The sequence below is a fragment of the Danio rerio genome, chromosome 19 (genome assembly GCF_052040795.2).
Source record: "Danio rerio strain M-AB ecotype USA chromosome 19, GRCz13ab, whole genome shotgun sequence".
Lineage (NCBI taxonomy): Eukaryota > Metazoa > Chordata > Actinopteri > Cypriniformes > Danionidae > Danio > Danio rerio.
The window spans coordinates 21,532,289-21,604,377 of NC_141039.2; the positions used below are offsets into that span (position 1 = coordinate 21,532,289).

Genomic DNA, 72,089 nt, shown 5'->3' on the forward strand with positions numbered 1-72,089 from the left:
CAATGGCGACAGCGGGGAAAAACAAAACTTCACCAATTGACAAAAGTGAAGGAAAAAACTTTGAGAGAAACCAGGCTCAGGCACTACCATTTATCCTTTGGTCAAACTTTCTGTGCAGAGCTGCAGTCTAGGCACTGGATGCTGGAGAACGTTGGAAGTCCATCTTGGGGAAACTGCACATGTGTAGCACTTCCAGTTCTACTAACCCTCTCCAAACTGGAATTGAACCTGCATTTTGGGCATGGGAGGAACTAAGGACACTTAAGACTAGCTTCTAGCACAATGGTCTCAAACTCAATTCCTAGAGGGCCAAAGCTCTGCATAGTTTAGCTCTAACCACCTTCGACTCACAGCTGATTAATAGTCCCTAGTAATCTTGAACACCTTGATTAGTTGGATTAGCTGTGTTTAATTAGGGTTGGAGCAAAACTGTGCAGAGCTGCGCCTTTCAGGAATCTAGCTTGAGACATATGCTCTAGAGTCAGTTGCTAGTGCTGCTCTTAAGGACAGATGAGTGACATTATCTCAAACAGCTCTGACTAGGGCCTTGTCTTAAATAACACATTTGTGCTTAGTCCTTGATTAGATACAAGCCACAGCAGAATAAACTGGCAATTATTGTGTTTTATATATGTTTTATGCGGTGAATGTCCTTCCAGATGTAACCCAGCAGTGGGGAACACCCATAAACTCTTTCGTTCACACAATAATTCACTACAGCCAATTTTGTTTCACCCAATTGACCTATACCACATGTCTTTGGATTTGTGAGGTAAACCGGAGCACACGGAGGAAACCCATGCGAACACGAGGAGAATATGCAAACTCCAGACAGAAATACCTAATGGCCCAGCCAGGACTTGAATTAGCAACCTTCTAGATGTGAGGCCACAGTTCTAACCTAATGACTTAAATTCTGATTTGCTTTCATTGGGTCTGTTCAAACTAAAAGAACCATCAGGGGTATTTGTTACAATTGATGAATGAAATATTTACAACCCGGGCTCATTGTGGAAACGTAGCCCCGCGGACGTTTCTGCGGACCGCGATTTACGCCCCGGGAGGTACGTATTCGAGCGTTTTTTCGTTTGGCGCCCGCGCCGTTCTCGCGCGAAAAGCCTCCGGATCGAAAAAAAAAAAAAATAAGCAAAAGCCCTCGTCTTCGATTTCGACCGCGTTTTCGGATCCCGCCGCGTTCTCGCTCTTATTTTCCGGATTCCGTTTTTCGTCTTACCTAATTTCCGGAACCCGCCGTTCCCCGGACTCGATCCCGGTCGTCGTCCACCGCGGCCGGCTCCGGCTCCTCCTCCTCCGGGGCCTCCGCTCCGCTGACGCAACGCTGTGAGCTAGGCGGACAAACTGATTGCGTCAGGAAAGCCCTCCACTCGGAGGCAAGCCGTCGGCCGGCGAGCGCGAAGAGGAGGGGCGGAGCGGCGCCACACCGCCCCGCAGCGTTCGCTAAAAAAAAAACAAACGCGGCCTTTACGTACCTCCGGCCACGTAAATCGCGGTCTCCAGAAACGTCCACGGGGCTACGTTTCCAGAATATTTAGGTGTTTTTGTACTACTTTGTTTTATAAAGTGAGGTATTTAAATTGCAAGCTGCCTTTAAAGGGCACCTAGGTTACCCCTTTTTTCAGATTTAAAATAAGTCTTTTGCGTCTCCAGAATGTGTCTGTAAAGTTTCAGCTCAAAAACACCCATCAGATTTTTATTATACCTTTTATAAGATTCTATCTTATACCTTTTTAAATCAGGTAGCGGTTTTGTTGTACTGCGCATTTAAGGCTAGTCCTCCCCGCCTACCGTTTCTATGTGCCTTTCTGCATGCCTTAATCTCCTCCCTCGACTGCGTCAGACAACAGACCTCATGTAGCGTTTGTGAGAAATACTACAGTAAGTACTTTACCAATGAGTATTTGTTGTGGAGTTGCAGCAATGAGTCACACATAATATCGTTACAAAGTTCACGCGCACACACACAGATACGCATACACAGCTGCAGACACACACAGACAGACAGTGTGTGCATTTAGCTTTGCACTCTTTTAGCATGCAAATGTGACAAAATACAGGTTACTCTCCACTGCTGTATGAATATCTGTTATGTCAATGTACAAAATAAACCTGATTTAACGTCCACAAACCAGGATTAAAGCGTCAACTTTTATAATTGTTTTCACACGCGGCTGTGCTAATGAAGTAAAGCTGATTGATGATGATTGATGATCCTAGCAAACTGAACAGACCTTTTATTCCCGGTTGCTTTGCACAAGTCCTGTCTTATTGATATGATTATACACATGACTACCGGGACATGTTAATACGCAGCTGTCAATCAATTCGGTGGGCGGGGGGACCGCACTTCTACGTCAAGTTGCGGTCGATCTGAATACTGCTCCAATTGAACCACAGTTTTTATGTTGTTAAATTGAAAAAAAGGACTGGGTGTGTTCATATCACTCCAATATGACGGTCTATATACTACATCTACACATATGTCTGTCCAAACAGATTGAAAAGTAGATTTTTCACTATAGGTGCCCTTTCAAAGTTAGATGTAAGTCATGCAAAAGCCGCTGTAAACAAAGTAATGAAATAATTATTTCATGATTTGGGTGACATGGTGGCTCAATGGTTAGCACTGTCACCTCGCCAGTAAGAAGGTTGCTGGTTCGAGTCCTGGCTGGGCCAGTTACCATTTCTTTGTGGAGTTTGCATGTTCTCCCCATGTTTGTGGGGGCTTCCTCTGGGTGCCCTGGTTTTCCCCACAGTCCAAAGACATGCGCTTTAGGCAGGGATGGATTCAACCAATAAGCAAGGTAACTGGCCACTTAGGGCCCAAGGAAATCTGAGGGCCGCTAAATAAATACCTACAAGTATAAATGATACCTATAAATTATATATAACATTGTTTTCTATAATATTTTGTAAGGTGAGGGTCTACAAATTTTAACTGGAATGTATTTATTACATCTGTGCAAATGTGCCCCCCACCTTCAATCATGGATCAGTCCAGCAGTCAAATCAGTAAAGATTTCGTTTTAAAAACTAAATAGTTCATTTATTATGTTTAGCTGTGAATTCATCTTAAGAAAAAAAATCATTTTGAAAGTTTTACAAGATGCTTTATATGTTATTATTTTCCATTTAGAAAAAAGTAACAAGGGAGATTGAATGAAATAAGAAAGAAAACAGCAAAAATAAAAAAATTAAGGACAAAAGGTGCATTTTGGAACTTTGGGGCCCTGTGGCTGAAATTAATTAGGGCCCCAAAATCACTAAATTCATCCCTGGTTATAGGTGATTGAATAAACTAAATTGGCCACAGTGTATGTGTGCATGTAAGAGTGTATGGATGTTTCCGAGTACTGGTTGCAGCTGGAAGGGCATCCGCTGTGTAAAACATATGCTGGATAAGTTGGCAGTTCATTCCGCTTTGTTGACCACTGATAAATAAAGGAATTGCAAAGGAAAATTAATGAATGAACATATCATGATTCATTATTATTAATGTGCTGTAATAATTAGTTACAATAGACTATACTACAAGGTGGTAAGTACAAATTCACTTCGTTTTAGCTAAAAGAATCGTTTTGGAAGTAAATTAACTCATTGAGGAATTGAATCTAAAATAAAGCTAGATCTGATGCTCGTTTGGAGACAGTGTTCACATCTGGATGGGAGTGGGGAGGGCTGTTCCGTGCCTGAACTCGGAGATCACTACAGTGTGTGTGTGTGTGTGTGTGTGTGTGTGTGTGTGTGTGTGTGTGTGTGTGTGTGTGTGTGTGTGTGTGTGTGTGTGTGTGTGTGTAATCTGCAACAGATGAGTTCTTGGGGGATGAGAGGGTCTGACGGAGGCTAATGTTTCCTCGGCTGAAGCCACATCAGCTCGCAACGGTTGTGCATGGATACCTAAATACAGTCGCTGTGCAATCGTGATCAGTTAGACATAATCTAAATGTCTGCATTCAGTCGACAATGCATTAATGAATCTTCGATTCCTGGCGAGGAAGAATTTGGTGAATCAACAAGATTTGGCGAACAAAGGAATGCGTTAAGCGCCTTGTATTTGCATCACTGGAATGGCATATTTGCTCTCAAACTTATTTTTGTTCGGCAGTGGATTGCTTTTATTCTTCGCCCCTGTTTGCGCCATTTGTCCGGAGCGATGTGATTGCCAGCACGCGCAGCATATCCTGTGCGCAAACCGCGGTCTCCGCGCGGTGCCCAAAGCGCCGCAGGTGGAGCACGCAGAGGATGTGCGGGTTCTCAGTCTCGCGGGAAACTTCATTCACAACATCAGTGCTTTTGACTTCATGCGCTATGGCGACCTAATGAGACTTAATCTCCAGTTTAATCAAATAAGGAGTATACATCCTGAATCATTCAAGAAACTATCCAAACTAGAGGAACTATTTCTAGGAAACAACCTAATATCGACGATACAACCTGGGACTCTACAATCGCTGAAAAAACTCACAATATTATATAGCAATAACAACGAAATCAACGAGTGCATCCCTAAATCATTTACCCATTTAAACAGTTTAGTGAAACTACGACTTGATGGAAATTCGATCGAAGTGTTAAAGGAGTCCGTCTTCGAAGGTTTGCCAAACTTAATGTTTCTCCACTTAGAATCGAACCACCTTCGGCGTATCGACCAGAATGCATTCTTGCGGCTCAGCAAACTGCAGTTTTTAAACCTGTCGGACAATAAACAAACAGAGCTGCAAGATGTTTTTATGTTTTCTGACCTTAAGTCACTCAAAACTCTTCTAATTGCGGGCAACCAAATAAGACACGTTGGAAACCACGTTTTCCAGAGCTTAAAAAAACTATCAAAACTTTCACTGAGCCATAACAAGATATCAAAGCTAGGCAACGAAGCGTTTAAGGGGCTCGGACGCGTGAGGGAGTTTATGATTGACAGGAACGAGCTGACAGAGATTCCTGCTGGTCTGCTGGACCCGCTCGAGCGCATCGAACACCTCGACTTCAGTGACAATCACATATCTCTCGTGGATCAAGGTGCTTTTGGACATCTATCACACCTTAAAATCTTAAAACTGAAAAACAACCGTCTGATGAATCTCTCCGGCAGTATTTTCGCATCAAACGGCGGTTTGTTCCATGTAGAACTGAATGGGAATAACTGGACTTGTGACTGCCGGATGGAGAAACTTAAAAGTTGGATGACACATGCGCATTCTCAGGGAAAGCTCTTGACCGTGTTTGTTCGCTGCCTGCACCCCCCAGTGCTGGCGGGAAAATACTTGGATTATGTCAGCAACTTGCAGCTAAAAAACATGAGTGGCTTTTGTGAGTCAGAACCTCTGTCTCAGCCAATGGAAAGCCGTGGGGCTGTAGTTGAAACACCAGTTTTCAAGGAGGAAAGAGAAAAGCGAGAAAAGCACGATGAAGTAGGGGTCCAAGGGGATCAAGGGGTGCAAGGACCTGGCACAACACTAAAGAGAAAAAAAAAGAGAAAACTTGCCAGCTCAAGACCAAAACCCACAGCTAGGAAGACAGGGAATGGCTCCTTGTCTGATCTGTTTACTACAATGGCCATGTTTTTGGAAGGCCACAATTACAGCACCTTTGCTTTGACCCCACAGGAGCAGTTCAACCTGCCCTTACAAGACCAATCCAAGTATGAAGACTCAAAAACGGCAGGGATCGCTGATGCTTGTCAATTCAACCGTCTCTCCATCTTAAACGTAAGCGTTGAAGACATCACTTCAATTACAGCCACAGTCCGCTGGAGTACAACTCCTGACACTGGACTAGCTCATGGGAAAGAACTTCACTTCAGGGTTTTATTTGACCGTTTCGGCCATGCTTTCCGCTTCCCACGCTATGTTTACACAGATGGATCTGACCGGGCAGTGACCCTCCAAGAGCTCCGCCCAGAGTCCACATACATCACCTGTGTGGAGAGTGTAGTTGATGGGACTTTGTGCAAGGTCGCCCCCAGAGATCATTGCACTGGTTTTGTCACACTTTTGCCCTCTGTGACCACAGAGGTCAACCTACAGCTCATCACAGTAGCAGCCCTGGCGGCAAACGCACTGCTCCTCCTGCTGGTTGGTGGAGTCTGGCTGGGCCGTGTGTTAAAGAGACGGATCAGAAGCAGGAAGTCGTCCGCTCATGCACATGTACGTCACATGTACTCAACCAGGCATCCATTCCGCTCAACAGTGGCCACTACATGCGTCTCTTCTGAATTCAGCGGTTATCAGACCGGCAGACAGCTGGCTGAAGAAGGTGACCTCATCCAGTTCCCCGGCGACCGTTTCTTTGACAACAACCCCACACGAAGAGATGATGATGGCATGATGATTAGATATTCAGACTGAAGGGTGACGTGTGTGAGAAAAAAATATTTTTTTGTCAGTTATGGACAGAAAGTTTAAAACACAGATTTCTAAATATTTTTTACCTTCTTTTTTTAAGCCTCAGCTGCTGGTTGGCAGAATTGCTTGGTTTTGTATTCTGTTAAAGTTTATTATATGTTACTACTTTCCTGTACAGATACTGCAATAATTTGAAGTCAGACATAAATCAAATGAGTTACTGAATCAAAAACGGTTACATTTTAAGGACTTTACATTTTTAATTGTTGCTTTTTTCACGCTTTTCTTTGTAAATGTTAACGATTGTTCGTATCTGTCATTTTTTTATTATTTTATTATATGTATTTGTTTCACCTCTGATCTAACCATATACTTTTTTAGAAAGCCAAATTTGTTTTGGCCATCCTTTCTGGAAAATGTCAAAAACGATACATGAATGTCACCATGTGATGGCGCAATAAACCAATTTTTCACTAGATTAGACTTCAAACCCTTAGTAATATGGCAAGTCGTTTGACATTTAATCTATAACCCGTTCTAGTATCTATTTTCATGTTACTAGTGCTTGTTTTTTAGATACTTTTGTTAGTAAAAATTAGAAATTTAATTATTAGACACTAGTACCTAATAATTAACTACTAGCACATATGGCAAGCCATTTTGACATTGAATCCATAACCCATGATAGTAGTATATATTTACATGTTACTACTGCTTATCTTTAGTCACTAGTACTTATGTTAATAGTGACTAGTAACTATTCTGTTGTTACTAGTAAATTTAAAATTTCTCCTTTGATTTCTGTTGGATCTATCATTGAGATATAAACTATTCAGTTTTGATTAGAATGTATTTCACCTGGGACTAGTACATATTTTTATGTTTTAGTAGTTAATCATTAGATACTAGTACTTATTAATAAGATACTAGTTCCTAAATAAAAGATTCTAGTACTTAAGTATTAGATACTAGTACTTAATCATTAAATTCTATCAATTTAATAGGTACTAGTACTTATTCAGGGTTGCCAGGGTTGGTACTAGGGTTGCCACAGCGGAATGAACCACCAACTTATCCAGCATATGTTTTACCCAGTGGATGCCCTTCCAGCTGCAACCCATCTCTGGGAAACATACACACATACAATAGGGGCAATTTTAGCCTACCCAATTCACCTGTAACTCATGTCTTTGGACTGCGGGGGAAACCAGAGCACCCGGTGGAAACTTATGCGAATGCAGGGAGAACATGCAAACTCCATACAGAAACCCCAACTGACCCAGCCGAGGCTCAAACCAGCAACCTTATTAAATAAATACTAGTACTTAAGGAAAAGATACTAGTACACATTTATTAAATACTAGTACTTGTTTAAAATGTTACTAGTAAAAATCTTTATTTTACAAGTAAAATGTTTAATGTGGGGGGTGCGGGCAGCTGTATGAAACCCAAAAGTTTACTGTCTTAATCACCAGTTTCTAAATGGTCTGTCTTTAAAAGGGACCGTTGCTACACCCCTGCATACTAGTCAATACTAGTCAATGACTTATTACATTCTTATTATTGTTCTGTTGATTTCTATGGGATTTATTACATTTGTTACTAGTAACAACAGAATAGGTACTAATCACTATTAAAAGAAGTACTAGTACCCAATGAATAAGTACTAGTACCTAATGAATAGATACTAGTATCTAATGAATTAGTACTAGTATCTAATACATTCTAGTATATTTTTAATAGGAACTGGTATCTAATGAATGAGTACTAGTATCTAATAAAAAGAACTAGTGTCTAATTAGTAAGCACTAGTATATTTTCAAAAAGCACTAGTATCTAAAGAATAGGCACTAATTAGCACTAGTATCTAATTAATAAGTACTAGTACTAAATAGAAAATATACAAGTATCTTAAAAGTAGGTACTAGTAACATGAAAATAGATCGTACAGGCTATTGATTAAATGTCAAAACGGCTTGCCATAGTAGTAAAGCCTTGATGATAATCCAGGTCATTGAAAGTTTTGGCTGCATTGAATGTTAAAAAATAATCATAAATCAAAAAAAAAAAAAAATAGCCATACTAATACACTAACGGCAGCAGTTGAATCAAAGCAACCTGAAACTGAAAAAGAGATCAGAGCAAACTAAAAGAGATATTAAGTGCTTTTAATCAAAAATGGCCACATTGTGTACAAAAATAGATAAATATTTTGGAAAAACCTGTACATGCATAAAACAGATTAAACCTGTCGAGTTGACTTTTTTTCGTCATAATATCCAGATTGATAATTCCATATTCCACAGAATGTAGCCACACTAAACCTTTAACAAGAGATAATACACATGCTTGCATGTCATTTTGATTGTCACTGAGCCAGTTAGTGTGAAATGATATTTCCTACTGTATTCAGTATACCAGAAGACATTCCTAGTGCCATGAGTGTGTTTAGTAAAACAAGATTTAGCTCTGCTTATATAAAAAGAGTTGCATGTTGTTATCTCAGTTTAACATTCACATGTGATACTATTAGTACTTTCATAGGTAATGTGACACCTGATGATTTACCAAGGGCCTCTGACAATATTTACAGTGAAGACAAACATGTAACAACAGCTTTAGCTGCATCATAAATTTATAAAACTAGAGATTCCTATTTACAATTACAAATTTACATCTGCCCTGATTCAAAGCATTTCACACACCTTGCCATTCATTCCCGGTTTTAGCACACACAGCTCTAAATGAAGCTATCGGACCATTTATGCTGAAAGTGGCCAACAAACCAAAACAAAAGGAATACGTGCACACATACTCTAAGAGTAAAACAAGATGAGTGTCCCTGAGAAAGGTAAGCTATTTAAAAAAGTAACAAGAAGAGTGTAAGAAGACAGAAAAAAAGGGTACGAAGAGAGTGAGAGACGGGTTTGAAAATAAGACAACTAAATTTAGTTGAATCTAAAAGAACTTTTTGTTTTATAGCGCTGTAATAACTCACAGTGCAGCAAGATACGACCACTGGGGACATCCACCTGACCCTTGACTGATTTCCTGAGACGTCAAGGGCCAGATATATAAACAAACTATTATTTTCTTGACCTTAAAGGCCTGTTCACATAAATAATGATAGCTGTAAAAATATATGTAACTTCAAGTATATGTTGTAAACACTAATAGACAATAACATTTTTTATTTAAGAATGTGGGCAGTAGTTGTGTTGTCTGCCCCTTCAACCTGCTTGATTTCTTAAAGGCAGAATAGGTTTTGCTTGCTGCCTATGATTTTATCCCTACTCAGCTGGTAAAAAAGTTATTGTGATTCCAGTAAAATTGTTAATGTGTGTTTTATTCTTATAGATATGATGTGGACTCTAATAGTCATCATATTATTATAATCCTTCATGTGAACAGGCCTTAACTCAGCCTTTCAGAAATACACAGCTGAAGGCAAAATGATCAGCCCTCCAGTGAAATGTTTATTCTTTTTCAAATATTTACAAAGTGATGTTTAACAGAAAATATCTTATTATATATATATATAATAAGAAAATATCTTATATATATATATATATATATATATATATATATATATATATATATATATATATATATATATATATATATATATATATAATAGCCCCTTAAGAGATGACCTCTTTAATTGCCTACAGAGCAAACCACTGTTTTTCCAATGACTTGCCTAATTAGCTTAACTTGCCTAGTTAAACCTATTAAGCCCCTTTAATATTACTTTAATCTGAATACTAATATCTTGAAAAAGTATTAGAAAAATATTATGTTCTGTTACCATGGCAAAGATCAAATAATTTGTTATTATAAATAAATTATTAAAACTTATAAATAACGTCCCTCTATAGAAGAGACCTTGGAAAATATCTGAAAAAGAATTAAAATTTCACACTAATAATTTTGCCTAAAACTGTATGTGTTGCATACATTCCATTTTAGTTATAAACTCAAGTTTGAAAGACTGGATCAAACATATTGCTGTTCATTTTTGCTTCTGCACTGATGAGTATCTGTATGGCTCTATGGGCCCTGAGCAAATGGCTCTGAAGACAGATTGTGTTGTCTGACTATGGAGAATCATGTTATAGCTGTGTGTTGCTAGTTGAGTGTGAGTGTGTGGTGAGGTGGCCACGGGGTAAAGTTGAACTTGTTGAGATGCTGTTGTGTTGGATAGCATGTGAATGGACAGGACTACCTGTTGGGCTGCCTATACCACCTAAAAAATCCAATACAAAGACAAATGATTAAAACATATTTTTTTCAAAACAAATATAATATGCATTATATGTAATAAAACAAACAATATTAATAAATAAACATCACCATCAAAGTGTTAAAAGCCAAATCACTTGTGCTGACCTGTACAAAACATAAAATAACTATTTCCCAAATTTATATAAATGCAATATATTTTATTTATTTTCTACATAAATGTAAGGAATTATTATTATTATTATTATTAGTAGTAGTAGTAGTAGTAGTAGTAGTAATTGATCATATTAAAATTGAGTTATTTTTAAAACTATTATTATTATCAATGATTAATATTTATTTAATAAAAAAGAAAAAATATTTACTGTCGCTTTTAGTCAAATTAATGAATTCTTATTTTAATGCATAAAAATGTTTATTAATTGAAAAAAAATGAAAATGTCAAATGTAATTGGACATTACTATATTTTATCCAGACATTTTTTCTTTAATGACTTTTTTTATTTTATTTATTATTATAATATTGCTTATAAACATTCCTCAAACATTGTTTCATGGTTTTGATTAATATTTTTGTTTAAATATAATTCAACAACATTTTTAAATTATACTATCACTATGTATAACTATACTGTTCAACTACTCATTAATGTAAATTTCTAATCACCCAATCACGTGGCAGCAACTCAATGTATTTAGGCATGTAGACATGGGCTGCATTCGAAACCGCATACTTCCATACTATATAGTACGGTAAAATCAGCATGCAAGCCAAGTAGTCTGAATTCATAGAATTAAAAAATCAGTATGCGAGAAGTACCCGGACGATCGAACTTTGAGGCGGATGGGCTACAGCAGTAGAAGACCACACCAGGTGCCATTCCTGTCAGCTATAAACTAGAAATTGAGGAAAAAGGAAACTGAATCATCTCAGACTGGTTTCTTGAACATGACAATGAGTTCGCTTTACTTAAATGGCCTCCATAATCACCAGATCTCAATCCAATAGAGCACCTTTAGGATGTGGTGGAACAGATTTGCATCATGGATATGCAGCCGACAAATCTCCAGCAACTGTGTGGTGCTATCATGTCAATATGGACCAAAATGTCAGAAGAATATTTACACTCCCTTGTTGAATCTATGCCTAAATGGATTAAGGCAGTTCTGAAGGCAAAAGGGTGTCCAACCCGGTACTAGTAAGGTGTATCTAAAGTGGCTGGTGATTGTATATTATACTATACCATGCTATATATCATTTACAGTGTTAAATAAATATGCCTTAAGTATGCTTCATTTTTGAGCAGTAATAGTTTAATTATCATTATTTTTGGGGTGTAATGTGACTTTTGGGCTGTAATATGATGTGCAAGTTCTTCACAGGTTTTAATGTGATTTGCCCATATACAAAATTATGTGAAAATAAAGTGATTCATACTCACTTTGCGTCTCTCTCTGTCTCACAGATACAGGACAGTCTTTATGTGTAAGAAGAATTTGCTTCAGTTGAGTGACTTCTGTTCTGAGCGATGTCACCTCATTCTAAGAGAAGAACAGAGCAGCAAACAAATGAAACTCAAGACTGTTTAATGTGCTGCATTTTAAGAGGCATCACATTTTACGCATTTTTTCTTTACTGTACAAATGTAAATCAACTAATTAATAATTAGTTAGCTAATAATTAACTAAGCACTAATTTTTAAAAAATAAAAATGGCTGATTTTGTCTTACAGTATGTGTACTTAATGCATACTTATAATGTACTTACCAAATAAAGTACTGTTATATAAGGTAATTTTACAGGTTAATGTTAGGTTGTGATTATGACTAGGGTAGGAGCATAGTGTGTAAATGTAAGATAGGACAGTAACATAAAGTGCTAGTATAAGCACTAAAGTTTTTTGTAGATTTATTCCACAGCTGTATATTAAATAGCAACTAAAATACTTCTAAACATTCACATTAGCATAAGTATTATTTCAGAATGAAGTTCAACAATGCAAAGTTAAATATTTCTGGCTTATTATCCCATCTACCTGTAGCTGCAAGTTTGTGTGTGTAAGTTCCTCAGCCTTCCTCTCCAACGACGACACCCAGACTTTTCTTTTCTGTCTGCACCGTGTAGCAGCAGCTCTGTTTCTCTCCAGAAACTTCCTCCTGCGTTCATCCGGGTCGTCTTCTGCTGTCCGTCGGCGTCTGCCTGTGGCCGGCTGTGGAGGAGACTGTGGGCAATGGCTCTGTTTTGGTGTGGAAGACATCTATGATACACAAATGTTATATTAAATATTACAACAGATCAACACAAACTCTAAAAGTGAGATTTGCCGCAAAAATCTCAACCTGTATAGGTATTGGCTGATGTGAAAGGGGAGGGGCGTTCTGATGGGAGGGGCCAAGAGGCAAGTGCGAGGGTGTGGAGTGGTGGGCGTGGCTGTGATGTGATTGGTCTTGGCTTTGATGCTGATGTGCGAGCCTTTGTGGTGATTGGCTGTGGCAGTGCTGCTGGTATGATGCGTGATGATGAGATGCAGATTGTAAATGCGACAATGGGTGAGGTTGTGATGGCATCATCTCCATCATGTGGCAAAGAGGATTCTGACTGCCGTTGGAAACTGCAGGTTGGCTGTGGGCTGGTATGACCTTTGACCGCTGAAGAGATGGGGAGAAATGGGTCAGAATGGCTCCTGAGGTTACTGTTAACATCACTGACATGCAACACTGCATGGATTATGCATGCTATTTAATAGGACAATTCCTCCAGCAAGATTTGTTTTACCAGCTATTGCAGGCAAGCATGTGTTTTTAATTTCACAGGATTCTTGTGTGTGGTGATTGTTTGCAATGGTAAGATTACTTGGCACTAAGTATTTCAAAACACAGAATCTACAAAGACGCCTTTGAAAAGTCAGATGATAACCAGGTCAAGCCGAACCCTTTGAAATTCAATCTTCTCCACTTTCTGAAGAGAGTCAGCGCATGAATATATATGTGTGTGTGTGTGTGTGTGTGTGTGTGTGTGTGTACTCGTTTTGGTAGTTTACAAGGATAGTTTTTTGTTTATTGACATGAGTATGACCTAGCTGTACTATATTATGGTGGTTTATGAGGACATGCCTTGTGTCCTTGTAATTCTAAATGCTTATAAATGATATTTAAGTCTTTTGACATTCAAATTTTGCCTAAGGTTTCCTGTGAGGGCTATGTTTATCTCTAGAGGTAAATTTTTATTCTATAAAATACATTAAGCCTGTAGAGAGTCCTCATAAACCACCAATACCAACAAAAGTGTGTGTTTGAATGAAGCTTTTTTTTTAACAAGCAGGACTAAAACATTGCATGTGTTTGAATTAGATAACTCAGTCAAGAAGTCTACATTAGTTACCAAGTACTGTGTCATTATAACCCATGTCTGGCTTGTTCTGTTTCTATAGAGACATCATAATCCTGTAACTATGGAGTCACATCATTAGATGGGACTGTACCTGAACGGAGGAGCATGAGCCAGAGTGGGCGGGTCCTGGTATGCCAATAATACTGGAGTTCATTGACATCTGTGACTCCATCTGTCGTTTAAATTATATTTTCAGTTATTGTGATGCATAATAAGGAACAGATGTATAATTTCAATAATTATTAGTCTTCACTTTATACTTACATTCATGTTTGATTTGACAGTGTTTGTCTGTCTGCTGTGTAGACAACTGGGTGCAGATCTGTAATGAGCCAAAAGGGCCTAGATGAGTAGTTAGCAAAATCTTAAAATGAATCTAAAAAAACAAATAATTTATTTACTTACTGGAAAGAAGTTTAGAATGTCAGAGACTTACAAATTATTGAATTTAATAGTAAAGGGCAAAATAGTGTAAAATATTTTAAGGGGAAACATTAATTTGCATTTTATAAACATTTTTACACCGAGATGTTAAGCTGGCAATTTTTTTTAAAATAAGCAATACTGCTTTAACATCCTTTTCTTGACATGTTTTTAGGTGTGAGGACAGAACAACTTATCACTCACATGAGATCAACCAATCTGCTTGTTAAGCCTGATATTATATTTTCAGGTCCAAACGCCTAATCTCAGATGTTCTAGGACCTGAAAGCAGTATTCTATAACTTAAGAACCACTTTCTGTGAGGGTCCATATATTAAAATCCCTGGAATTTTCTTAATTTATTTATTATTTATTCATTGCCACAACAGTAACATAACTATTTCATGGCAAAATGGATATACATAAACATATTGCATGATAAAAACAAATACGTATAACAATAAAAAGTTATAAATATATAAAATATAAATAAAATAAAATTCACACAAAAATATATTCAAAGGTAAATAAAATTTTCAGTTAAATTTTTGATAAATTATTTAAGATTCTTACTGGTGGTTCCCTGGAATTTAAGACTATTAATTTATAATCACGTTTTTGAAATTAAGCTACCCCATATATTGAGGTCTCTCAAAGGAAATATATTATTGAGAAAGTGAAAGTAAGAAATATATATTTTTTTACATTTGCTTGTTTGATATTAGTTTAAGTTATCTGGGCCCCCTTTTTGAGAACCACTGATATAATAATATTCCTGGTACAGTATATTTTGGTGACACTCACTGCTTATTTGAACTGGAGTATGTGGCAGTGCATTGAGACTGACACTGTGAGCTGTGCGTCTGGAGCTGGTTCTGGTTCAGATGGGCCAGTGCACACGACTGCTGTTGCTGAGGCTGAAACTGCTGATGTTGACCTTGCTCAGGTTGTGTTTCGGTGTGAGGCTGCCTCTGAGCTGACGTCTGTGCAGAAAAGTTCTAAAAAGAGGAAAAGAGCACACTTAATTTTTAAGGTCTGTTTGTTGAATTTAAGTTACATTGCATCTACATGCCAACTAGTTCTCATCAGATAATAAGTTAGGTTGAGGTTAGGGTTAGTGTAAGTCAGTTCAATGATCAAGTTAAACTTATAGTCAGTTAAATGTCTGTTAAAGGAGCAGTTTCAACTTTTTTTGCCACTCTGCCCTTCTATAGAGATCTGTATATGAGAACTGTTTTAATACCTTTAATTCTTAGTACATTCCACATATTATGGACATACACACATATGCAAATATGGAATTAAATGTAAAACTTAACTAGCTTAAAGACTTCTATTTGTGGTAAAGACTGTTAAGCAAATTAATATATTATTCATTTGAACATGTGTGTGAGATTTGAAACATGAACTTCCTCTCACCGGTTTGGTCTGCTCTTCCGTCTGAGACTGGTTAAGCTCCAGGTCAGTAAAGAGGCCCACTTCCTCACAGTCCCGTAAGAAACGAGTTGGTGTTGGAGTCTGATCTATAGATGAACAAAGAGTACATATATGTCAAATCACAAATGCAAAGAGAATGCCACACATAAAAATGTCACTGGCAATAAATAAAGGAAGTCAATACGATAGGGATTTTTATTAATTAGAACAAGGTGAGTTCATTTATAAAGTACATTTATATCAGAAAAAAAATAATAATAAATTAAAAAAATATATAGAAAAATATCTATATTTTCAGGCAATAATTTTTTTCAATATATTCACAAATAAGAAACAAAGAATGCATAAATCTGATTATACCATCTCATACACAGTATACATGAATAAATATTGTATTATTATATTGTTTTATAGATAGGTGTATGCTACATACAATATTATAAATAATGCATTTTTATAACAGGGTTATCTATGTATCTCTAGAATTATTTTGAGGTGGTATGGTGTTTATAATATATATTGAATATTTAAATATGTCATACACTACATGTAAACATAGGAGGCATGTCATAGGGTCATAGAACAAAATAAAGTAGATCAATATCAAGTAACTTCCAGGCCTTCTAAACAAATGTAGAAAAGCTAGCCTTCTTCTCAATGTCATAAGCGAAACATGTCAGAAGTACTCTCGTGACATGCTGAAAAAATGGTAAAAATTAACCCTATGTCATAAACATGAGCCTGATTTTGCTCTCGCTGTTTTGGTAATTTAGAGGTAGTCTAAACCAAACGCTTTTTTCTAGACTACCATGAAAGAGGTCAGAAGGTAAAGCCCTTCTTTTGTTTTTTATGTAAATGTTTCTGCCGCTCCAGTGATGGCTCACAGACCCCAAAGGTTAAGGGTCAGGCTGATGTTTATATGTCAGACATTGAGTTTCCAGGGTAACAGACATTGTCTAAATCCTAAATTAAAGGAGATGGAGAACATGACCTATCATGACACTCAAACACATATTCTCTTTTCCCAGGCTCTTATATTTCTGACCCACAGAATTTAGATTGACACTGTCTGATTCTGACAATCCTAATATAACATTGATTATAAAATACCATTTCAGTGTGTAATTATGTGTGTGTGTGTGTGTGTGTGTGTGTGTGTGTGTGTGTGTGTGTGTGTGTGTGTGTGTGTGTGTGTGTTTACCTGAAAGCATACTGTCACACTTAATAGAAGGGAATTTAAGCGTCATCTCATGTTTGTGTCTGTGGATGATTAGGTGGTCTTCTCTTTGGAAGCTCTATAAGAATCAGAAACAAAATTGATGTAGAAATAAATGTTAAAAAATTATTTAGAAGTATTAAACTATGAATCAATTATAGCTTGCAAAAATGACAATCCGCAGCAAAACAGGACATCTGTCACTCACCTGCGAGCATCCAGGAGCAATGCACACAAATGGCCTGTCCTGATCAACATTCATCATCTGAGATGTAAAAGACCTAATAAAAATACACATACAAACACATGCGCAGTGGAGATGACATTATGAAGTGCTCATGACAAGCAGCCAGATATAAATGACACCTACATATATTGTCTGTCTGTCTGCCTGTCTAAATAGATAAATAGACAGAGACTTTATGAACCCTTTTTAATGCCAGACTGACAGACAGACAGACAGACAGATAGATAGATAGATAGATAGATAGATAGATAGATAGATAGATAGATAGATAGATAGATAGATAGATAGATAGATAGATAGAATCTAATTACTGAAACTATTTGTATTGCTTTCAGTTCTCCATATTTTGTTCACATTTCCCTATAAATGAATTGTCTTCTGTGTACAGTGCGTGCTCTCTGTATATGATAAGTACCTTATAAAACGCATGCTTCTAGCCCGGTTACTCATAAAGTGATCATTCCTCTAGTTATGACATCATCGTTTAGTTGAGCCGGGCAAGAGTTTGAATTGGCAAGACGGGTCTACGGTGCTAATGCCAAGCGTCTAACTGGCCTGCAGAATGACGTAATGGCGAAACCAGAGGATTCACGCGGTGTCACGAATATTACAAACCCAAACAACCAAGAGCAGACATCTCACCAGCGGCAGATATGTTAATTTAGCAGAAAAAAACACAGTAAAGTTGGCTGATTCACCCTGAAGTATATCTGTCGGCAGGTGTCATCCACGGTTTGATTAAACACAAAGCGAATGCAAATACTTTCTTCCTCTAAACATGCACATGTGTTTGATTATAACCGTTAAATCGTGTTCGATTTAACGTAAAATTCGAATAGGCTTCGAACCGCTAACTGTCCAACATTCGCTCCGGTTGCTGACAAGTTTGTTTACACTCTTTACTAAAGATTTGCAAAGACGACAGTTTTCAGTCAGAACCTTTTTTATATGAATATTGTTATCGCCTGTTTATTCGGCGGTGTCACACCCCCTCAAACAAACATTCTAACAGTTTGCGCCCATCTCAGTGGAAACCGGCACTTTGACATAACTTGACAGTAAAACAACAACAACCGCATCAAAAACCCACAAAACACTGTACAAAACAAGTAAACTGTTTGCGCTGTAAATCAGGTGTTTAATTATATTCAAAAGACTGACTGTAAAACAGTAACACTAACTTACCTAAACGCACGCAGACTGAGACAAGCAACGCTCCTCGCGCTGGGACGAAGCACGCTGAAGTGAAACGCGATTACAATATGATCTATTTACAGAAGCATTACATCACCTTGTGGTGACGTCACGTGGGATTCCTGAACTTCTAAATCATTGCGGTCCGCTTTTTAAAAAGAGGAGGTGCTTTCAGACTCCGCGCACCCGCCCACCGGAGGATGTAGCGGGCGTCCGATGCGGACATTGGAGCGTTGAGGGAGAAAAAAGGAAGGGGAGGCGCTTTACTGCGTGCGTGCTGCGCCAACAGCTGTCTGGAGCTGTGCGCGGGACGGTCCCGATTAACGTATGTGTGTGTGTGTGTGTGTGTGTGTGTGTGTGTGTGTGTGTGTGTGTGTGTGTGTGTGTGTGTGTGTGTGTGTGTGTGTGTGTGTGTGTGTGTGTGTGTGTGTGTGTGTGTGTGATAAAGAGAAGAGAGCGGGCATGTATGAGCGCGTTAACTGCTGGCTTAACCCGTATATCCAAATGATTACCAGACGTTTGTTTTTTCCGACGGCCAACCAAATAAAACACGTATTTCTTTCCTTTTGTGGTTACAGTACCAGTGGAAAACAGTAAGATACAACTGGTCAGTTACTCAGTATGAGAAGAAAACTGCAACCTTCAAGTAGCCTAAACTTATAATATTTATTTATTTATTTATTTATTTATTTTTTATTTCACTTTCAATTGATTTTATTGCCACTTTATTGAAGATTTGGACTTTTAATATGATTTAAAAAAATTTTTGAGAGTAAGTTAAGTTTTAATATTTATTTTTTTAAATAATAGCTTATATATTTTAAATATTTACAGAGGCCTAATATTGTAAACACACTTGGTAATGTTGGTAAGTGTTGATAATTAACTTTTAATCAAATGCATCTACTATACCGCTGTACTTTAAACACTTTAGACTCTTTTTAGAAACCTAAATGGAATACATTTTGTTTGGAGTGACTAAATATTTATGCTTTGTTACTTGTTTCAAGAATGTTTTGTTTAATCATCGTGTAAAACCACTGATGTCATGATTTGAAATGTATGACAGAATGTGGATACTTTCAGATTGTGTTAAAACTAAGGGGTGTGTCTGATGTTTCAGAACAACGTGGTCCTTTTGTGGTCATCGCAAGGGAAAGAGTGCAAGAAAACACACAAGTGGGAGGGAGGAAAATACAGTGTGAATCATTAGCCTGCTCTAACTCAGAATGCTAGTAGCTGTTTCCCCAGCAACACCACAAAACAGGAAGTGGTAATGATGTCACATCAAGCCCCAGCCTTAGCTGACTCCTACATCTTTGAGTATGAATCATTCACACACAGAGACAATGCAGCAGAGGGCATGCATCCACAGGCCTCATGACATCATCCATGTTTCTCCAATGATATAATTCAACTTAAAAAGGAACTGTCAGGTTCACCTTTTGTTTCACCATTCTATTATAATCTATAAAATTATAAATTCATGTTTTATTCAAAGTGACTTACAAAAGAGAAACTTAAAGCATTTTGTTACAGATAACAGTAATTAAACAAAATGTAAGGTGGTGCAGTGGTTAGCACTGTCGCCTCACAGCAAGAAGTTAGCTGGTTCATGCCCCAGCTGGGCCAGTTGCCATTTCTGTGTGGAGTTTGCATGTTCTCCCCATGTTGCGTTGGTTTCCTTCGGGCGCTCCAGTTTCTCCCACAGTCCAAAGACATGCAGTACAGGTGAATTGAAAAAACTAAATTGGCTGTAGTGTATGTGTGTAAATGTGCAACTGTACAGGTGTTTCCCAGAACTGGCTAGCAGCTGGAAGGGCATCCGCTATGTAAAACATATGCTGGATAAGTTGGCGATTCATTCTGCTTTGGCCACCCCTGCTGAATAAAGGGACTAAGCCGAAGCAAAATTAATGATTGAAAACATAATGCATTTTGACTGATTTCACAAGGACATTGTTCTCTTTTGGATGAGAATATGGAATTTGTACACACAGAAATCCATAGACCTTTTCAAATAAATTGTTATCATTAAGTCTATATATTTACTTATGTAAATGTGTGTAAATGCATACATATTCAGTTTTTTTAATAATCGTTTTTAGGGGTTTTCATCTTTATTTTGATAGGACAGTGGAGAGTTATAGAGAGGAAAGTATGGAGAGGAGAGATAGGGGAAGGATCGGCATAGGACCTCAAGCCGGTAAACGAACTTGGGTCACCGTGAGCACCTCAGTGCAATGAGTCGACTCACTAAAATAATAAATTGGACAGGCAGATTAAACCTTTTATTTGGACACATTTTTAAAGCTTAGTAAAGTTCTCAAGTTGTGAGAAAAACTACAGTAAAATCTTTCCCAGTGATTATTTGATGTATTTTTTTGTGGAGTTAATGAGTTAAGGAGAATGATGAGACACACACAACGTCATTACAAAGTTGACAGACAGATACACACACAATGCTCGCATTTAATTTTGCACTGTTGTTGCATGCAAATGTGACAGGATACAGGTTAATATCCACTGCTGTATGGATATCCGTTATGTTGATGTACAAAGTAAACCTGATTTAATGTCCTCAAACCAGGATTGAAACATCTTGTTATTTTTGTACTGATACGTGGCTGCGGTGATAAGTACAGCTGAAGTTAATTGGTGTAATACATTACAAACATGAACTGTTTAAAACTTGTAAAACTCATTCTTGATCAGATTTGATAATAATTGATCATCACAGCGAGCTGAACAGATTTTTAAAATCCAGTTGCTTTGTGCTTGTGTTGTGGCTGTCAATCAATTCATTGGGTGAGTAAACCACACCCTTACATCAAGTTGCGGTGGGCCTCAAAACGGGAGGGATTTGGATCCTATTGTCTTTATATCATCCCAATTAGACTGTAGACACACTATACCTACACACAGTTCTGTCCAAACAGCTTCCAAAATATAATTTTCATCATAGGTTTTTCAATAATTCACCTAAATGCAATTTTGTCATACTAAAGGTTGCGGCAAATTCCTAGAGGAAGATTGACTTACAACAGGTGAGATTCACCAAATATATCCCATCATATGTATACAGTAAACAAATATTTTAGCAACAGCAGACAGATAATCTTGAAAGATTTCAATAAATTCATATTTTAAAGTTTAATGATAAGCTAATATTTCAAAGGCTTTATTTTTGTTTTCTTCATAGAATCACATCAAGCAGTGCGGGGCATTTGCTGTTGGAGCTACAAGTTTCACTACATTTCACAACAACTAATCGGCGAACACTAAAAGCTGAAGCACTACCATCACACAAGTAATGGTTTGTAGGTAAATAACATTTGGTATACCCATGTTGTGTTTATGTATTTCAGCTTCAGTGTTTTAGATGTTGTAATATAAATAAATAAATGTAACAACTTTGATGTTAGGCATTTTTATACAGGACACAGATTTCAAAGAAGAGCTGAGCAGAGGGATGACCCCTGCAATCATCACAGTGATGGAAGATGTGACATACCACTTTCATGTGACTCAAGTGATGCAGCCCTTGTAATTGAGGAAGCAGTTGTTCTGCAAGGACTTGGTGGCATAAGAAGTCAGAAACATATGTTGATGGACATTGGAGCAGATCTCTGAAGTGCAAAGTACACTCACTTTAAAATACATTAAAATAAAAATATTGAGATCGGATTTTATCATTTTCTATTGCTCTGCTGTCATTTTCCCCCACAAAGAGCCTGTGTTAGTAAAATACAATTATAAAATGTAAGTTAATTGTTTGTAATTGCTAAATAAAGAGTAAAATCCTTTAATAAATGTGTAATGTATTTTGTTGTCTGTTCTGTTTTATATTGAGAAAATCTGCTAGTTTAAGTGCAGTGAACTTGAAAAGTAGAGGTAGTTCAGCTAAACTTAGCAAGTTCTGCTAACTTGATAATGAAAGTTCACCTTAAAGGTCCAGTTTACTTGTAATAAGTAGTTATGTAGGTGGCACGGTGACTCAGTGGTTTACACTGTCACCTCACAGCAAGGTCGCTTGTTTGAGTCCCGGCTGGATAAGCTTGCATTTCTGTGTGGAGTTTGCATGTCCTATTGGATTAACTAAAATGGCTGTAGTGTATGAGTGTGTGTGCGTGTGTGTGCGTGTGTGTGTGTGTGTGCGTGTGTGTGTGTGTGTGTGTGTGTGTGTGTGTTTGTGTGTGAATGTGAGAGTGTATGGATGCGTAAAACATATGCGGATTAAGTTGTCTTTTCATTCAGTTTTTGATGAATAAGGGACTAACGCCGAAAGAAAATGAATGAATAAATGAAAGTAGTTGGGTCAACTATTTACCTCTCCCAATCAACATTTTAATTAGTCAATACAACTTAACTGAGTCAATGCAACAAGTTGACCTGACTAAGTCAATTTGAGTCAACAAATCAGTTTTTACAGTTTATGATGTACTTATTTACAATGACTGTGTAATAACTAGGTAATAACAATAAATCTACCCTCAAACCTTAACCAGTCACCTTATATTAACCAGCAGTACTTTCTGTAAGTACTGGGTAAGTGCACATTCTGTAAAATAAAGTGCAACTAAAATAACGGCAGTCTTTTGTGCAGTGGTAGTTTCTCTGCTGCTTATGTTTGCATGTGCATGCTGCTGGCTGTGCAACTAATGTGTGTAATTTACTGGAGTAGACCTTACTGTAGGTGGACCCATCTGTTTGCGTGGTTTCAGCAGACCATTATTTACTTATACAACTGGGAAATTAAGAGTCGCTCTAAATTCACTGTAACATTTTTTTTTAAGTTTATGAAATCATTAAATTACAATGTAAATTGTTGGTTGAAGATGATATAATTAAAAATGTTAATACCTTAAATAGATTGATTGAGCTATTGCATTATTATTGCATTATTTTGTTAAACCCAAATATTTGTTTTGAAAGTGTACACTGTAAAAACCCTGGTTGCCTTTAATATTTAAGCTGAATCAAATTAACCTTATGAATTCATTTAACTAATATTATGTTGAACTGACTTAAAACAGCTTGCAAACCTTATAAAATTAAGTTAGAACATGATTAACTTAGTTTAATAAGTTACAATGAACTAAAAACCTATGCTGTCATGACTGATCTTATAATTTTTTACAGTGTTGTAAATGAAGGTGTCTTGACTCTTTTAACATATTCTTAAGTGAACGAATGTTTGCGCATTGGCAAGTATGGGTCACCAGGTCATATCTCTCTCTGTAATACTTTAGGATTTATATATAAATCCTCAAAGGTTTACTGCAAATAAGTGATACTCTATTGGACTAATGAAAAAATTGCCATTAGAAAAAAATGGACTCTTTAATATTCATATTGTTTAACCTGGCATGTCTTCCTCACCATTTTTACCTTTTTAGCATCTGGCATCAACTGCTTTGGTCTGTTTTGTGTGAGGCAGATGGTTACATTTACCAACATCTGGCAGGCTTTACATTATGATTTCATGAGGTGAATCCCGTTTTTGCTTTGCTACAATCAATACTGCCTTGGGAATTGATCGAACACATAAACACAAAATTATAAATATACAGAAGAGAGATGTTTTTTTGAAAAGTACCATGGAATAAAATGTGGTCATTTATTCTCAGTTATTTGCATAGACCAACGACAGAGAACATTTATAACAGGGAGATTTAACGGTTGATTAACAAGTGCTGGTCAGCGCACGGTCACTGTCATGGACTGATCAAAGGGACATTCCTCCTGCTCTTTGTGAACACACTACCTTACATGGAAGTTTGTGGCATACCGGACAAATTCAAAGTCATTGTAAAAAAGATCTTTTGTAAATAAATAAATAAATAAATAACACATTTTAGAGTCTGGTCATGATCAAATTGTCATAATATTGTATGTGTAAGTGTATTTTACACATTTGAGATAACGGTCATCCATTGACAATGAGGTGAAAGATACAGATCTAGAGCTTTGAAGATTTTTAAGGTACAAAATGTCACATACATCATGAATTTATGTATACATATAATATATGGGACATATAGGTAAATGCAATGTATAGCAAAAAAATATATACTAATACAAGAAATATAAATACAATATATTTTTTAAAAGAAAAGAAAAAATGCAAGTAATTGCAAATATGCCGTGTAGTATGTGTGTGGTTTTGTGTGTATATTCTATTGTGCAGACTTAAGGTTATTAATGCTCTTTGAACTGACACCCAAACCCTACACCCTAAAATTGTGTCATCATTTACTCATCCTTGACTTGCTCTAAACAAGTTAGACCTTTTAAAACACACAAAAAAACTATATTTTGAAAAAAGTTGCAAAACCCTGACTTCCATAGTTGCATACTAGTAAAATAAAAAGGTATTCAACTCTCAAAAATATCTACTTTTGTGTTCAACAGAACAATGAAACACAAACGGATTTGGAACAACTCAAGAGTAATCAAATGATGCAGATTTTTTCAGTTTTGGGCGGAAACTTTCCCTTTAACCTTCCTGTCATGTTCGGGTCAAATCTGACCAATTTACAGCATAAATCTCTTAAATACAACTCTTAAATATTGTGTTTTACATTTGATTGCCTAAGAGCCTTATGATATCTTCCACACTCTGTATTTAAAGTGATAAGCACCTCTTTCATTAAGTGTTTTAGTCAACCTTGTTACACCTGTGGTGTTCCTGGTCAAAAGTGTCCGCTAAAAGGAAATGAATGCGTATCCAGACTATATTGACTTATCAAACAGAAAAAAATATACTGTACAATACCTTAACTCACTCACTATTTGTATATTCACCGCAGTTATGTTATGCCTAATTTTATAAATATATGTTAAACACTAATTTGAGACAATTTGAGACATACTTTGACTTCACAGCTGAAGAATTTTGAATAAAAATGTGGTTTTGAAAAATGTTTTTGTGCTAATTTAAGAGCAGGTTATAATGAACCGGTCAATTTTAAACAGGAACACTAAAGTAAGGGCCAGGAGGTAAACACGTCAAAAGGGTTAACTGATTAATAAATACTTTTATATTATTAATAACTGCTCACTGTTTGTATAAGTTAACTAATGCATTTTATAACTTTATAAATTTAATCTACACAAAATATTTAAAACAACTGTGTAATTACTGCTTAAATAAGTGTCCCATGTAAACGGTATTTTGGGTTGATCTGCAGTCCCAGGCTATGGGACTATTAAATCGTATTGCTTGGCTGGAATAGTAGCAAAAGATGCACTAAAATAATCAATAATCCAGTTGCTTATTTGGCTATTCCTTCTAAGACAAGCATTCCTCGTTCGCTCATGCAGGTGAACAGCAGAGTGTTTGTTTTACCGGTGCCTCCTCCTCCTCCTGCTGCTCCTGCTCCTCCGTCATGCCTCTTTGCCCCCATCCCCCTCCCATTGGCTGCCAGCCGTCTAAACAGCTCCAGCTGCAATCACCGCCGCCGCTGCTGCTGCAACGAGCTGCCGGCTATTTGATCACCCCCATCCCGCACAGCCTCTGCCTCCACTGGTCTGCAAACGCACGGACCTCTGCCAACACATCCATTATGACGGGCGTCGCTGCTGCCTCCTTTTTCTCTAACGTTTGCCGGTTTGGCGGTTGCGGGCTGCACTTCGAGTCCCTCGGCGAGCTCATCGTTCACATCGAAGATAACCACATCGGTGAGTGCCGCTCCGGTTTCGGCCTGCTGTCCCGCTAAGTGGCCGCTGTGAAGCGGTGAGAATGCGCGTCTGTGCACGGCTCGTTTGGCTAGGTTGTATAAAGTGACGCGCTAATTTACTTGTTCGGACTCGCTGCAAATTTAGTAGCATTAGCATTAATCTTATGAGACGTTAGATAGTCATATGCAGGTTTCAGATACGGGTGCACGGGTTGGTGCACGGTTACCAGACGCTGCTCTGTTTAGATGTAGGCCTGTATATACATGTGGCAAGCCGTTTTTACATTTACTGCATAAAATGACTAACATCTGATTTCGTTGTTAAAGTGTTTAGTTTTATGCTCTTAATAACTATAATGATTTCCAATAGTGACTAATATGCAGAATTGTACTTTTATCTGTTAAACTTATGGAAAAACTGATGCTTATTTTTTATTATTTTTATTACTAGCCTATTATAGTGTTATAGTACTTATTAAACACTTAGTACTTGGGCAACAAGTGCAGTGTTTAATTTAAAAGTGCACTTAATTTAACTGGTATAAAAATGGCTTTCTGGAATACTTGATTGTGATTGCTCACTATTGTTATTGTTATTTCCCAATAACAACCATTTAAACTAAAGCTGCAGTCACACTGCACTCTTTGCCCATAGGCTTTCATTCGTGAAATTACATGATTGTTTTATACCAATATTGCTTTAGATTATAGAAGAGCAAAATGTGACCTCTCTGTACAGAAATTTAAAATGGGGAGGAGGGCTGTGTGTAGAACTTTGCAATTAGTTAATTGCAAGAGGCTGCGCTGCAATATGAAATATATATTATGTATTATTAAATTACCCCACCCAGAGCTAATGCATGTGTGACAGTCTTACTAGCCAATTAAGGGAGCACACTTTTGTTCAGCTCAATCAGAATTGCACAACTGAACTACACCCACAATAAAATAAAATAATAAAAAAACTGGATAGAAATGACAAGTGGAATTATGGCATCTGCTGCTTTAGAAGCATTAGCAGACAAATTAATGCAATTAGATATTTTCCCCATATGGGAAGCAATCACTTGTTTATCTCTAATCATCTTGTTTTATCATCTAAGTTTTCCTTTAACAAGTTTCTTTTAATTGATAAATTATTACAGCTCACATCAATAGTTTGTGTCTAATTATGACAAGTACTCATGTAATAAGCAGGATAATGTACATCCAGCAAGTTGTTTACAATAAATCCCTTAAGTTTTTATCTGCTGTTAAGCTTGTCAGGTTTCTTCGGTGATAACAACCGGCTGGATGTACATTATACCTTATGTAATACTTCAAAATGAGGATTCTATTTTGGGATTGATGGTTGTAAAATCCATTAATATCTGTGGTGGAACCTTTAAAGGGCCATGAAACCCCCTCGTTTCAGCAGGGTGTTTTCACACCTCTACTTTGGAAAAAGTCAGAAAAGTGGGCGTGTCCAGCTCTGTTTAGGGGGGGAGTGTCGGAGGAACCAAAGTGGGATGGTGTGAGAGTGTCTATTTGGGCACGCGCGAGTTTCAGAGTCAAAACACACACACACACACACACACACACACACACACACACACACACACGGGAGAAAGTGATGGTGTTTACATGGACATCTGTAGTCAAATTATTTGCCAAATTATTAAATTGTGGACTTTAACTGCAGTTTGGCTCTTTCATTTAGGGAATTCATTTATGCCCCTCGTGACAAACGAGATATTTGATTCGAGGAACTGCTTTAAGCGTGTATTTTTTACGCAATGTTTGATACCGCACGGCGAATGGGAGAAAAAAACCCTCCGCATTTCCCGGAAACTTAGATGCACACAGCAGGTAGTGTCAGAAAGCCGCGTGTGTTATTCCGGTCACAAAATGCGGTGAAAATCCTACACGAGGTTAAAGTTTGGTTGTGGTGCTAACGTGTTTACACTCGGTGCAATAGTTAACTTAGTTCGATACGAACAAACTGAATAAACAAAGAGCACTGGTCGCTCACTTACCAAATCTGTAGAGACAGGACAATCACCAGCAACTAGAGCCGCATCTTTATTAAGAGAAGACTACAAGCGAATCCGGATCTCAGCGTTTGCAGATGAGAACAGCTCTCAGGTAAACAATGTTCCTCCTTAGACACGTAAGTTAAGTTATTGTTGTCGCGCGTCGCGTCGCGTCGCGTACACTGTTAATCGACGCGTGACTCCAGCTGCGCTCTCACAGAGAGAAAATGAAAACAAAACTTAACTGCAGCAAACTATAAAAGCAACACTTCACGCTTGTTTTACCAACACAACGTGGTGTGTCTGTCGTCTAAACACTGTGACAGTAATGAATATTAATGAAGTTGCACAATAGAGCCCGCTGATTGGTTTGAACCAAGCCTTACTCATGCATTAATGCATCACACTGTAAGACGTAATAAGACACACTCTGTCATAGGGGTGTCACGATTTCGATTCTTAATCGAAATCGATCGAAATTTATGCTCAATTTCGATTATCGAATCAAAAAATAGAATCGTCGATGCTGCCACGCCCCCATGTCACGTCAGCCTGGCTTGCCAAGTGGGAAAAAAACAGGCTTGTTGAAGTGCTTGTTAAACTGCAAAAGCAGGAGACCCGTCGACAGAACTTAAACCCTCTCCTCTTTCAATGAAGTCGCCGGTGTGTAAGCATTTCCAGTGTGTTATGTTGACAACGTTCGTGTCGTCGACAAAAAAAACACAGTTTTGCAAGCTCTGCTATGTACGTATTACGTACGGTTCGTCCGATAGACAACACCGTTATCGCGATCCTCCGCCCGGCCCCGTTGCAAATCCGCTCGCGAAAAGTACACACTCAGGCCCCGTTTACACTGTCTTTGTTTTTAAATGGCATTTTAGAACGACAACGATTTGACATCCACAGTGGCGTGTAGCATTTCTGAGCAGCCCTCCTTCCTCTCTACCTCTGAAAATGCACATCACGTGACCACACAGACACAGACGCACACACAGCCATGCGCTCGAGACAGCAGGTCCAGGCAGTCAGAGGACTGCTTCAATCTTTCACTCACTTGTACTTAGTCATTTTAGCGAACACCTCAGATACTGTTGGCTGGTTCCTGTTGGTTGTGCACCTTTTTTACCGACGCCATTATAACGACACAGATCACTGCCTATTCACGAGTCCCACAGAAAAAGTGATTGACAGGGGGTAATTATGTGTGTATCTTGCCTTTATTCATTTACTGTATGATTTGTTTATGGGTAAAACAAAGACCATGCAGGTCAGGTAGTTTAAACGGTAGGCTACAAATAATTAATTGGTCATTAATTAATTATTCATAATCAAAAATCGAACCGAATCGTGCCTTTAGAATCGAAAATGTAATTGATCGAGGATTTGGAGGATCGTAACACCCTTACTCTGGCACAGACGTCCAGTCTTCACGCTGGAATACACGCTATTATCTCATGTCCATGATGCAGCTTCAAAAATTTGTTTTAAATTGGAAGTACGAATTAGCTTGAAATAACGCAAAAACAACCAATTTACACTTTTTAGTGAAATATAGGTGTCCTAATAGTGTTTTTAGCAGTGTGGGAATCATATACGACTGTCAGCAGCTCAAAAAAATGTGTTTTGGTGTTTCGTGACCCTTTAATTTGCAAAAAGGTTCTTTATAGTGGACATTGGCTCTTTCAAATTGTAAAATGTTCTTTATACGTAGAAAAAAAGCTTTTCAGGGAAAACAAAATAATTTTTTAAGGGTACCAGATATGGTTATCTGAAAAAAAAAAGGTGTTTAATAATATAAATGATAACTATAACTAAACGGCATCAACATTAACTAATAAATGTATGACTACTGACTTGCTGCAGATATTTTATAGCAAAATTTAGATATGACAACTTTTTAAAATTTTTAAAATAGATTTTTGATTTTAATACTATGAAAGCTCTTTGGAAATGTTATTGTAAAGATGATTTAACTTAACTAATAAAAGTGTAACACAACAGTGCAACAGATTTAATCCTCAAATTTAATGCAAATGAATATTAAATATGTAGTTCAATACAATGAGTATTTTCCATAAATGTTTGTGATAAAGTTTTTGTTTGAAGTCATTGTTTAAAATAACAATGATTGTTTAGCATAGTAATATAAGTAACACTAATTACTAATCAGATGTAAAGTCTCTATTGGGATATTGAAACTCCGTAAATATAAAAAAATATAAGTATATAATATCTGGTCAATTTTAAAGGAATACATGTAAAAACGGCTTGCCATATCTACAGTAATTAGCGATAGTGGTGGAGAGCCATTGTTTACTACTAGTGTTGTGTATTCAAGCTGTCTGTCAAGTCTGCAACAATGAATCTTCGTTTAGGTGTGTGATGATTTACATCCTTCAATTCAGTTTTCAAATGAGCTTTTGAAACAGAACTTTTAACAGAGTAATTTTTACTTTTAAAATTTTTACTTATTCTGAGCAATTTACTGTAATTTATTTCATATTACCAGCAGTTCATCACTCATCCCCTGCAAGTGCCTATTTCCATAGCAATTGTTGTAATGAGAAATTTGATATTGAAACATATGAAGACTGCTATAAAGCAGCTATAAAAACAAGTGTGTCATTGTTCAAATCAAGTCAATTTATTGTAAGTTCAGTTCAAATGAATAGTGTGAAATTTGTGATATTATAAAGAGATTACCCTTAGTGTTAAGCAGCTCCACAAAAGGTAGCGATGTTTTTGATCAACTTCAGTCAGAATGATCAGTTCTGAATCAGTTCAGTTCAATAACCCTGCCAATTTGACAGCTTGCAAGATTGGAATTACTTCGAGCAGCTCCACAGAAGACAATAGTTGTGTCCTTAATGACATGTTATACACTATGGAATTATACAGTAGAACTTATGCACTATGCACCCAGCTATTCAGCATTGTAGTCTGAAGGCCTCATCTCCTTTACTACAAAGTTAAACCTGTAACAATTGGGTGCATGAGGTATCAAACATTACACAGCTCTTTTTACTCAGTTATATAAGTGCACTTTTGTCATTTTCTAACACTTTCTTGTATTACTTATGGTTGTAAATTACATGGAACAGTGCTTATTGAAACAAACTGGGACACACATTTCAGTTTGATTCAGTTCAAGTGTTCTTGTGGTCATATTTAAAGACTCTCTGAAAGTTTTCACACTCACTGTCGCAGTGGAAGATGTCTGTCAGGATGAAATACACCTGGCAACTTATCCAGCATGTTTTTACGCAGTGGAAGCCCTTCCAGCCGCAACCCATCTCTGAGAAACATCCACACGCACTCATTCACACTCTTACACTATGGGCAATTTAGCCTACCCAATTCACCTGTACTGCATGTCTTTGGACTTTGGGGGAAACCTGAACACCCGAAGGATACCCACACTAACGCAGGGAGAACATGCAAAATCCACACAGAAACACCAACTGACTCAGCTGAGGCTCGAACCAGCGACCTTCTTGCTGTGAGGCGACAGCACTACCTACTGCGCCACTGCGTCACCTAAATGTCTGATCATCTTGTTTTTTTCTGCCCCTTTTCGCAGCACCGTACGACAGAATTTTGCATGCTCAAACTACTGTGTGACCACAGCATGAGTGTCACTTTAGCCTCATAAGAGATCAGCTAGGCTGATTTCCCTCAGGGGTCACAAATATGACTTTTGGGGTTATGGATTTGACCTCAGAGCTCTTGTTTTAATGAGCACTACAATAAGAGCACCCAGAGCCCTCCACATGGATCATTAATAGCTACTACTAATCAATAATAATCCTATTGAGTGCAGAACCCATGCAGTTACATTGGCAGTGTGCCAGATGATTAAATTCAAATTGTAAATTTAAAATTCACGATAAAAGAAATCAAATGAATCATTAGATGACACCTTTTTGTTTGGCATTCTGTTGCATTGTGATTTCTATGGGAGATTAATGGATAAACTTGACAGGGACAACCTATATTTTAGGCAGCTGGGATATAGAGCAGGATATAAACTCTTGTCTAAATCTCCTGAATTACATCCTATGATTGTCTCCAACTCTTCCTCTTTTTCATTGCTTTAGGAAATAACATATACATGTAAAGCATTCTGTTTATGATGGCAGCATTGTCAAGCATTAGTTTATGATTTTGCTTGTACTGATTCATTTAGCCATTTATTCATTCATTTAAAATGTAATAATAATTCAATTTAGGGCAGCATGGTGGTGCAATGGGTAGCACTCTCGCCTCACAGGAAGAAGGTCCAACTGGGTCAGTTGACATTTTTGTGTGGAGTTAGCATTTTCTCCCCTTGTTCGTGTGGGTTTGCTTCAGGTGCTTCGGTTTATGGGTGTTTCCCAATGATAAGTTGCAGCTGGAAGGGCATCCGTTGCGTAAAACATGTGCTGGATAAGTTGGCAGTTCATTCTGTTGTGGCGTTTATTAGAAAGTCCTGTTTCTGAATAGAAAAACAGCTGTATAATCTAAGCATTTCAAGCATTTACTTTGTAAAAATCACTACAATGTGCTCTATAACAGTGTTTCTCAACCACTAACCTGGAGGACCACCATCACTACATGTTTTGGATGTCTCCTTTGCAAGGTTTGTTAAGCTACTTAAAAAAAATTTGGTGAGCTAAGCTATTAGCTACTCTACTTAAAAGGTACTGTAACTACACTAAAAGCTACCCTCTGGGAAATGTAGCAAGCTAAGCTAAAAGTTACTTGGCAAAAGCTATTTTTGCAATTTTCATTTTTAAATTGAAACAACTTATATTCAAGTCAAGCATATCTTAGTGATCAATAAACCTGTCAATGAAACATATGAGGCCTAGTTGTTCAGTTCAATTATTTGCTGCAAATACAAATTGTACTAAACAGAACAGTATCATTAGCATCTATCTTGCACTAACAGTAGCCTAATTACCATAGTATACCCTTTACTATATATATATATATATATATATATATATATATATATATATATATATATATATATATATATATATATATATATATATATATATATATATATATATATATATATAATAAAAAAGTACTACATCAAATTAATTTGAGTACTATTGTGTAGTTCAAAAGCTATATTACTTACTATAAACAACTAAAGTATTTTTGAGTTCTTGAGGTATGGTCATGAGGAATCCCGCTTCAGAATTAACTCCCCTCCCTCAGCCATCTTTCCATCAAGCAAATTTATTGTGTTATTGGCGTCACGGATTGGAGCGAATGGTGACAGTAATGCACCAAAAAGTTCATTGTCGACCACTGAAAAACAAGAACAAGAAGAAATCCTCATTCTCAGTGCCATCACTTATTGATCTATGATCTGTAAATGTAGCTTGTTATTACTGTGCTACTTGACAAAAAAATAAATAAAAAAATAGCTTCGCTACTGAAAAGCTATTTGATTTAGAAAGTAAACAATGCTCCTTGTCTCTCACACCCATTAAAGGTCTTTCAGTCTATGCTAATGAGCTGATGATCTGAATCAGGTGTGTTTGGTTAAGGAGACATGGGCTGCGCTCGAAACCGCCTACAAATCAGTAAGTACTGCATTTGAATTTAAACGTACTACTCGGCCGTTGGAAAAGTATGTTCTATACAGTATGAATGTGAAAAGAGCCGTGTAGTCTGGCGGTCCTCCAGAAACATGGTTGAGAAACACTGCCCTATAACCTGTTGACTGATTATTTTTAAATATTTCCCTTACTATAATTAATAGTTTATAAGATAATTGGTATAATCAAACATTTCTTGCAACTTTACATTATAAATTGTTAAATCTCAAATTTGGACATAAAGATGTACCAGTCCTCTTTAAAACCCACATTACAAATAAAGTTATTTTATTTAAAGCAGGGGTGTACAAACTCAGTCCTGGAGGGCTGGGGTCCTGGGGCCTCATGTACGAAGACTTGCGTGGAAATCAAACTAAAACATTGCGTACGCACAAAGCTGTAAATGTGCGTACGCAGAAAAAAATTTAGATGTATGAAACACTGCGTACGCCGAATCCCACGCATATTTTTTGTACATTTGAATGAACGTGAAACTGAGCGCAACATGCACGAGCGCAAAACCCCTCCCTGCCTCCTCCCCATGAATATGCTAATGACTCTACTTTGGCAAAACCCAACGAAAAAGCATTGGCAAAAGCAAGCAAAAGGAGAAACTTTGAACAGAATGTGAATTGGAGGGGCTGCTTTCTGAGGTAGACCGGAGAAAAACGGTTTTATTTGCAAGTTTGCCCTCCGTAATTAATAACAAAAGAAAAAAATAGAGTGGGAGAGTTTAGCTGATGCGGTTAACACAGTTAAATCTGAACATCGCACTGAGTGGATTAAAAAAAGAAATAGATGTATAAGTGCAAAATGTTGTAGTACCCTTCATAACATCCTGGGTGGCGCAGCTTGTGAAAGGCATAGCAACATGTTTTGACATGTTCGAGCATGAACTCGGTTCGAATCCAGCGTCTGATGAAGTCATTCTTCTTTCAATTTAACACAACTGCCTCTAGGAGTTGCCAATGGAAATAAAAAAGACACGCAAAAAAAATGTGAGTACGCCAGCCATGAAGTTGGTGTGGAGCTGCGCACATTCTCACGTTCATTTCATCGTTAGTAAATCCAAATGTGAGCGATTCTGAGAGTGAAACCTGGTGTACGCAAAGTTTTTGTGCATACGCAGTGTTGATACATGAGGCCCCTGGAGAGTTTAGCTCCTACCCAAATCAAACAATGAGCCGACTAATCAAGCATTCATTAGATACGAGCTGTTTCTTAGTTCCAAGAACACAGAGAACAGACTTGCATTCTTGTGAAGATCGGTCTTGCCAGGTCACCTCGAAAGAATGAACATAGGAGACCATTTTCCATATATATATACTATGCATAAAGACATTACAAATACACGTTGCACAATATAAATAAAACTGATTTTTATTATGAATTTCAGCAAATAAACACCCTTAATGTGTTTATTTCTTTATTAAGATTTTCATGGTAATGTTTATATTTACTATTTTATTTAGGGAAACTCCTGAGATGAATAAGTTATGTCTCTGAACTTAATAATAAATCTGTATAAAATGGTGCTCTTCCCAACTCCTTAAATCAGTCGCAATGACTTCTGGGTCTTCTAGAGCGAGTTCGGTTATCAAGGCTGCATCCACGCGTCTTTGATATCAGGAACACATCCGGGAAGTTTCACGTGTCCTCCGTTCTTGCGGCCTTGAATATTGGAAATGAACTTTGGCAGTTGATGATGACATTACAGCAGAACACAAGGACACAAGACTGCTAAAGAATGCATATTGAGAAACAGCCATGGGCTACTAGAAACATCCTGGCAGGTGTGTTGAAGCAAATTGGAGCCAGGAGCCTCCAGGACAGAGTTTGGACACCCCTGATTTAAGGAGTAAAAATTACCCATCAGGTCATTTATTATATCCTGTTGAAATGTTTTGGGTTAGAGCGTGTAAAGACTGTCCACTCTGCAGCCTGTAGCAAGATAATTTACTGGAAATGGTCCAATATGTAATTGACGTGCGTGTAAGTGGTAGTTGCGAAACGAGAATTATTTAGGTTAATTATTAGACTACCCATTACATTTTGTGCTGCTAACATCTAGACCTACCCCAACCATAAACCCTAATCAACCATCACAGTAGCATAGGCATTACAATAGTGGGAATTACAGTGTCCACTATGTATTGGACCTGATACAATACGTCGTCGTGCTACAGTCTGCTGCAAGGACATGGCGAGGAATTGTAGTTTTTTTTGCCCCTGTGTCTTTAAATGAAAATGAGCTGGTTCTCCTGCGTCCTCTTAAAGTAGGGTCTCCCAGTCTCCATTTCTTATGGAGAACATTTCTGGCATGGTCCTTTGCTTGAAAAAAAGCTAACTTTTTTTTTACGTTGTTGAGCTTGTGATGCAGAGTGCTTGAGTTTGAGTCTAGTGAAGCACAGTTCCACAAAAGAGATGAAAACTATGTATATGAGGTGGTCGCAGGGGTTGGGTGTAGGGAAGGCTTTAGGCCAGTCTTTAGGCCTACTCACACTATGCCATCCGTACCGTGTCCAGGCCTGTTTCCCGGATGGTTTGAGAAGTGTGAGTGCACTGAATCGGGCTCAAGCATGGTTCACTTGGCCGGCCCTGGCCCGGTTGGAAGAGGTGTGCCTGAGCGCGGTTCACTTGGGCTTTGGCACGGTATGCTTATGTGTGAGTGCAAAACGCGCCAAAGCCCGAAACTAAAAGCGAGATGTGACTTTTAAGGGACTGTTTCATATGGATTTATTAATCATTCTTACTGTTCAGTGAACGCAAACTACCGTAGTTTATTAAAGACGAGAACTCCTCACAGCACGACAGCTGCACGGCTTCAGCAGACCTCCTCATTCCTGCAGCACGAGGGCTTTATGATTGTTTATGAGTGCCAAAAGTGGCGGATCTGTTCGGCGAAATATTTGACTGCGTGTCACCGCATCCTTAAGGACTGTTTGGCGAAATATTTGACTGCATGTCACTGCATAACAAACGACTGAAACGATACAACTAGAGAAATCTCCACTGTGCTGCTGAGTGAGAGAGCGCTTCTCACTGAACAGCGCAGCAGCGATGACGTAAGCGTGCCGAGGCCCGTTTTTGGTGTGAATGCAGGCCGTCGGGGGAGACAGGAGGGGGGACAAGCGTGCTTTGGCCCAGTTCGAGGCAACTGTACCTAGTGTGAGTACGGCCTTTGACTAGTTGTGGTGATCTGTATGACAAGCATGTAACCATTCTTGCAATTTAGTAAAAGCTGCAATTGTCATGCGCATCTTGTCAGGGAGGCCCAGTGTTGTGATTAGTAGTAAATCTCCTTTGAAGGCCAAAGGGGGCTCTCGCGAGCTGCACAGAACCACCAAATATGAAATATGTTTCCACTGATTGGTAAGGTATGGGTCACCTTTTTCAGGCTTGCGTTTCCACTGCCAAAAGTGTACCAATGGTGGGAGCAGTTTATGACAGAAAGTTTCGGTTGACGTCATTAATATGTCAAAATAAAGCTTTATGGGTCGTTCGCATATCATATGAGAAGCACTTCTCACAAAACATATGCTTTATACACATAAATACTTCTGTATAGATGTTCATTATTAGCCTTTCTATGAACATGATTTAATTATAACGGCAGATCAATGAATTTCAATTCAAAATAGCCTACTGTAACGTCTGCAATTATATAAAATAAATAAATAAATGCAACATATATGAACACATACAACCCTTTTACAGTCTCCAATATGTTACCAATTACAGAAAAACTACACACAGCATACATTTAGTCCTTATTTGAATTCAAAAACAACACACAACATATAGCCTACAGTCAGTGCAAACCTCTTATCTGTATATTTAATATTCACTAACACATGTAACCTCTTGTTAGAAAGTAATTTTGTCATTCCGAGTTCAAATAGTCCAAAAGGCGATGATAATAGTTAATCTTGGCAATTTGTTCAAGTTTTAGGTTGCTGAAAGAAGCATTTGCTTCTTTGTTTTATTCCGACTTCTCCATTGTTTTTCGTGCTTCACTCTCGCATTTTTCCATTTTTGAAAGGATTGGATGTCAGAAGCAATTCAATAATCATGTGCACATTATTATTATTATGAGCTCAAGTTTGTTATTTCAAATATTGAAGTACAGTGAGCAATCGTGAGCTCTGGAGAAAGTGAAACCGCTCACACTTTACACGCCATTGTAAACAACAACAGGACAACAGGTTTATTCTTGGCTTTGTGGCTGTTTGAGCTCAAGTCAACCATGGATCTTTATTATATGTATATATTTATGATGTAATGGCTGTGTATTTAAAAATGGTGCGTCCTTTGTTTTTATTCTCCTGGCTTGTAAATGTGCTAGTAATGTATCTTTGTAAACCAATAGCATTCAGCTGCACATCTCGTTCTTTTTGGTATCCTTTTTTTTTGTGTTAGGTACTCTTTGGAAAGGGTACCCAAAAAGTGGTACGGTATTTGCTTTTAGGTACCTATTGACAGTGGAAACAGCCATAAAAGTGTACCGAACCTTACCATACCACTCAGTGGGTATGAGCAATTAAAGGCCCAGGTAATACCTAAAGATTTAACTACTTTCATTGATTGGGAAGTGAAGGTAAGTGAAGAGTCAGGGGATGGGTGATGGTGAGAAGGGGACCTTCTATAACTTGTGGATCGGTACTCAATGCGCATGAGAGTTGTTTTTGATTTATCACAGAGCCCTACCCAAAGTAAAATATTTCTGATTCGCATAATTGTAGAGAGTGCCCTCTACTGAATTTGTTATCTGAAACATACAACAAAACATACCAGGAGGGACATGTTTCTGGTTTCACAAAAATGTAGGTTAAGGTATGTGTGAGTTGACCCCCTTTGCATCCATAACAGCTTCTACACTTCTTTTGAAGGTTGCAAAGTTTTTCTGTAGGAATTATTGCCCATTCTCTCAACAGGGAATTTGTCCAGGCACTGATGTCGGATAGACAGTCCTATTTCACAATATCCATTTTAGTTCATCGTTAAGGTGTTTGATGGGGTTAAGGTCAGGGCGTAGGTCTCAACTAATCCAACCAAGTCTTTATGGGCCTTGCTTCGTTCACTGGTACATAGTCAAGCTGGAATAAAAAAAGTCAAACTGCTGTAAGAAAGGCATAGGATTCATTATCCAAACTGTTTTGGTATGTTGAAGTATTCATTGAAGTAACAAAACTGTAACATTCCCCTGATCACCCATCAGACCACCAAACAGAGAAGTGTGATTACTCACTTCACAAAACAAAGGTTCTACTGCTTCAGACTTGGAGACAAACTCTCCAATATAGTGGACGACATTGTATTGGTGATATGAGGCTTGCATGAAGGTCGCTTATTAAAACAATGTTTGTGGTGATTTTAATGCAAGTGGACATTTATAATTTTTCAGCTATGTAATCAGCATAGCATTGGTAATTTTTATGTAAGGTGTATGTTGCAGGTTTTTTTTAAAGGGGCTAACCATCCTAAAGAAGTTTCAATCTGCCCTGATGGAGGTCAAAACTAAGGTTTAGGGTTAGCTAGCTGGAGATAAAGAGGGCTATTCATATTAAAAGAATAGAATAGGATAGAATACTTTTTATTGTCACTGAACATGTATAAAATGTACATTATATACATGTGAGATGAGATTAAGTGCATCTCACTACATAGTGCAAACCTGTCAATTATAACCTTTTAGTACAATCACACTAAACAACAAGTTACAGTAGAAATAACTGTAGACAATAAGCAGTAGTACAAAAATAAGGGATGAGAGGAGGGTAGGGTGAGGTGGAGTAAACAGTTCTGAGGTAGAACGAGAGAGATATACACATGAAGTACTATGTAAATGTGAAATGATAAATACTAGTGTAAAATAGGGCATGAGAGGGGAAGGGGGTGAAGTGGAGTAAACAATTTTGAGGTTGAACAGAAAGCATATACCATATGTAATATGTAAATGTAAGATGATAATAATAGTGTAAAAAATAGGAGATGAGAGCGGGGAGGGTTAGGTGGGGTGAACAGTTCTGAGGCTGAAAGAGATATATGTACAAGAAATATATAGAATGTGTTATGGAGCTTTATGTGTAAATTAGATTGTAAAATGACATATGCTACTTTAATATTATTTTACATGTGCTGACTAATTTTAAATTTTGACTTTGGTAGCCCCTGAAATGGGTTGTACCACTGACATTATTTAAACAGTTGGGGTAAATACACATATGACGTTTGTTTGTTTGTTTGTTTGTTTGTTTGTTTGTTTGTTTGTATTTATTGCATTGATAAAGCAGAAAAGCCATAGTGTCTAAAATACATGTACAGAGCTAAGCTGAGTGCATTTTATCGTTTAAAGGGACAGTTCCAATTTTAGATTACGTCACCTTTTACTTTTTTCAAATCTTTGATATTTTTCTAATTTTCGATATTTTAAATGATTGTTGGAAACTTGCAAACATTGACTTCCATATATATTTGTTTTTCCCTATGGAAGTCAGTGGTTACAGGTTTTTTGCTTTTTTCAAAATGTCTTCTTTTGTGATCAACAGAATAAAGTATATAGCTTTGGAACCACTTGTCAGGGAGTAAATATTGAGTATTTATTGAGTGAATGTAAATTTTTGAGAGAATTATCACTTTAAGCCAATAGTGTTGATCTAAATGTATGAGGTCAGCTATTTGCTAAAAATAACCACATTCTGAAAATGGAGTAAGAATGCCAGAGTGTCTGAAATACATGTACAGAGTGTATATGAGTAATGAAGTTTATTCTTTTTGCTTAAATAAACACATTATTTACCAGTGTGAATGTAAGCCAGAAAATAAAAACATTAAGTTCTCTCTTACTTTTTTCATTTAGTTAACAGTTAGTATTCAGTTGGTTTGATATTCTAGGGAGGTCAATTTACTGTAGTCTATGAATACTGTTAATGTGCTTAAATTTGTGCATTTCTAATAATTAGCGTATTTATTTCAATCAGTCTTAATGCTAACCTATATTGGCAAACTTCAAATTCATTATCATATCAAAAGGTCCCACAGAATGCAGTACTTACAGGGGTTGAACAATGAAACTGAAACACCTGGTTTTAGAACACAATAATTCATTAGTACGGTGTAGGGCCTCCTTTTGCAGCCAATACAGCATCCTACACAGTGGCCAGAGCGATTTTAAGCAGTTCCTCTTGCAGAAAAGTACCCAGGTCACTATGTGATGCTGGTGGAGGAAAACGTTTCCTGACTCGCTTATTCAAAAAAAAAACAAAGTGGCTCAATAATATTTTGATCTGGTGACTGTGCAAGGACGTGGGAGATGTTTAAATTCAATTTCATTCTTTCTCAAACTACTCTGTCATCAGTCTTGCTGTGTGTTTTAGTGTAATATCCTGTCTCATGACACCACCTTCAAGATACAATGTGTGAACCATTGGCTGCACTTGGTCTTCTACAATGGTTCAGTAGTCTATGGCAGTAATGCACCCATCTAGCACAAGTATTGGGCCTAGGCAATGCCATGATATTGCAGCCCAAACCATCCCTGATCCACCCCCGTCCTTCACTCTGGGCATGCAACAGTCTGAGTGGTACACTTCTTTTGAGGCTTCTTCACACTGTAACTCTCTCAGATGTAGAAAAAACGATGAAGGTGGACTCATCCAAGAACAACACGTTTCACATTGTACACAGCTCAGTTTGCTGTTGGATAACTGAAAAGATGTTTGGCATTGACTCCTTACTTGGGATACATCAAATATTCTAACACCTAAAATTGTCATTTAAAAATGGCCCAAAAGTTCATTTTCAATCGAATTTCGGCCGAAAGATTTTTATCAATGAAACAACAGTATATAGTATGTATGTTGTAACATAATCTTCGTGATGATGCATACTGGATGTGCTTGTCTGAAGCAGCATGTCTACGGTGTGTCTATTTGTTCTATTCAGATCCTCTACATTTCATCACAAATGTCCTGTTGCATAGTCGATCTGTGTTATAGCGATCATTACTTGAATATGGATATCAAGCAGTGCACAATCGAAATGATGTAGAGGGAGCAGCGCACAGTGCAGAAAAAAAAAGATCAGTGCAAGGTTTTATGTAAGTAATTTAGTAATTTAACTTAAGGGTGAAAAAAATCCTTAAGGTAAGGGATTTCATTAAAAGCGTTACAACAAACTTCTTAACTCTCACCTTTACCTAATGCCTTTTTAAGCATTTCAACGTAGTTTCTGCCAACATATGGCAATGGCGCCGCAGTTGCTATAGTTACGTAAACAGATTGTATTTAACCACGAATGCTTGTCACAATAACTGTTGCAGTAACTGTGCAACACATCCACGCCATTTTTTTTTTTTTTTCATTAAGCGAGTCAAGATGTTCCCTTATCGAGTCAAACTCTGGTCAAATTCAACATGTATTGAGGAGCTAAAAAACTTGGCTTGGATCAGGTAGAGCCTGTTGAAGTTGCACTGAAACTGCAATTTCAAGAGTTTAAAATAGATATTGCTTGATAATATTAGAAGGTTTGGCATGCTGTCCCGGGAGAGAACCCTGAGCTCAGAGATAATTGAGCCCTGGACTCCTGCCTGGTTGATGGGCATGTAAGGGTGTACAAGATCAGGTAGTGTTTGAGAGGTCCCCCTGGAAAAGGAAAAAAAGGCGGAGATGGGGTGGATGAGGGAATTTTTCAAAATGTGAAGATAAGGGAGTTTGGATTAATCTGATTGCCTTACTAATGATTACAGATGTGAGACCAGCCGCAATCAATCATATCACGTGCTCCTCTCGAAATTAGTTTGTGAAACTTAACTTCAAATGAATGCAATCCAGCTATCGACACACTGTGTACATTAGTTTGTTGATTTAATGATTTTTCTTAAATTATTTATTATGACATTATTTTAATAATATGAATTATTTTGAATTATTTATTAAAATATTCAGTTTTTGTGAATGTTTTATCTAAAACGTTTTATTTGGGTTAGAATGCATGAGCTGTTTTGGTCCCTTAAATTTATTAAGGGCAAATAATTACTAAGGGCTTAGTAGCAACAGTTAAGGGAACACATGGCTCATTAAGGGGAAATACTTAACGCCACCCATAAACTCCTTAAGTTGACCCTTAAAAATGTTATTTATGCACTGCTAGATGTTATCTCTCTGAAATCCCCACCAGAAGTGATAACCCATTGTTGTAATTAATGTTTTTATTTGACTTGTAATCTTTTTTTTTTTTTTTTAATTTTAATATTAAATTATGCAGTCATAGCCATAAATGGAATAATTGGCATAATAACCCTACTAACCCTTGTATATTATAGACAACTTTTAGAGGACTACAGTAGTTTGTTTTAATAATGTGTTCATGTAAAATCAGATCAATTAATAATAATCATGTTTTTTTAATGTTAATTAATTTAGTTGTTTTTGAACTGATCTATTAAAATACCTTGTGCAGTTTGCTTGCATTTCCATCACATTAACATTCATATCAGCAATCAAAGTGATTATCACTTGCATGCATATTAAGCAACATGCAAGTTTTGCAGCCTGGTTTTAACCTAGTTCAAAACAAATTCCTGTAAATCTCAGCCAGGTTAACCCTAACTGGCAGAGCTATCTTTACTGACACTGATTACAATATAATTCTTAAAAGTTCAAATGTCTTGTAATATCTCAGAGTAACATTCCTGTTTTTTTTTATATATATATATATATATGCAATCAAACTTTGTGTTTCTCTAAGTTAAGTTTTTAAGTTTTCTTTTAATTAATTAATTAATTTATTTATTTATTTATTTATGTATTTATTTATTTATTAATAAATAATTTTCAGTTCTACAGTGTTTACTGCACTATACAGTTGTCATATGTTAAATTCACGAAAAGTTACATTTTGTAAAAAAGAAAATTTGTTTAAGTTAGGCTAAAAGTGAAAGCTGAATCCAACTGCATTTGCACAGCTTTTTAAAAAATAGTCCAATGTTACAACAGCATATCTCAGATGTTATGGCGTCATTGTTTTTGGTATACAACGTACTGCAAAGTAATTTTACAATATCATTTTTTTGGGTCATTTGACTTTGGAATGATAGTGTTTATATTTGTTCAACATTGAAGCTTAATGTGAATGATCTAAAAACACTTAATCATAAAAGGTTTCAATTAACTGTGCTGTAAAATAATTCTACAACTTTGATATGTGTCACTTTTCCTAGTCCCTACTGACCACTTATATCTGTGGGTTAGAGATAGCATTTTTGTAAGTTTCGACCCTTAAGTGAAAATGATGGAGTATAAACATTTGCAACATTGCCTCCTTGTGGTAAAATTGTGGGTTTCTTACCTCATGACTGCCATGACAGACGTTTGCAGACGGTCATAAGATCTGTGAACTTTTACATTACGTAATCAAACGGGATCAAGAAAGAGCTGTCACGATGCCTATAATAGAAGCTTGATTATATATTTTGTTTTATTATCAAAAATATATATTTAAGTAAACTATAAGCATAATTTGACAGCTGTGTTTATGGTCTTTTATATTGTGAGAAAAAGATACAGGTATACAAACACAGAAACAGAAAGTTCAGTGGGTATATCTGTTTATAGTTACCTAGGACGAATGGAATTTTGCATTATGTCATACCCTCCCGTGTCAGCAAGATGATCCTACGGGCATTCGGACCTGTATTTAGGTAAATTGTTGTTGTGGCAGTGTTGATGTGTTCAGACATGCTGGTTTCATTTCCTATCAAATCTAGTTGAATGTAGAAAACAGCAGTTGACGTCATTTTCAAACAGATGTTTGTTACCCTTGTTTTTGTTGTTGTATCTTCGTATCATCGGCATGGTACGGTACGTGTCACTCTGAGCCGGAGCTAGTTGCTCAGTACCAGCATACAGTATGACCATCAAAAAGAAGCAGCTTATACCAGCTCAGATCTGCAAACAGAGCTCGAGCCATGGTTTAACAGTGCTGCAAGAGAAGTTGAAAAAAATCACCAGCCTAAACCGTTAGCCTAATATTCACGGTATTGTAATGTGTCACTGCCTAAAACCATTTGTTGTTAAACAATTTTTTTCCTTTAAAAATTCGAAATTGTCTTTTGACATTGGGGCCCCCCGAATTTATCACCTAATTAATAAAACTAGAATAAAAAGGTATTCAGAGAACTAAACGTGTTTGTGAGTAAATTTTGAAACCTGAGTTTCTTTCAGTGACCAGAAGATGTCAGCCTTGTTGCACAGTATCCATTTGTATTAGTAGTCTGACGATCTACATTTTATTTAAATATAAAACACATATAAAATGTATCCAAATGTATATAAATGTATCAGAAATGTTATTTACATTCTATTGTTTTGAAGTCATAAGGTCAAAGATTTTTCAGTCATAGCTTTGAGGTTTTGTTTGCTTATATTTAACTGTTCATCTTTTTTGATTTGCTGTGTGAAGATATAGTGAATAATTGTTCCACATGTTGTTTATAATAATTTTTATAGGGTTAAAAGGAAAATGTAATAACCATTTACCGTTCCATAATGGCACCATGAGTACTGAGAACTTCATTTAAGATGAAGTAATGAGGCAGTTAATGAACTCATTAAATTACCCCTGACTAACTTTGTTCTTAACTTTTTTTCAAATGAGTAGAATTACCTTTCAGTAAATTTTGAGTTAACTACACTCATTTCAGTTAATAAGGTTGACAGTTGGGTTTTTCAATGTAACCTTTATGAGTTTCTTTCGAAGAATTTTGTCCTACATTCTTTACAGTATCTTCTTTTGTGTTTAACAAAAGTTGAACTTGAACACAATTGGAACAATAGGGGTGTGATGGCAAAAATAATAATGAACTATACCTTAACCAGTTTTGGTGTACACTAGCAGAGATTTTAAATTTTTTTTTAAAAGAAGCCAATTCTGCTTACCAAGTCTTTAATTTGATGACAAATAATGTAAATTTTATTGCAATTTCAAGTAACCTTTTTCTTATTGAATTTAGTTTCAAATATAATTCATTCCTGTGATTCAAAGCTGAATTGTCATCATCATGAATGCAATCCTCAGTGTAACGTCATCCTTCAAAAACTAAAACTTGTATTATGAAGTGCAAAATGTATTTATGATGTAAAAAAGACAGCAAATAAAAGCTGTTATTGTCAACTTTCTTTTTTATCAAAGAATCCTAAATGTAAAATGTATCACTATTAGTAATTTATCACTATTAATAATCAGTACCGGCGACGCAGGGGGGCAGTAGGTAGTGCTGTCGCCTCACAGCAAGAAGGTCGCTGGTTCGAGCCTCGGCTCAGTTGGCGCTTCTGTGTGGAGTTTGCATGTTCTCCCTGCCTTCGCATGGGTTTCCTCTGGGTGCTCCGGTTTCCCCCAAAGGCATGTGGTACAGGTGAATTAGATAGGCAAAATTGTAAACTGTATGAGTGTGATTGAGTGTGTGTGTGTGTGTGTGTGTGTGTGTGTGTGTGTGTGTGTGTGTGTGTGTGTGGATGTTTCCCAGAGATGGGTTGCGGCTAGAAGGTCATCCACTGCGTACAAACGTCCTGGATAGGTTGGCGATTCATTCCGCTGTGGTGACCTTGGATTAATAAAAGGACTAAGAAAACGAATGAATGAATGAGTAACTTTGTACCAATAATAACTAATCATAATATTACAATGATTTGTGAAGAACACTGAAGATTGTGTGACCCTTGAATCACAGGAATAAAGTAAATTTAAAACTACAATGCTCAGCATATTTAAGTACACCCCTCACAAATCTTAAATTCATCTTTTTAATAGGAAGCTACAATATTATATTTGTGCATGTACATCAGGACTGAAGCCAAATCTGGAGCTTGTCTAACAAAATAACTTATGATAATGGTCCAAAAACTAGTACACCCAAAAAGATGTTATAGAAAAATATTAAATACAAATTTTTAAAAGAAGAAGAAAAATCAAGACAAGCAAAAAATAATAATTGTTTTATCTTTCAATTTCTAAATATGTTTGGTGACTAAAATATTATTTCAATAAACATATCTTTTTAATAAATGTGTTTTGTTAAAATACATTGCTTATATTCACTGAGAAATGAATCAAAATGGTGTGTACTCAATTATGCTGAGCACTGAACATTCTACATCTAAAATTGTAATATTATTTCAGTTTTTTTCTGGTATTTTTCATCAAATAAAAGCAGCCTTTTAAAACATTAAGAAATCTTACTGTTTCCAAACTAATGACTGATATAGTGTTTGTATCTGAAATAGCCCTTTTTGCAATTAAAGATAATATAATTGACAAAATAATATCAAGAAATTGTAATCACACATATGAGTGAAATTGAAATTCTGTTCAGCTCTGTTGAGATCATTATGATTTAATTGCTAGTGTGTGCATGTGTAAGAGAGAATGAAAATGACTCGTCAGGCCTTTTTATGAGGCAATTAGTGAGATCCAGTGGAAAATCCATAACACCAGCTCTCCTCCCTCCCCAAACCCTGTGTGTGTTTGCCTGTATGTACTGGTGTGCGTAATCTGTGCATTTGCGTGTGTGAGTGCTAATGTTTTGGTTTCCCTTTTCATGTGTGCCCTCGTCCTTGAGCTTGCGTGTGCTTGTGTGTACATACGGAAGTGTTTTTTGGAGCGTTGTATCCTGCTGAGCTCTGAGAAATGTAATTACAGCCTCGTTTAGAGTTTTCTCCATCCTCTCCTTCCCGCCTGTTTTCCCCTCCTCCTCCTTTTCCTCCATCCGGAGACCTGCTGCTCTCCAGCACATTAAAACACTCCCCTGCTTTTTAATTAGCCGTCTGGAAAACAAACCCGGCATTCCTGCATCACCGCTCCATGCCAGGCTCCTCAGACTCACACTAACAGGGACACACTTTTTGCTTTCTGATAGCTTTTGTGTTGTGTTTAACCACAGGGTGGCACATTCGCTCTTCTGCTAGGTTCAGAGCTACTTCGACTACATCTGTCTTATTTAGATTCACCTGATTCCAAATCAGCGTTTGGGACTGCATCAAATAGCCCAGTGAGCTTTGATAGGCAAAGGATTTAATGATATGCCTGCGAATAAAAGGCATGTTTATTGGAGAAAGTTCTTTAATGTCCTCACAGAGGGCCCGACATTATTAGCCCTACATAAAGATTTCATAGGGATTTAATACCGGTCATGGCCCATTAAAATGCAATATTACTGTTACTGGTTGGGAGACGTTCCTGCTGCTGTAAGGATGCTTGTAGTTTTGGACTGAGTTATGATTTTGCTAAATGTGAAAATTGGGGCCTTCAGTTTAACAAGCACTAAATGCTAAGTGTATTTGTGTGTGTGCATATGTATTTCCTTGCAACTTTTCCTGTGGAAAGACCTTGTGTGCTTTCATTTTGTAGGTGAAAGGAAATCATAAAATTGGAAAACATTAACTCTGGCAACCGTTTATTGTTCTGCACCTGGCTGGCACATAATTACACTTACACGCATGTACTAGTACTAATTTCAAATATAAAAACCAAAGGTTCTTTCAGAATATTCTGTTGCAGAACAGTAGTATATAAATTACAGAATTGGAAGTAAACAGAAGGGCGTCATGGTGGCACAATGGGTAGCACGATCGCCTCACAGCAAGACTGACTGGGTCATGTATGGAGTTTGCATGTTCTTACTGTGTTTGTGTGGGTTTCCTCCGGGTGCTTTAGATTCCCCCAAAAGTCCAAAGACATCCAGTACAAGTGAATTGGATAAGCTAAAATTGTCCGTAGTTTATGTTTCTAAAAGTGTGTGTATGCATGTTTCCCAGTGATGGGTTGCAGCTGGAAGGGCATCTGCTGCGTAAAACATATGCTGAATAAGTTGGCGGTTCATTTCGCTGTGACGACCCTAGATTAATAAAGGGACTAAGCCGAAGAGAGAATGAATGAATGAATGAAGTAAACTGACGCTGCCACGATTTTCAAATATGTTCCTTAAACACGACTTAAAGACTGATACAATTTATAAAACTTTTAAAATGTTTTATTTTTAAATATATTATTTAGATCTTTAATTGTACTGAAAAAGAGCAGCATTAACAGTTATAAAGTAATATTATGAGTAACTGATGACATAGTAAACTGTGACAGTTTTGTGTTACTGTAGTAGGCATGGGCCGGTATAAGATTCTGATAGTATGATAACCCTGGTTAAAAAAATCACGGTTTCACAGTATTGTGACTACTGCTCTAAAATATATTCTTTTTTAAATTTCCGGGTAAAAAATAACTTTTATCCCACATAAACACAAAAATATATTATTTTAAGAAACATTTTAAATATTTTGGGACAGTAAACATGTTAGGCTAAATAATTCAAATGAATTAAAAAATCACAATTTTTAAATGGCATCTTTGAATATATTTTCTGCCAGAGATACTGTTGTCCAAAAAAGAAAAAGAAAAAAAAGGTAAATAAAAAATCTAACACACAACATTATATCAGAAAACGACTTTTCCAAACCTTGATAATGGTTATTGTCCCATGCCTAAAAGGGAAAATAAAAAAGGGAAAATAAATTCAAATAAATTAATAAATAATAATAATAATACAGTTCGATAAATAATGTATTAATAAGTAATACAAGAAATGTGTAAAAATGCAGTTTTGCTGTTTTATTTTAGTTTCATTAAGTAACCAATGTATATTTTATTTGTTGATTAGCCATTATATATACATATATATACAGTGCTCAGTATAACTGAGTACACCCCATTTTGAAAATGAATATTTTTATCCATTTCTCAGTGAATATAGGCAATGAATTTTGCTGCATTTAAACAAAACATTTTTATTAAACAGATACATTTACTAAAATAATATTTTAGTCACCAAACATATTTAGAAATTGAAAGATAATACAATTTAATTCAAGCTAAATATTGCAAAAAAATTACAACTTACAAAATTTTTAAATGTTTTTGCTTCTCTTGATTTGTCCTCTTTTTAAAAATTTGTATTTAATATTTTTCTATAACATAAATTTAGGTCTACTAGTTTTTGGACCGTTATAGTAAGTTATTTTGTTAGATAAGCTCCAGATTTGGCTTTAGTATTGACTAAACTAATGTATATAAACATGATATTGTAAAGTATCCTAAAATATTCATTTAAATGAGAGATTTGTGAAGGATGTACCTCTAAATGCTGATTTATATATAATGCATGTATATGTGTGTGTGTGTGTGTGCATGTGTGTTTTAGATTTATTTAACTGTAATGCATCATATATTCGATTTTAAAAACAGTCTTCATAGATACTATACAGAGAAATAACTGAAATGAAAACTTATGAAAAATAACTGAAAACTCCTTTCCTCTTTAAGCACTTAATGTACTATTGAAAAAATCCTCTGTGCTTTCCTTAAAGCTGTTTTATTGAATCGCCTGTTGGTCATTTTTAAAGTCACTAAAATGCCATCTGCTAAATAATATTTGTTTAATCCATTTAAATTGTTTTAGCCTAATTGCGAATTATTAATGAATGACAATTATGTTTAAGCTTGAAAAGGCACACCAGCAGGTAAATGATTTGTAAATGCTAATAAACCACTGATGAAGACCACCTCTGAGGACCACCTGAGATACACAGATGTGTGTGTGCGTGTGTGTGTCCCCTTTATGAGGTGAGGAAGGCCTGATACATGCAGTGCTGAAACCAGAAAGTGCTCTGATGATAATAAGGCAGAAACAGATACAATCTACACCGGTTTTCCTTTAAAAGCTACTCTTTGCTACTTCATGCAGTTCATTTGGGTTTTGGAATACAAGACCGTAACATTGTGTGAAATTTGACAGTGCAAAAGACATATATTTGCATGGGAGGTCTGGCATGTTTTGCACAGTGAGCTTGTAGAAGTCGCTCCATGTTAAGGGAGAATACTGGTGAAGTGAACATGATGGAATGCCTTTAATGGCTTTCAGTAATCCCTCATTTAGACATATGGCACTTATTATATACCCTGCCTCTTATGCACCACACATATAACTGTGCACATGCATGCAACGCAACCATCTTAACATGAAAAAAAAAACATATTTTCTTTTTCTCGTTACTCCAAGCGGTCATTTAAACAAATGTGGAATGTGCCAGCACACACACATACACACGCACACACTCAGCAGTGTGTCTTTTTTCTCTTTGTGAGGTCTTCTGTGCACCATTTATGTTTTAATGAGCTTTAAGCAGCAATTAACATCCTACAATTCTCTCTTTCTCTCTTTCTCATGAGCACACACTGAAAAATGTCTTTGTTAAATACCATTTTGCAAGCATGTGCACATTTGTACAAATAACACTGATAAATGCGAACAAAAAAGGACTCTTTGCCACATGAGGGCAGTCTCAGGCCATCATACAGATAAGCATGCACGCACACACACACACACACGCACACACACGCACACACACACACACGCACACACACACACACACACACACACACACACACACACACACACTTTGCTGTGTAACTTTGAAGCATTGCCTGTTGAGCCTCAGGCAATGGAAGCTGCCTGCTGTCACAAGCCGAATGGAAAAAGTGTGGTGGTGTAGTGGTTTGGTCTGGGCTGTGGGGCATTAAGGGTTCTTGTTTGAGTAAACTTATAGTAAGCACTATTATGTTTCAAGATGTTGCTTTGCACACTTTGTTCAAACTACTTATTTAAATGAGCTGAAAACAACACAATTCTTAAGTTTTCTTTGAGGCTTTTCAATTTAACAGCTTAATTGTGTTATTAAATTCTATCCATTTAAATTTGTAAACACTAATAAGTTCACTTAATTCCTTAATGTTGTCCTAACACAAATCAATTGTGCTGAATCCAGCATTTTTTACAGTGCATATGACATTCTGTACCGTGCAAATGTCAGGTTTTGGTGCAGTGCTATATGTGTATTTTATTCAGCTTCATATGTCTAATGTGTTTTTTTTGTCTCTTCCTTTCTCAGATACAGACCCTAGAGTTCTGGAGCGGCAGGAGCTGCAGCAGCCCACATACGTCGCACTGAGCTACATCAATCGGTGTGCATGTTGAAATATTTCTATGCTAATTTACTTCATAAATTTGTCATTAAGAAGTTTATGATGTACACACATCATCGGTCAAAGGTTTATGGGTGATATTTAAGATGCTTTAAAAAGATTTAAATTTCTAATAAATGTGCAGTGTTATTTAGAACTTCTAGTGATAAAAAATACTTAAAAGTGTAATTCCAGGTTTCCATCACAACCTTTTCCAGCAACATATTAATAATTATGTTTCTTAAGCCGTTAAACAGCATTTTAGATGTCTAAAGATGGCTCTGAAGTAAAGGCTTAAAATATATTAAAGTGATTAATAACTATTATTGTAAATGAACTATTTATTTGTGTGTATATATACGTATATTAATACCAACTTTCATCGAAATTATTTAGGGCTGTACGCTATATGAAAAATTACACAGTGTGATATTTTGCTCTATGATATATATTGCGATATGAATACAATGTCACTACACTGTAAAACCTTAAAAGTTTAGGCAACTAAAAAACAATTGAGGAAACCGATTGCAACAAACCATTTATGTTTAAAAACGAATCCTATTTAGTACTGTGAACTTAATCCATTTGAGTAAAGGAAACAATCTGAGCACAGTAAAACCCAATAAATAAAGAGAACTCAAACTGAGTACTGTAAAACCCAATAAATTAAGGCAACTCAAACCGATTGAGGAAACCGATTGCTACAAATCATTTGAGTTAAAAAACAAATCTGAATGAGTACTGTGAACTTACTCCATTTAAGTTGAAGTAATGAGGTATTTAAATAACTTATTACCTTCAACACTGAGTTCTCAAGAGTCCAAATGTATTCAGGTATACAGTATTAAAATAATAAAATGTGAAATAATACTGCTTTGTCTTCGTTTGATATAATTTGCTTCATACAATTGTCTTAAAGTTTATGATGTACACACATCATTGATCATTGGTTTTTGAGCAATATTTAAGATGATTTAAAAAGATTTCATTTTCTATTAAATGTGCTGTGTTTTTTTCAAACTTCTAGTGATAAAAAATTACTTAAAAGAGTAATTCCCCGTTTTCATTGCAACAATTTCCAGCAACATGTTAATAATAATGTTTCTTAATCTGTTAAACAGCATTTTAGATTTCTAAAGATGACTCCAAAGTAAAGGCTTTTATTAAAGTGATTAATAACAATTGCTGTAAATGAATTGTTTGTTTGTTTATATATACAGGTCCACATTTGAAGTTGATCAAAATCAACTTTCATCAAAATGATCTAGGGCTGTACGATATTTAAAAATTACACATTGCAATTTTTTTTTATTCTATGATATATATTGAGATATGAATACAATTTCACCACATGAGTTCAATAAATGTTTTTAAAGAATCTATTATTTTAGATTGATTGGGAAGATTCTGAAGGGTAGTGCATAAAATATAATAATCTACAAGCATAGATACATTTATTAAAGAAAAATATGCAAATTTAATGAACAGCTTATTGTTTTCCCAAGAGTCCAAATGTATTCAGGTATACAGGAATTGAACAATAAAATGTGAAATACTACTGCATTTTCTTCATTTTATAAACAGTTCCATAAAATTAATCTTTATTAATTTCTCAAAGCTACAAACGGTACATTATCTTACGCCTGAATGCTTTAAACCCTCACAAAATGATAAATTATAATCCGACTCATCATTGCATATTCTTGCCATTTGACTACTGCAAATGATCACATTGTGATAATATTATTTTAGGATACTAAAATTATCCTTAAAAAACTATAAAACAGGATTGCTCAAACTCTGTCCTAAAGGGCCGATGTCCTCCAGAGTTTAGCTGCAACTTGCTTTAACACATCCACAATAAAGTTTCTAGTACACCTAGTTAGAGCTTGATTAGCTAGTTTAGGTGTGTCTAATTGAGGTTAGAGCTAAACTCTGCAGAACACTGGCTCTCCAGGACCGAGTTCTGCTATGAAACAACACTAATTCTTGTCTTAGGAAAATTTTGAAACCTTCAAATGTTGACTAAAGAGATATTCAGGATACCTTAAATATCCGCAACAATAATATAATCTCAAATAAACTGCAAAAAATTGCAACAAAAATGGCGAACATATTTATAATAATCCTAACACTTTCAGTTCCATGAAGGCTACAGCTTGCTAGCATAAAATCACCTCTTAGCTACGCTTGGCTTGTAGCCTTACTTTTATGAAAATAATTAAATAAATACTTTATACTGTCACTACTAGTGTTACAGTTTGAAAGCTACACAAAGCTAAAAAAAAAACACAAAGCAAAGCATTTTACTGTGTGTGTCGAGGTCATTTATATTTAACACACACTACAGTCAATTGTAGCTTCTGTTTGTTTAAAGTTTTAAATTACTGTCATTTTAAGGATACTATAATCAGTAGATAAATATTGACATGTCCTTTTTGTTTCTTTTTAGATTCATGACTGAAGCAGCTCGCAGAGAGCAGGAAACGCAGAAGAAGAAGGTCCAACCCAAAATTGCTATATCAGTCACCGGCGGTGTATCGCGTAATAGTACAGCTACACCTCCACGCCACAGCAACGGCAGCCTAACTCCACCTGTCACGCCTCCCATCACACCCTCATCATCCTTCCGCAGCAGCACACCTACAGGTTACTGGGGCTTGGAACTTTTTACATCAAAGTTATTTATACCATTTTATACAATGTAATAATTTTTAGGCAAATGCACAGCTTAAAGATCTAGTTTACCCCAAAAATAAAAATTCTGTTATTAATTACTCACCCTCATGTTGTTACAGCTCCCTGAGATCTTCATTCATTTTCAGTACACAAATTAAGATATTTATTATGAAATCTTAGAGCGTCCTTATGCTATATAGCCTGAGATGTTTAAGTCCAGTAGAGGAACCAAAAAACAAACCATTCCCTTGGACTTCAGTGGTTCAGCTATAATTATATGAAGAACACTTTGTTTGCATGTCTTCCGCATCAGATCAGGGTGCACATTTACTACAGGAAATACGACGTGTGCGTGTTGCACTGCTGAATCTAATGTACACATACACCCTGATCTGTAGTTAAAAAAAAACATTGGCGAACAGTCATTTTTATAGTTCTTTTGGTACAGAAAAGTGTTCATGGAGCCTCCTATTGAACAACTGAAGTCACATAGAAGGTTTTCACATTGTTTTGGTTGTTTTTTGAACATTGTTGCTGTTTATGGAGGATGAGGGAGCTCTCAAATTTCATTTCAAATATCCTAATGTGTGTTCTAAAGTTGAACGAAGATCTTAGGGGGTTAAAATGACATAAAAATGAGTAATTAATGGAGAATGTGAACGTGTCGTTACAGTTCAAAGCATTCTGGGTATTTAGGACCTGGATCCCATTGACCTTGATTGATTTATTGAATCATATATATTCACTCGTCAGCAATAAACTGCACATTAGTCCATTCTATCTAGAGTGTTAGAAATGTGTATTTAAAAAAATGGTCGGTCTTCTTTTTCTGTGGGGTTTTTCATCGGTTTACATTGTGTCCAACAAAACAGCAGAAGGCAACTTGCCATGATTTAGAATCCCATTTTCTAATATGCAGTGTTTAATTTGTAAATGAATAATTCCTTGAACAAAACCAGGAAATAATCCACCAAACAATTTTAGTTTTCCCGCAATATGACATCATTAAACAGTGATAGCGCAAAACAACAGCATCACATTTCTGAACGGTCTTTAATTATTTTGTGCCATATAATGTTATAGGTCAGTCATGAATAATAAAAACATGTAGCTACAAACACAAAAGGATAAACAATCACTATTCAGCTCACATCACTATTATGTGCCAAGTGGAAAACAAATAATTAAATTACACTAGTCTAATCTTCAAGAAGAGTCCACAGTTACCTCTTCTGGCATGTTTTCCAGCTGACTTGAGATCGCTTTTCTTCTGTCTCTCGCTATCCTGATCCATTTGTGCAGTTTCATCTTCTTAGGATCTCTTTTGATCAGGTTCCTTATCAGATTTACTTGTGGTTTTAAAATATGAAAATATGCGTCACTGCATCTTTGCTGTTTTTAAAATACAAATACAATTTAGATTGGCCACTATGCCATTATTTATTTTCGCTGCTCACTGCGCACAAAACAACTATCACCAACCAATAAGAGTGATTGTAAACATAAGAAAGCTGAAAATATTGTTGAGCGCCAATAGTTTTGTTTTAACTTGCACATGGTGACCACCATCGAGAGTCTCTCTCTCTCACACACACACATAAACACGTGTAGGTATTCACTGCACACCAGTTAATGGCAGATCCACTAAAATAAATACCGGAACGCCAAACACGAATATCTGACATTTTCCGGAACAAGATCTGGCTCAAATTAAGCACCTACTAAAACAAAATATTCAGTTCTACGCATTTCTAGTTCTAATTGCATAGCCTACAACAGTCAGAAATTTATATATATATATATATATATATATATTAAAAAAAAGCTTTTAGATGGGATGTGCAGGAATCCTAAAAGCATGATCTGAACAATGTCTTCATGTGTGGTAATTGAAATGTAAGTGGAATAATAGATCAAAATTGCTCACTTGAATCGTTAAAAAAAGAATGCCCATGATGGCGACACAGTGGCTCAGTGGTTAGCACTATCGCATTACAGCAAGAAGGTCACTGGTTCAAGTACCAGCTGGGTCAGTTGGCATTTCTGTGTGGAGTTTGCATCTTCTCCCCTTGTTGTGTGGGTTTCCTCAGTGTGCTCCAGTTGAGTGTATATGTGTGAATAAGTGTGTATGAATGTTTCCCAGTACTAGTTTGCAGCTAGAAGGGCATCCACTGTGTAGAACATATGCTGGATAAGTTGGCAATTTGTTCCACTGTGGCAACTCCTGATAAATAAAAATAAAATAAATAAAAATGCCCCACGATAGTCTAATGGTCATTCCGCTTTGTTTAGTAACCTCGGTATCACCGCCATTATTTTACAATAATTCCATGGCACAATGGCAATTATTTCTTACTTATCTAACTCATTAAGATTGTTTGTAGTACTTGAGGTAAATTTAACGGCTGCTGATTTGCTATCTTTTAATTTGTAATTATTTAGTCCTAAACTGACTTTCTTCATTAGCTGTCAGAGAGTTAGTTCCATCTAAAGCTGAGGTAACTAAATGTGTGTGTCCTCTAAAGTTTCCATTGCTTGAGTGTTGTCCACTTTCTGCAGCATATCTGTTCCACTTCCTGTTTATTTAATACTGTGCATGTCTTTGACTTGACATTTCAATAAGCCTGCCATTGATCTATGTTAAGAGACAAGGCAAGAGTGAGAAACATGTGCTTAACAGTAGACAGCCAGTTGTTTCAGGTGAATATTACCAAATGAATCTGGGTTCTTTCAGAAATATAAAGACTGAACTGAACTGTGGCAAAAAAAGAGGGAAAAAAAATCACATTAGGTCTCTAATAAAGAAACATTGGATAATTAGAGCAAAGGGCACGTTTACTTTCTCAGTTCTCATTAGCTCTTACATCAGCTAATATATGAAGCAAATAAACGACTAATTAAAGAGTTTAACTTTATTGCTGTGCCTCAGGCAGCGAGTGTGATGAGGAGGAGGTGGAGTACGAAGACTCTGACAGTGACGAGTCCTGGACCACAGAAAGTGCCATCAGCTCAGAGTCCATCCTCAGCTCCATGTGCATGAATGGAGGCGACGAGAAACCCTTCGCATGCCCTGTTCCAGGATGTAAGAAGAGATACAAGGTACTGCACTCACATAGAAGCACATAACTTTAATAAAGCAAACATTTGAGTGTCTTTTCACTACACCATCATCAAGAATTCACAATATTTTACAAAAAATATGGAAATTTATTACAAATTGTGTCTGAAGTTTTATAGTAAATGAATCAAACAATCGCATAAACAAAGAACAAATACACTTTTAAAATGTTAGTCAAAATATAACACTTGATGAAAACGACCTCATGCCTCTAGATGGCTTGAAGAGAAGAAAAACTATATGATCTTACAATTGTGTTGCTTCTCATCGTGTTTCTTTAGCCATAACAAATAGCACATTCAGTATAAATACAGCTACAAAAATCAGTTTAGTTGTTCACATTAAATATTATTCAGACTGTCTAAGTAAGGGGTTGGGATGCTGCAGACTATTGCGCAAATAATTCTTTCATCCTGGAAAGGCTTTGTCTCATTCTTGTTTTTCATGTTTCTCTTTTTTCCAGAATGTGAACGGTATTAAGTACCATGCTAAAAACGGCCACAGGACGCAGATCCGTGTGAGAAAGCCCTTCAAGTGTCGCTGTGGGAAAAGCTATAAAACCTCTCAAGGCCTTAGACATCACACCATCAACTTTCACCCACCCCTGTGATAAACCTACACACACACACAAAGTTATTTTCACGTTTACCTGATCATCCTTACATTTACATTTCAGGATCACGTGTAAACTGGGATCAAATGCTGATTTTCCTTGATGTGTGTGCTTTTATATATGTCGGTATACTTGTACATTTGCACATTTCATGTATATCATTTCTTTTTAATATATCCTTTATTTTATTTTATTTTATTTTAAAGTGACACAGTCACTGATAAATGAAAATTACTGTGCTGAAGATAAGGACATGTCATAAGCATTCGTTTCTGATTTTAAAGACAAAAGGATTTAAAATCAGAGGAGAGATTCTCTTTGCTCGCAGATCTACGTCAAGTGAAAACTACACTGCAAAAAAGTTTTTCTTACTTAGATTTTTTTGTTTTGTTCCTCGTCCAAATAATTGAAAATTATTGAATCAAGAAGAATATTCTGGACAAGTAAAACATAATGTCTTGTTTTAAGAAATAATATGCCAAAATGAAGTGCGTTTTTCCCTGAAAGAAGCAAAACAATCTGCCAATGGGGTTGTAAAAATAATCTTATGTCAAAAGGAAAAACAAGATCATTTTGCTTACCCCATTGGCAGATTATTTTGCTTGTTTTAAGCAAAACTGACTCAATATTGGCATATTATTTCTGAAAACAGGAAATTATGTCCCAATGCCAATTATATTATTGTACCCCTACCCCATCCCCTTCATTTACCCCTATGAAATGGGACAGCACTGCAGCACCTGCACACGTCATCATACATCATCGTGATCTCTTGTTTCATTTGAGATCAGACGATTGTGACTGCTGTAGTTATTACAGTTTTTTTTTTTTGTATTTATCTTCAGGAAATGACTGAAGGCATATATTATGTTATCATAACGATCTAATGTGACAATAAGATCATAATACTGTGCATTTACACAGTGGCCATATTCATGTATGTAAACACAAAAAAACAACATTAACATTATAGCAGACACTGTAAAAAGCTCATTCTCAGCCACTAGACTTTTCTGACAGGTTATTAGTGTCATCAAGTGACAGAATACTATTATACTATACAGACTGCTATCCAAGAGTTATTATTCTAGATAATAGTTATTATTCTAGATAGCAAAATTTAGCATTTTTTATTTTAGCGTTTTTTTAAAGGCATGACGGTAAAACAAACTTGGTTATGAATATATTAAAACGTGCTTGTTTGTTGTAAAAATTCGTAATAATGACAAAAAAAAACAAACACTAATTTGTGGATCTTCTTACTTCCGGGTGCAGCTATGCAGCCGTTGTAGCTGGTGTAGTCTGGGAAAATTTCTTAGCCATTGGTTTCGAGTGTGATCCTGAAAAATCTCAGTTTGAATGACTATCTACACCTTCCCCTTATCCCTAAGCCTTCAAGCTAAAGAGAATAGGGACACCCTACCCCTTTACCGGAACGAGCGAAACAAGGGGTAAGTTGAAGGGCTAACGGGTAGAATAGGGATTGAGTCTATGTTTTGCTTGTCTAGAAAATGCTTCTTGAAATAAGAATTTTTAGATATTTGGACTAGAACCAAGACAGGATGTAAGTAAGAAAAGCATTTTCTGCAGTGTACAGTAGATAAACATGTACATATACAAATTATATGAAGACACATTTATAAATATATAAATATATATATATATATATTAGTAGCTAAGTTTATTATCCAAACATTTTATTTTCCATTATATATTTTGCAGAACATTTAAATTATGTTTTATACGAGAACTTTATCTCATCTTTAAGGACCATTTCTCTTTTTGTTTTTTATTTGCTTTGTAAAGAATCAGTCTTTTATTGTCTGAATTGAGAAGACATTGATCTCAGGTCACAATTCAGCTGCCAACTTTCAGACAAACCAGGAAACAGGAAAAACACACTTCCACTAACTTCGCTCCAGAACATTCCACATGCGTAAATCAGATTGGCTGACATTATGCAGCGTAAACTCACCTTTCCGCATTTTGTTTTGCATGCGGCTGGCATGCTGGCAGCACCTGTGAAAAAGCGGAATTCTCTGCATGTGGCATTTTCCAGACGACTGAAAGTGGTTTTGTGACGTGGACATGGTTTATGTCTCATGCGTCTAGTTGTATCGGAGTAACACTACACAATGATCTCTGAATGGAACCAATTTTTGTTGAAGCATTCAAACTATGTCAGCCTAAAGAGAGACAGAGAAGGTCAGATTCACTCTGTCCTGTTTCCCTGCTGTTATGCCAGCAGTGCAGAAGTGCCAAGATATTCGTCCCCAACAAAGAAACATGGATGATCTGCCAAACACACAACGGGTCACATCTGGCTATCCGTTTAGTGCCTGTTAACGGAGGAGCCTTAAAGAGGACCTAAACTTCTGTTTGTGTACTCAGCCTTGCAGTATTTTGTTGTGCGTTTTTGCTCGTAAGATCCTTAATTCAGTCATCGCTGTTGTTTATTTTTTATTTTCGACACATTTGGGACACGTTTGTCCTTGTGGCTGTGTTTGTGTAAACGTATTTGTTAGCCCTCTGCTTGCCTTGTATTGTAGGCTACAGCTTGCTAGCATGACACGACTGCTTAGCTGCTCTGCTGTCTTTTGGCTTGTAGTCTTACCGTTACAATCTTTGTTGTCAGAAGTATTCAATCTTATTTTATGATGTTACCCCTAGTATTATAGTGCCAGATGCATACCTACATCTAAATATATTTTCTCAACTTTAATTCTCTGTCCAGTCGTCAGCCAAAAAAAAAACATCTCTGCTGAAAAATCCTGCTTAAACCAACTTAGGATGGTTGGCTGGTTTTAGCTGGTCGACCAGCCTAGTTTTAGAGGGGTTTTGGCCTTTTCCAGGATGGTTTTCAGCCATTTCCAGCCTGGTCTTAGCTGGGAGATGACCAGCTAAGACCAGCTTGACCAGCCAAAACCAGCTATGTTCATCTTTAACCAGGCTGTGAGGTTGGTTTTAGCTGCTAAGCTAAGACCAGGCTGGAAATAGCTGGAAACCAGCATGGAATTAGCCTAAACCCCTCTAAAACCAGGGTGGTCCTCCTGCTAAAACCAGCCAACCAGCTTTTGCTGGTTTAAGCTGGATTTTTTAGCAGGGATACCATGGTTTACATGAGTAAAATGTCTTTAGCAACTGCTAAGAGCTTAAACTTTTGGTGCAGAGAAGGACCAAGTAAGCTTTCCTATCCATTAGTCTGTTTTTCTTGGTTAGGGTTGGTCAAATGAAACAACATGGACCAAAAATGGCACTGCCAGATCTCCAGATTTGAAGCATGGAATAAAGGTGCTGTACATGGTAAAGTGATAGTGTCAGATTATGTTACCATGGTACATGTTCTAAACCATGGTAATACTAATTTGTGGTGCTAAGACGGTACACAGTAATTAGCGATATGGACAAAGTTTTAATATTGTCCTCATATTTAGGCCAGAATCTGTATTTAAACACTAATGTTGTGGACCGTCACTATGATTTCTTAGTGAGAAAAGAAGCTGAAGGTTTTTTTTTTTTTTTTTTGGTGTGTTACTCACCATCATGTCCTCTTCAGAACACAAATGAAGGTATTTCAGCTAAATCTGATTTCTTTCCCTGAAGTCTGTTCGATGAATTAACTTTAAATAATATTATGAAAAGGCGGTTCATTCCGCTGTGATGACCCCAGGTTAATACAGAAACTAAGCCTAAAAGAAAATGACTGCATGAATGAATATTATGAATCAACCGGTTGGTCATTTTACTGTACGATGAACAGATTTCACATAGCAGATTTGTTTCGAAACATCTTTATCTGTGTTCCAAAGATAAACGGTGAACTAACCCTTTAAAGATGAATGAATAGTAACTGTTATGTAGATGCCAAATACTGGAGTTAGGGAATGAAGTATTGGATGCCTATCCGCGAGTGACTCATTGTAGATGACTCACTGTCCTGTTTTTTTTCCAATTCCTCTGGTGTCATGTCAGTTTGTATGTATGTGTGTATTTTTGGACGCAGTACCAGTAACCACATTTGTACCTCTTTTTGGCAATAGAGTCATTTGGTCTCAGCTTTGACACGCAAAGTAGAACCCGTTAAACATGATTTGGTTGGATAGGATTGGTGGGATTCCTCACACCTACAATGTAGTAATGTGACTGAGATGCATTTATTTTGGAGGGAGTTTGATATACTATATAGTGAATGTATCGTATTGCAAGTTTTGTAAAGTGCTTTTGAAATTATATTTTCGTACTGTATGTTTTTTTTTGTGGAAAATGTTTTGTGGAACCGAAGCAATTTGTATGTGAGACAATGTAAAATGTGTGCGTGTTTGTGTGAGAGAATGGGAGACTTTTGAGACATCTTTATCCTCAAGTGTAACATTTAGGACAATGGTACAAAAATAAAGAAAATCAAACAAGGGTGGTGCAGGTTTACATTTTATTGTCCATAGAGTGTCAATTGATGCCTGATTACTTACAAATACAAGGGCAATTGAGAGACCTCAAGCCTTAGCATTCTTTATTAATAATTAATCACTTGATACACAAACACAGAGCAACCCTAAATTAAACTTTCTGGCACACTTGCAGTGTGATACATTAGCTGTGTTGGATAAATGGATTTCAAGCATAGAATGTGCAATGATATAATGCTGAAACTAATAACCATTTCTTATGTTTAGTTGTTGTTTTTTTCTGCAAGATGCCTGATCCAATGATGCACTGAAAGGTTGTTGCTCATTGCCATAGTTTTAGTAAAGACTCTCTCTCTACTTAAGTTCAACTAAAACAACAGTTTTGTCATCTTTATCATGTGGATTGGGAAATTTAAAAGGTCACTGTATTATTTTGAGGAAACCTGTAGTTTTCAAGCCTTTTCCCAAGTTTTCCCAAGTTCATTTACAAATCCAATACATTTCTTTGCCTCAACCTACACCTTTTATGCTGCACATTTAAAAAATCGTAAAAGCTCCTATTCAAAAGCACAGCCCAATTTTGTTTAACACAAGAATGTCAAACAATTTTAGAACAACATGAAGTTGATTTAGTATGAGAGTTTACAGATCAAATGAGTGTATCACCGTCTGGGCTTTTCACACTGAAAAGGCTTCATTGCTTCTGAGGTAATACATGTAGTCAATTGTAGTAATTTGAGTTAATCATGGCCATCTTCTTCTATAAATACATGAATACATCATTGGTCCTATAAATAAAATCTTTATATTCATCAACAACAACTTAAAGCTCTTTTCTCTTCGTTTAAAGCATAATCTGTTTTTCAGTAGTACACAAAATTTACATTTCAAAAGTGCTTTTCATTTTTTTTTTTTTACATATCTATTACACCTGAAGACTGTTGATATAGTATTCTGTCCATTTGATGTTTAAATATCTGAATCGAAGAGTTATATCCAACCAAAAAATATATATTCTGCCATACTTCACTTACTAACCAGTGAGTAATTCCAAACCCAAGAGAAAATTGTTCATCTTCAAAAAGCATTTTTTGTGCCTCTATTGAAAGTCTATTCACCCAAAACTCAGACTCTTAAAATGCGAAGGAAATCAAACAATAATATGAATTTAGTGAACATCATTAGGTGGATTTAGTGGTTCACATCAGTGGTTGAACTAGGTATTGCCCTCCTGGATCAAAATAAACGCAGGCACAGTTTGCCAGATTGAGGACAGGAGCGAGTGATTTAAATTGTGTTGTAAATGAAAGCAACGGCACCCGATAAAAGGAATATTCTCCACATAAAAGGAGTTTTTGTCCTTACCAACACCTCGAATTTATATATTAGAAACGGTTTCTATTTCTTGCAGCTAAACAACAGAAAAAATGATCACCTCAGGTACACCTCATGTGTTTTATTCAGTGTAAAATACTAGCAATGCAAGTTTGAATGCCATTTTGCATGACATTTATTGCCATATGCTTAAAAGTAGCGGCAGATCACCTTAGATCTTGAAATTAAAATTTGAAATTGAACTTTAGAACCAAATACATATGAGTGATTCGGCATGTACATTTAATACTGTTTTAGAGGGGTAATAATTATAAATCTTACTATTTCGTGAGTAAGTGCATATTCGGTGCTTCTAAATGGCTGGGTTTAAATTTCTGTCATGTTTCTGTCATGTCTGGTGCAAACAACCAAATTGCTTATCACTGCTCATAGTGTCACAAAGCAAGTTGTTAGGACACAAGTTGTTAGTATAATGTAACCTGCTCATTTAATGTTTACGCTCATAATAAATGTATAATTTGCTAATTAACCTCATGTAATTGGTCTCATTTTGGAGTCTGCTACTGTCCACCGGAGGTTGTATTTAGATCACGGACACATGCTTTCAGAGTCTTTCTGAGTGAATGAATGAAATTTGCGGTTTTCCAACAAGGCAACCCAGACTGCTGAAATATATGTGGCTAAAGTGGCATTGGGCAGGTTAAAATTACCCAAAACAAAGACAGACGTTATGGCACAGAAAACACACTTTCAAAGCGGAATATCTGACTTCAGATAAACAAGTATGTTTATTCGGCATGTTTCCTAAATATCTGCAAACATATTATGGTATTTTTATGGTTTAGAAAAGTCAAAAACATATATACAGCATCTTTAATATGTAAATAACGGCCAAAATTAAACCTCTCCTGAAGACCTTGATCAAACCACATGATTCACAGATTTATCTTGTGTGATCTTTGTAAATGTTTTAAAGTTTCTTGAATTTTAGGTGATTTGACCTTCAATTGAGTGACATTTCCTTAATATCTTCGTCTGTGTTCTGAAGATCAATAAAGGTTGAACTGGTTTCAAATGACATAGGTTGAACATTTTCCTTTTTTGATTGGGGAACTAACCCTTCTAATTCATCATCTATGTGCAAATCAAATATTCAGATGGCGAGTCCTTCTGGCATGAGTTGTGCGACAGTTACAACAAAGTGACAACATTAGCGTGTTTTAAACAAAACGCTGAAGCCCCTGAATATGTCATATTAAAAGCATTTCTTTCTCACTAATCAAAGTTGTCGAAGTTGAGAACATTGCCATCAAAGTGAGTGTGCACATGCTTTTCATAGAGTTGTTGCTGGCAATCCAGAGGAAACTGCTCGCTGCAGACGGGACACACTCTCCAGTGAGACTCCACATGTCGCTCAAAACTGCTTTGCTCAAAGTGTGGTGGAAAGATCACCTCACATAAGGGGCATTGCTTATGAACGTCAGGTCTGAGTGGAAGAGAGAGAGAGAGAGAGAGAGAGAGAGAGAAAGAAAGAGAGATCTTTAATCTACAACTACTGCACTCAAAAATAAAGGTACGAGAGCTTTCACTGTGTTGGTACCTTTTCAAAAGGTACATATTTGTGCTCTAAAAACTCCCCATTAATACCTCAAGGGTACATGTTAGTATCTAAAATGTAGGTACTAATATATATTTTGAGGTACCAATATGGACCCTTAAAATATAAATGTACTTGACATGACTATGACAGGGTAAACATTTTGCCACATGTACTGTGCCACATTTTGTCACTATGTTTGTTATGATCTCACATAAAAATAGCATTTTAATTCAGTTTGTATACTAAACATTCCAAGTTTAGGCATTCACATACAATAACATTAATAAAAACCATCACTTTGGAAATAGAAACAACAATTCTGAGATATTTAATAATATTTTAAAGAAATGAAAACTGGTGATGGATTTTCGGATTTCTGTCTTCAAATCCATCTCAGCAAGGATCAACTTTTATCCATTTCTCATTATCCTTTTTTCTCATAACTTAATTAATATGATTAAAGCTTAAAAAGTCAAGCTTATATCTCCTGCCGAGATGAAGCATTGATTTTACAGCATTTCATTATACCCCTGAAAGGCAACTGGGTGTTCTTGTATCTCCAAGTCTTAAATCAGGCCCTGCACAAGCTCCCATTCAAGATGTTGATGCAAAACCAAATCCAAATGCATTCCCCCCAAAGATTGCTTTGCAGCAATTAACCAGAAGCATTTGTACTTCAACATTATGGTTTTAATATAGATTTGTTTTTTAATGTTATCTTTTGAGGACTGGCCATTTCAGTATGCCTAAAAGGCCAAAGTCTCAAAGTGTGCCCCTGCACTGTTGTGGGAAGTAACATCTGGACATCTCTCTTGAGTAGAGCAATCGAGCAGACTCTTGAGATCAGATGCACAAGAACAGGGACCACTCAGCCACTCTGTATCTCTGCCAGTTGAGGCTTTGAGTCAACTGAGAAAAGTGGTATATAGTGTCAGAACTCAAAGCCAGAACTCCTTCTGCAAAGTTATGCCTCGAAGTCAAGTCTTTTCACTAACTCCCCATTCGCACTGGGCTTAAGCGTCAATGCTTGACAGAGGGTCTGTCTGAAGTTGGGGCTGACACAATCGTCATAGCAGCATCAGCCAATGAAATTAGTCAGCAAAAGGCCACTGTCTGAGCTGGTGTATTTGCATACAGCGATCTGACTGGCTGATGCTTCCGTTCCGCCTGAAAAGTTGAGAAGTCCCAAGTTCAGCAACAACTGACGTCACCTATTCAAAGTCAATGAGAAGCTTTGAAGCTGACGCCCCATGTGAATGGGGCGTGAGTAGTGCTTTTTGCATCAAAACGACCCTGGAGATGCCCAAATCAGTGATGCAGTTATTTTTCTGCAAGAGAGTTTATAACAGTGGCTGCCCCCTTCTACAGCTTAAAGTGTATGGGTATCACAGTGCATCACAAAGCAGTGGACAGCACTTCCAGACCTAGGGTAAAGAATGACTCCTAAGGCACCTATACACTATACACCAAGTCATCAATAGCAATGCCAGAGGGGAGCAGAGACTGTCGCACATCGTTCAAAGCGACCACAGGGACAGCGCAACAAATCACTAGATGCTAAAACAGTGGTAAACAAGACAATGTGTCACAGCAAACAGTTCACATCCTTCTGTGTATGAGCCTGTGTAGCCAGCGACCTGATCGGGAACCCATACTAAATGCACATCATTACTAACCACACATGAAATGGGTCAAAGAAAATGGATTTTGGACCAAGGAAAATTGGAAGAAAGTGGAAACCATGATTCCTGGTGCATTGCATCAATTGCTGATCACAGTTATGTCCAAGCAGCAAAATCTTTAAGAAATGGTTTAGAGCAGAGATGCCCAAAGTAGAGCCAGCTGGCCAAAGTTGGCCTGTGTTAACCTTTGATTTGGCCCACCATCCTATTTGAAAAGAGAGGGAGAATGTTGAGAAGGTGGTTGTGGTGAAATTTCTTTAAACAACTTTTTTGCAGTATACACAGTATGCAGTGTATACTGTAGTGTTAACGATCTAATATTTTCGTTTATAGCACATCTAAATATCAAATCTCGCCGAACTGCAGGACTTATTAATCACATTTAAGTTTGTAACTTTTTTTGTAACTTTTTGGGTAAAAATATTTTAATTAATGTTGAAATAAAATAAAATACAGACTGATATTAATGAACTTTATGTACAGCTAGTGTTTTTCAGCCAATGAACTTCCAGTGAAAGCTTTATGTGAATATTTTCAATTTCATAAGGTTTCTTTTACAGCATCGATGTAGTAATGTAATTCAAATATAATCAGTTGAATAGACTCACGCATCCATTCAGTTGTTAAAGAATAAAAAAGACGAAAAGCTCCATCATTAGCAACAAGCTAGCTCAAAATCTCCAATGAAAATACTGAGGTTAAATAAAATTTCATATTTTAAAGACATGGGTGGAAAAATATTATTTAATGCAGTGTTTCTTGTTTGGTCTGAGTCCCACTTTATATCGCAGCCAAGTAGTGAAGCTGTTTTTTCAAGAAATCAGATCTTAAATGCAGTGATTTAGTATGGGATGACAGTTCACCGGAAGCCCTAGGGCTGGCTGACTGAAATTAATAGTCTATGTGCATATACAGTGAATCCGGAAAGTATTTATAGCGCTTCACTTTTTCCACATTTTTTTACGTTACAGTCTTATACCAAAATGGATTAAATTCATTTATTTCCTCAAAATTCTACACACAATGCCCCATAATGACAATGTGAAAAAAGATTTTTGGAAATTGTTGCAAATTTATTAAAAATAAAAACCTGAAAAAATCATATGTACATAAGTATTCACAGCCTTTGCCCAATACTTTGTTGATGTTCCTTTGGCAGCAATTACAGTCTCAAGTCGTTTTGAATATGAGGCCACAAGCTTGGCACACCTGTTTCTGGGAATTTTCGCCCATTCCTCTTTGCAGTACCTCTCAAGCTTAATTGGGTTGGATGAGAAGGGACAGTGTACAGCCATTTTCAGATCTCTCCAGAGATGTTTAATAGGATTTAGGTCTGGGCTCTGGCTGGGCCACTCAAAGACATTCACTGAGTTGTTGTGAAGCCACTCCATAGATATTTTGATGGTGTGCTTTGGGTCATTTACCAGCTGGAAGATGAACCGTTGCCCCAGTCTGAGGTCAAGATCACTCTGAAGCAGGTTTTCATTCAGGAAGTCTCTGTACATTGCTGCATTCATCTTTCCCTCTATCCTGACTAGTCGTTCACTTCCTGCTGCTGAAAAACATCCACACAGCAAGATGCTGCCACCACCATGCTTCACTGTAGGGATGGTATTAGCCTGGTGATTAAAGGTACCTGGTTTTCTCCAAACGTAACACCTGGCATTCACTCCACAGAGTTCAATTTTAGTCTCATCAGACCAGAGAATTTTGTTTTTTTATGGTCTGCGAGTCCTTCAGATGCCTTTTGGCAAATTTCAGGCAGGGATTGGTTTCCGTCTGGCCATTCTACCATACAGGCCCGATTGGTGGATTGCTGCACAGATGGTTGTCCTTCTCTAAGGTTCTCCTCTCTCCACAGAAGAACGCTGGAGCTTAGACAAAGTGACTATCAGGTTATTGATCACCTCCCTGACTAAGGCCCTTCTCCCCCAAGCACTCAGCTTAGATAGCCAGCCAGCACTAGGAACAGTACTGGTGGTTCAAAACATCTTTCACTTACGAATGATGCAGGCCACTGTGCTCATTGGAACTTTCAGAGCAGCAAAAAAATTTCGGTAACCTTCCCTAGCCTTGTGCCTTGAGACACTCCTGTCTCTGAGGTCTACTGACAATTTCTTTGTCTTCATGCTTGGTTTTGCGCTGTCAACCCTGGGACCTTATATAGACAGGTGTATACCTTTTCAAATCATGTCCAATCAACTGAATTTACCACAGGTGAACTTCAATTAAGCTGCTGAAACATCTCAAGAATGATCAGTGGAAAGAGAATGTACCTGAGCTCAATTTAGAGCTTCACATCAAAGGCTGTGAATACTTATGTACACATGATTTTTCAGGTTTTTTATTTTTTAACAAATTTGCAACAATTTAAAAAAAAGTCATTTCACATTGTCGTTATGGGGCATTGTGTGTAGAATTTTGAGGAAATAAATGAATTTAATCTATTTTGGAATAAAGCTGTAACATAAAAAAATGTGGAAAAAGTGAAGCGCTATGAATACTTTCTGGATGCACTGTACCCCATTGTAGTCATTTATTACTTTGGAAATGTACAGTGAAGCCCACAGCCCTGTACTGTGGGAAAAAGTTCTTCTCTGCAAGAAATGATTTTGGAAGGTATGGCCCTTTTAGGCATTTGCCTACAATGATGCACAGCATGCATACAGCAATGCGCAAAAGTATGAGTTGCATGCTAGAACTGAATTACAAACACTTACCTGGTGTCAAAGCAAAAGCTGGTGTGGCTCTCATTAGATTCCAGGCTCTGATGTTCACAGACAGCAGGGGCCTCACCATCACCTCCCTAAGAAAGACATAAAAACCTAAATAAAAGCTATACATCATTTATTCTTGACCGAGACATAACAATACAATTTTTTTAAGAGGAAACATTTAGCTGTCACCTCTCTATTGAGACATACTAGCTAAGATCTCACACAGACACGCACACACACACACACACACACACACACACACACACACACACACACACACACACACACCCACCCACACTTCCGACGAAAAGCCACGCCTGTCTGCACACAGCCGGCTTCCAGCAAAGGTTAATGGGCTTTTAACGCAGCAAACGAGAAAGGAGGAGAAAGGGGTCAGCGCTGATCTGCACCCTCAAATATCACAGGCCGGCAACCCCAGCCAATTAGCATAGCCCTCGTCAACATCTCTCTCTAACGAGCCTCTAGCCTCGTCACTCTAATCCACTAACGAGCTCAAAAGAGAAAAGCTTTAATTGCCGTTTTATGCAAATCAACCACCTCTGTATTCACCTGTGAACTGAGGTCTAAGGGGGGGAGGAAAGCAGAGGGCAGCAAGGAAGAGAAGAGTGAAAAAAGAAAAAGAGTAAGTGTGAATCAAGGAGTTTGAATCAAAGGGTGACAAGGTGGAAGTTAAGACGAAGAACAGAAAGAAAGGCTGAGAGAAAGGAAGAAGAGAAGGTTGCTCATAAATGATGTGACAAACATTGTCACATATCAGTTTTAAAACACACGGTAACACCCAGATATGAGAAAATGTTTATGTTTGCAAATCAAATGTTTAAAAAAAGAACCCAGAACAATGTGTGAGAAAATAAGTGCACTATTTAGATGATAATTAATGACATGATTATTTAGGGGAAAACACACTCTATTCATGAATAAATAAAACAGATAACACTACCCTAAACTGTAAAAACATACTATGATCACAAAGAATACTATGTATTTTATTTAAAAAAAATTATAGTTTGTTTCTTTTGCAGAATAAAAAGACTCTGTGAATGAACATAATATTGATTTGAATAATTTTGAATGCTTAAGGATATACACTCACCGGCCACTTTATTAGGTACACCTTACTAGTATCAGGTTGGACCACTTTTGCCTTCAGAACTGCCTTAATCCTTTGTGGCATAGATTCAACAAGGTACTGGAAATATTCCTCGGATTTTTGGTCCATATTGACATGATATCATCACACAGTTGCTGAAGATTTGTCGGCTGCACATCTATGATGCGAATCTCCCGTTCCACCACATCCATGCATTATTGGATTGAAACCGGGTGACTGTGGAGGCCATTTGAGTACTGTGAACTCGTTGTCATGTTCAAGAAACTATTTGCGCTTTATGACATGGCGCATTTTTCTGCTGGAAGAAGTTGAGTACACTGTGGTTACAAAGGGATGAGCATAATCAGCAACAATACTCAGGTAGGCTGTGGTGTTGACACAATGCTCAATTGGTATTACTGGGCAGAAAATATCCCCACACCATTACACCACCACCATCAGCCTGAAACGTTGATACAAGGCAGGATGGATCCATGCTTTGATGTTGTTACTGACCCTACCATCTGGATGTCGTAGCAGAAATATGACTAATCATTGCAGGCAACGTTTTTCCAATCTTCTAATGTCTAATTTTGGTGAGCCCGTGTGAATTGTAGCCATAGTTTCCTGTTCTTAGCTGGCAGGAGTGGCACCAGGTGTGGTCTTCTGCTGCTGTAGCCTGCTGCTCAATGTGTTGAGCTTTCAGAGATGATCTTCTGCTTTTGAGTCACTGTTGTCTTTCTATAAGATCGAAACAGTTTAGCCATTCACCTCTGACCTTTGGCATCAACAAGACATTTGCGCCCACATAATTGCCGCTCACTGAATTTTTTTTTCTTTTTTTGATCATACTCTGTAAACCCTAGAGATGGTTGTGCGTGAAAATCCAAGCAGTTTCTCAAATACTCAGACCAGCTCGTCTGGCACCAACAACTATGCCATGGTCAAAGTCACTTAAATCC

At 36.8% G+C, this 72,089-nt stretch overlaps 4 protein-coding genes across 7 annotated transcripts in view; 2 read left to right on the top strand and 2 right to left on the bottom strand.

Annotated features, from left to right (window-relative positions):
* The first annotated feature begins 3,828 nt into the window (after positions 1–3,828).
* tril (TLR4 interactor with leucine-rich repeats) lies at positions 3,829–6,835 on the top strand. The gene has a single exon (XM_087295601.2). It carries the CDS (start codon positions 4,086–4,088, stop codon positions 6,360–6,362), a length of 2,277 nt encoding a protein of 758 aa, XP_087151727.2. The 5' UTR covers positions 3,829–4,085; the 3' UTR covers positions 6,363–6,835.
* Positions 6,836–10,023: 3,188 nt separating this feature from the next.
* Positions 10,024–18,561, bottom strand: creb5a (cAMP responsive element binding protein 5a). 2 transcript variants are annotated; one of them, XM_087295621.2, is made up of 11 exons: positions 18,501–18,561; positions 17,277–17,349; positions 17,054–17,147; positions 15,835–15,938; positions 15,220–15,413; positions 14,257–14,314; positions 14,084–14,164; positions 12,942–13,250; positions 12,638–12,859; positions 12,044–12,143; positions 10,024–10,605 (listed from the first exon to the last, which is right to left on the bottom strand). In XM_087295621.2, exons 2-11 carry the CDS (start codon positions 17,331–17,333, stop codon positions 10,472–10,474), a joined length of 1,353 nt encoding a protein of 450 aa, XP_087151747.1. In that variant the 5' UTR covers positions 17,334–17,349; positions 18,501–18,561; the 3' UTR covers positions 10,024–10,471. The 2 variants fall into 2 exon arrangements, with proteins under 2 accessions (XP_087151747.1, XP_087151748.1); XM_087295622.2 differs by lacking the exon at positions 12,942–13,250.
* Positions 18,562–25,934: 7,373 nt separating this feature from the next.
* On the top strand, positions 25,935–59,516 carry jazf1a (JAZF zinc finger 1a). The gene is given in 5 exon segments (NM_001044955.2): positions 25,935–26,192; positions 51,791–51,863; positions 54,319–54,515; positions 57,475–57,644; positions 58,127–59,516. Coding segments are annotated over 5 exon segments (702 nt in total). The 5' UTR covers positions 25,935–26,077; the 3' UTR covers positions 58,274–59,516.
* Positions 59,517–62,626: 3,110 nt separating this feature from the next.
* Positions 62,627–72,089, bottom strand: part of tax1bp1a (Tax1 (human T-cell leukemia virus type I) binding protein 1a) — a 50,374-nt gene continuing 40,911 nt past the window's right edge. The window contains 2 exon segments of one of the 3 annotated variants that reach the window (NM_001346178.1): positions 62,627–65,503; positions 70,020–70,105. In NM_001346178.1, the coding sequence (NP_001333107.1) occupies positions 65,293–65,503; positions 70,020–70,105 (297 nt within the window). In that variant the 3' untranslated portion in view covers positions 62,627–65,292. 3 annotated transcript variants of the gene reach the window in all.

What these genes read in the sequence shown, in the direction of transcription:
- creb5a (XM_087295621.2), bottom strand. Translation starts at nt 17,333, where the DNA reads ATGATGAATGTTGATCAGGACAGGCCATTTGTGTGCATTGCTCCTGGA. An exon ending in ATCAGCCAATACCTATACAG is followed by an intron (nt 12,860 to 12,941) that starts GTTGAGATTTTT and finishes TGTGTATCATAG; the next exon opens with ATGTCTTCCACACCAAAACA. An exon ending in ACACAAACTTGCAGCTACAG is followed by an intron (nt 12,144 to 12,637) that starts GTAGATGGGATA and finishes TTCTTCTCTTAG; the next exon opens with AATGAGGTGACATCGCTCAG.
- tril (XM_087295601.2), top strand. Translation starts at nt 4,086, where the DNA reads ATGGCATATTTGCTCTCAAACTTATTTTTGTTCGGCAGTGGATTGCTT.